The 72,089-nt window shown below is 35.4% G+C and overlaps 6 protein-coding genes and 1 non-coding gene across 9 annotated transcripts; 2 read left to right on the plus strand and 5 right to left on the minus strand.

The window, feature by feature from the left end:
- Positions 1-7,591: 7,591 nt before the first annotated feature.
- On the plus strand, positions 7,592-7,664 carry TRNAR-CCU (transfer RNA arginine (anticodon CCU)). Its single transcript has one exon. It is a non-coding gene; the product is annotated as a tRNA-Arg (tRNA).
- A 1,729-nt stretch (positions 7,665-9,393) lies between these two features.
- On the minus strand, positions 9,394-41,266 carry LOC132052972 (eukaryotic translation initiation factor 2 subunit beta). 2 transcript variants are annotated; one of them, XM_059444732.1, is made up of 10 exons: positions 41,259-41,266; positions 15,222-15,274; positions 13,381-13,489; positions 13,120-13,172; positions 12,609-12,663; positions 12,444-12,532; positions 11,781-11,926; positions 10,633-10,775; positions 10,392-10,477; positions 9,394-9,669 (listed from the first exon to the last, which is right to left on the minus strand). In XM_059444732.1, the coding sequence occupies exons 2-10, from the start codon at positions 15,258-15,260 to the stop codon at positions 9,592-9,594; spliced, it is 798 nt and encodes a 265-aa protein (XP_059300715.1). In that variant the 5' UTR covers positions 15,261-15,274; positions 41,259-41,266; the 3' UTR covers positions 9,394-9,591. The 2 variants fall into 2 exon arrangements, with proteins under 2 accessions (XP_059300715.1, XP_059300714.1); XM_059444731.1 differs by lacking the exon at positions 41,259-41,266 and adding an exon at positions 15,825-15,985.
- On the plus strand, positions 31,856-33,400 carry LOC132052969 (pathogenesis-related genes transcriptional activator PTI6-like). Its single transcript, XM_059444727.1, has one exon. The coding sequence runs from the start codon at positions 32,321-32,323 to the stop codon at positions 33,059-33,061; it is 741 nt and encodes a 246-aa protein (XP_059300710.1). The 5' UTR covers positions 31,856-32,320; the 3' UTR covers positions 33,062-33,400.
- On the minus strand, positions 34,651-39,450 carry LOC132052970 (ubiquitin-conjugating enzyme E2-17 kDa-like). Of its 2 annotated transcripts, none has more exons than XM_059444728.1 (5): positions 39,295-39,450; positions 38,955-39,055; positions 37,510-37,637; positions 36,517-36,621; positions 34,651-35,113 (listed from the first exon to the last, which is right to left on the minus strand). In XM_059444728.1, the coding sequence occupies exons 2-5, from the start codon at positions 39,022-39,024 to the stop codon at positions 34,970-34,972; spliced, it is 447 nt and encodes a 148-aa protein (XP_059300711.1). In that variant the 5' UTR covers positions 39,025-39,055; positions 39,295-39,450; the 3' UTR covers positions 34,651-34,969. The 2 variants fall into 2 exon arrangements, with proteins under 2 accessions (XP_059300711.1, XP_059300712.1); XM_059444729.1 differs by lacking the exon at positions 39,295-39,450 and adding an exon at positions 39,185-39,205.
- Positions 41,267-41,297: 31 nt separating the features above from the next.
- Positions 41,298-46,210, minus strand: LOC132052971 (probable inactive receptor kinase At5g58300). The gene is made up of 3 exons (XM_059444730.1): positions 45,798-46,210; positions 42,564-43,898; positions 41,298-41,981 (listed from the first exon to the last, which is right to left on the minus strand). The coding sequence occupies exons 2-3, from the start codon at positions 43,843-43,845 to the stop codon at positions 41,380-41,382; spliced, it is 1,884 nt and encodes a 627-aa protein (XP_059300713.1). The 5' UTR covers positions 43,846-43,898; positions 45,798-46,210; the 3' UTR covers positions 41,298-41,379.
- A 5,098-nt stretch (positions 46,211-51,308) lies between these two features.
- On the minus strand, positions 51,309-52,153 carry LOC132052974 (uncharacterized). The gene has a single exon (XM_059444733.1). It carries the CDS (start codon positions 52,079-52,081, stop codon positions 51,443-51,445), a length of 639 nt encoding a protein of 212 aa, XP_059300716.1. The 5' UTR covers positions 52,082-52,153; the 3' UTR covers positions 51,309-51,442.
- Positions 52,154-53,058: 905 nt separating this feature from the next.
- On the minus strand, positions 53,059-58,485 carry LOC132052975 (26S proteasome regulatory subunit 6B homolog). The gene is made up of 6 exons (XM_059444734.1): positions 57,955-58,485; positions 55,054-55,284; positions 54,083-54,241; positions 53,843-53,995; positions 53,555-53,638; positions 53,059-53,350 (listed from the first exon to the last, which is right to left on the minus strand). Exons 1-6 carry the CDS (start codon positions 58,435-58,437, stop codon positions 53,216-53,218), a joined length of 1,245 nt encoding a protein of 414 aa, XP_059300717.1. The 5' UTR covers positions 58,438-58,485; the 3' UTR covers positions 53,059-53,215.
- Between the last annotated feature and the right edge of the window lie 13,604 nt (positions 58,486-72,089).

Here is a 72,089-nt window from a genome sequence, read left to right on the forward strand (position 1 = left end):
ACTAGGAAAAACCCAGTGGAAAAATCATAGTGAAGGAAAAAGAGTACACATATCTTGCAATACGCTTATCTGCTGCCTCGTTAAAAACCTTGTCAGGAAAATCGAGTGGGACAAAATCTCGACTAAGGAAAAAAGAGTGTAGCGCGCATTTTACTCCCCTTGATAATAACATCATTTGATATTCGAATACAACACATTCAAATTTTGTACATCAACTTCTCAAATGTTGAGGTTGACCATGTTGTCGTTAACAAATCTGCTAAATTGTCACTTGAATTTCTTGAATATCTTTTCACCATTCCTTTGAACATCGTGTGTGAAAATAACTTTCGGCGAGACGTGTTTTATTCTATTCCACCTTCAACATATCAATTCTTGTAGATGATGCCTTCCAATGATCTTATATACCAGCTTTCCAAGTGTTGATATTGGTCATGTCTTTGTGACCAACTCACATCCACAAAGATGTTACATCCCTGAGCTCATCCTGATATCAATATGTCATTTGCTTGCTTTACGATCATTGTTATCTTTGCATGATTTGCGTAAATGACAAATAATTGACTTTTAGCAGAACAATATAATATGGCAGCACCCATATGTAAATAAATAATTTGCGTGCCATCGAACGTTACATAGAGCATATAATCTTCCTGCATTTGCATAACCAACAAACCCTTGACAAGACGGTTAGAAATAATAAATCTATACCAATATTTGATTTTACTCGAGTATCTCCACGTAGAAGTAAAATTATATCTTGCCAGCACATTAATAAAAATATTATCTCATGAATTATAAGAGCAAGAAATATTAGTGCACCAATTACACAAACACATGGCACTTTCTGACCATTTTCATGAGATCGAAATTGATCTTTCTTAATGTTAAGTGATGTCATGGCCATTAGGGGTACTCAGTGGAATCGCTTTAAAACCTTTTAAATACTTCAAGGATTTTCATATAAACTTCATTGTCTAGCTACATGACAACAATTCATTATACGCATTCAAATTTTTCATGTATTGCCAGACTAATAAGAAACCTCATTGCATCCACCACAGGAGAATTTATCTCCATACAATAATGTTAGGATTTTCGCGAAAAACCTTTATGCCATGGCACAAGTCGTACTTTATATCTTACGACTTTATTTTTCATTTTACTTTTAGCACAATAATTTATTTGTACACTACTGACATTATATCTTGAGGTCCTTGGACTATAGATCCAAAACAGCGAAAGATGAAGTAGCTATTCTACAAAAAATAATTTGTATTTTCAATTTAGCTAGGTCTTTTATTATACTATCTTATGGAGTACTAATTATTTGAGATCGAGATGCCAAGTGTGATCGCAATTTGATATATGGTTAGATTTGTTAAACTTAAACGTTTTAAATATCTAATCCTGCTCTTCAAATCGTAAAATCTAATTTATGAGTGTCTTAATGCATCTGATATTGTATGCTAATTCGAACGTCAATTTTCAATTTTGAAATAGGAATATTTATAATGTTTAGAAGCTATACACAAAAACTATAGATTATAGTAATTGGGAGTAGCTAAAATATTTAAGAAGATATTTGGAAACAATTGTGATTAAAGGAAAAACAATCACCATTTTACTTCTACGATTTTGTCATTTCTTAGAGGGGAGACAGGAAAAAGCAGTTAATATAAGTTACGACTAAATTATTTCATTTCAAAATAAGTGGTGTTGTTATCTTTTCATTTTATCTCAAAATAAGTGGTGTTTTACATAATCAAGAAAATAGATGTTAATGATGTTCTCTCAATTTTACCCTTATTTAAATAAAGAAAATTTTATATAACCAAGAAACTACTACAGAGCTACATCTTTTTCAAGGTATTTATTAATAGTAAGTTAGTAAAAATACATCTTATGTGCTTTTTAAGAATAAGTAGTTTTCTTAAAGTGTGCGTCCAAGATAAGTGCACCGCTTATTTTGAAATAGAGGGAGTATTTTTCTACTATAAATGTGTACCCATCCCAAAGCCATCCACATTTCACCGACTGATATGGGAAAGAAAATTTTAAACCTCATGACCAAAAACATTACGTATAAATTTATGGAAAAGGACACAAATGACCGCAGGGCCCAAAATAAACCCACACCCTGGCTCAAGTTTTCCCAAATCCAAAAAGTAGACCCTAAACAATTCCCATCCGGTAGCCAAACTCTGTAGCAAGCCTTTTGAGTCGCCACAAAAGATTTAAAAAGTCACCACTAAAAATTTGTACCTGCCGCCCAATGAAATGCGCTTTTTAAAAAAAAAAAAAAAAAAAAAAGCCTGCTACAGAAAAATCAGGCTTTTTAGTGGCAACTAAAGGTTAAATATCCCAAAACATATATAATAGGTGTATATTTAGTAAGAAATATTCCAAAAAACTCTGAGGCGATTTTTGTATGTATCATTTGTGTATAAAAATATGTATCAGTACCTATCTATAATGTATAGAAACTGTATAAATTATGAATCACTAAGGTATGTATCATTTTTGTATATAATATGTATCATTTTTGTATAGAAAGTGTGTATATAATTCCAGCATGTGTATATAAACTGTATCAGTCTTGTATAGAAAGTGTATCATAAGTATAAAAGATGTATCATAGAAACCGTATCATTATGGTGTATAATATGTATCACTATTCTATATGTAAAAAAAAAAATATCATATCATTATTGTATAATATGTGTATAATAAATGTATAATTAACGTATAATTTATGTATAATAAAAGTATAATTAATTTCAGCATATGTATATAAACTGTATCATTCTTGTATATAAAGAGTATATGTGTATAAAAAAGCGTATCATTCTTGTATATACTACTAAATATACATATATTATACATATTTTGGGATATTATACATATTTTGGGATATTTCTTACTAAATATACACATATTATACATGTTTTGAAATATTTAACCTTTAGTGGCAACTTTTTAAATTGTCACTAAAAGCATAATTTTTCTGTAGCAGGCCTTTAGTGGCGATTTTATTTTTTAAAAGCGCTTGGGCTGGCCAGCGCCTGGCATTATTTTGGGCCGACCGGCTATTTTTTGGTATTATTTTGGGCCGAGCGGACTCCTGAGGGTATTAGGCCCAAATATTGGCCAAATATAACATTACTTTGGGCCATTGGACACACAGCGCAAAATTGCCCTTCTTTTGGGGTGGTTTTTAAATTTTTCCCCTTATATTTGCGGTCTTTAAATTTTGCCCCTCATATTTGTGGTCTTTAAGTTTTGCCCTTAGTTTGGATACATGAGGTTACGGGTTCGAACCCCGCTCGTGCATAAAATAAAAAATAATTTAAGTGCAAGTGTCGAGAGAGTGTATGCTCGATCCGCATAAAGTCCTTAAGGAAAACTAAAGTTATGCGGAGGGGGCATAACTTTTCCTCAATGCATAGTTTAGTTATGCCTTATGGGGCAAAATTTTCCTTAAGAAACTATCATATGTACAGACTTTAATTAGGCGCATAACCAAAAGTATGCCTCATAAGGCAGAACTTTTCCTTAAGGCAAACTTTTCCTTAAGGCATAATCAAAAGTTTGCCTTGAAAAGTAAAAAAAATAAAATATATGTCTCAAGGCAAAGTCTGCCCTTCTAAGATAACCTTTAGCTTTCCTTAAGGATTATATATGGGATCCGCATACACTCCCCCAGCGCTTGCCGTTAATTTTATTTTATCTTTGACGGCGGCCAACCCAAAACTTGCAGATCGTCGGGCTTTAAACTTAAAGAACACAAATATGAGGCAAAAAATTTAAAAAACCACCCCAAAAGAAGGGCAATCCGTGCAAAAAATGTCCTTTTCCCTAAACTTATTAACTACACCCGTCGAATGGCTAGAATATTTCAAACCAAGATATTTTATATAATTAATATACAGTACTTTAACGGACGCGAATGGTCATGTGATAAGGGGACTATAAGCCTTGAATTGCACCTACCACAAGGCTGTGGACGTGGACCCTTGAAAGCACACAAAACGCCAAGAGGCTTATCACATTGGGTTGACAAGCAATTTAGGGGTGTTCATGGTCCGATTTGACTTGATTTTTAGTTAAAATCAAACTAAACCAATTAAGTCAGTTTTTTCTAATATTCAAACCAAACCAAATCATTATAGTATAAATTCTATCTGTTTCGATTTTGTCGGTTTTATCGGTTTGGTTCGGTTTTTACAGTTTTTTTTTTTGGATTTTAAGAATGTATTAATACAAAAAACCTTTGATTCAAATGCTAACTAAATACGGCTTTGACCGTGATTCATTCAAATCTAAGAATCTTCTTAATTAATTCATTAACTTTATTTAGGTATAGGCCTATGACTATGGGTATAGGAATTATAGAAACATAACATCTACCTTTCATGATTCTCAAGTTACCTCCCTACATATAATTTTTGATATTATGCACGTCTTCTAATTTTTGTTATCTAGATCATCGCGTTTATAAAGATCGGTAAGAAAGCACAGAAGTTAAAACGGAAAATGATAAACAAAAAGACAACGTCATCTACCCAAACTTTTTAAATTCCAATTGCCATTTTCTTCCCTTTAATTTGTTACGGATAAAATGCTAGCTTATTAGTAGTAATTTAGCAAATTTCTTTTTATTTTTGCTTAAACTTAAATGGGCTACACTTTTTTTTCTAATTATTTGAATTCGTATTGGACTTGGAATGAGCCAAATTTTGAAGAATATATATATATATATATATATATATAGATATAGATATATTTTTTTTAAATATGTATGTATCTATTGGTTTGGTTCGGTTTCGGTTCGGGTTTTTTTGGTTTAACACTAAACCAAACCAAATGTTATCGGTTTTTTAAAATTTAAAACCAAATCAAGTCAAACCAAGCTGGTTTTCGGTTTATTAAATCGGTTTGACTCGGTTTATCGGTTCGGATCGATTTTTCGGTCTCATTTGAACACCCCTAACAAGCATTTATCATAGGTTCAAGTAGATATGAATGTGGGCACTGGGGTAGTGAGAGATATTTTTACATTATTGTTTAATAAGAAGAGGAGTGTCAAATGGGCGGGTAGAGCTGAACGTAAACGGACTAAAATTGACTGAATTAATAATGAGTAGGTCATTAGTCAAGGATTCACCCAAAGATTACTTCGGCTGAAATGAATGGGTCAAAATGCGCTAGACAAGCAACAACCCAGCCGACCCAACTTACCAAGTTTTAATTTATTTGTTTGTTTGTTTTCAAAATTTGTTTAATTAAGTAATAAAATTTAATTTTATTTATAATGAAAAAGTCTATTGACCAAGTTTCTCATGAATTAATTTAATTTGGGGTACATATTAGCCGAACCTTTAGATGAGCTGAATTGGACATGTCAAAATAGATTGAATTAAAAAATAGGCAGGTCATATTTTTATAGCCTAATTTTGCCACTTCTAAATGCTAAATTATAGTAAGAAAGTGCATAATTTAGCGTCAACTCATCATGCAATTGGTTCAAATTTTTGTTCGTTAGGTCAGTCTGATTGTCTTTAGACATAGTTGTACATCAAGCACTGCAATTGAAGGTGTTAGCTATATTTCAATTCAAAGTTTTCTCCTTGCTTTCAACCACGACAAATATAAGTAGTGAATATTGAAAATCAAGTCTTTAGTCAGTAGTGAGTCTCTTTATATAATTGCACAAACAAGGAACATCAGAAGCATATGTGTGATGAGATCTACAAAAACGTGCAACTTTCTACAAAATCTACCAATCATCTTTACAAAAAGGACGTGGGCTTTAAAACAAAGAACGGAGATTAGTTCTATACATTATTGATTTAAGTTAAAACATTATAAAATAATAAATTTCACTATCTGTGTAATTAAAATTAGGGAAAAGAGGTCAAGAATACCCCTCTACTTTCTTTTGTTAGCTAAATTTGCACTCCGTTGCAAGTTAGGACTATTTATACCCCGCCGTTACGAAAGTAAATAAAAATACCCCTCAATCGGATGGAATCCCTCAAATCAACCTCGATTCCCCAACTTCACTTAAAATTACCCGATTTCTCTTTTTTAATCCAACCCGACCCGACTCACCTAATTAAAATCTGAGGTTGATTTGGGATTCCATACAATTGAGGGGTATTTTTGTTTACTTTCGTAACGGCAAGGTATAAATTGTCCTAACTTGTAACGGAGGGCAAACTTAACTAATAAAAGAAAGGGAAAAGGGTCAAATATACCCCTCAACTTTAGTTTAATAGTTAAATATACCATCCGTTAGTCAAAGTAGATAAATATACCCCTTCCGTTAGTCAAAGTAGATAAATATACCCCTTCCATTAAGAAAGTACACAAATATCTTTCCCTCAAATACGTAATCCCCAATTCCACCATTAATTACTCGATTTAACTTAAAAAAAATCATGTCCGCCCCGCCCCGACCCGCAAATTAAATTCTTTCCACCTAAATATACCCACCACCACTACAACCAACCCTACACAACCACCACCACCACCACTTCCACCGCCACAACCAGTAAATTCTTCATAACCATCCTTAACCACAACCGCAATTGTTTTGTACCTAAAACTTCAAGAGATTGTTGATTTTTAGTTTTAATTTTAGATTGGAGGACCGTTGTTTAGAAAGGAGGCTTGTGGTAGGGATTTTCTAGCCTTTTTGAGCCTAAAGCTTTCATTTTTTATTTTAATGTTGCTAGCTACCTGGATATGTGATACTTGAAAAAATTTATCTCAGTTTGCTCCAAGTCAAAGCTCTCTCTTGGATACCTAAGTATTTTATAAAGTGTGAAATATTATAATAATGATGTTTGACTCATGACAATCATGCTTTCTCTGGTATTTTGCATATGATATTCAATATTGTATTAAGGATTTAATGTATTTACTGAGATCGAATAATCTTTTTTGTTTTGTTCAGTGATGTCCCAGGATATGGTTAAGGATGGTTATGAAGAATTTACTGGTTGTGGTGGTGGTGGTTGTGTTGGTGGTGGGTATATTTGGGTGGAAAGAATTTAATTTGCGGGTCGGGGCGGGTCGGGCATGATTTTTTTTAAAGTTAAATTAGATAATTAATGGTGGAATTGGGGATTTTGTCAACTGAAGGGTATATTTGTATACTTTCTTAACGTAAGGGGTATATTTATCTACTTTGAGTAACGGAAAGGGTATATTTATCTACTTTGACTAACGAAGGATATATTTAACTATTAAACTAAAGTAGAGGGGTATATTTGACCCTTTTCCCTAAAAGAAAATAGACGGGTATTTTTGACCCTTTACCTGGTGCCGTTTGGCTGTTGTTTTAATAGAGTTAATACCTGCATAAGAATCAACATAATGTAATACATTGTTTGGTTTTAAGAAGGGAATCTCGGTATAAAATCTAGCATAGCATATATAATATTTGTTTTTTTCTTCTAAATTTTCATATATAATATCCTCATATATAAACAAAAGTGGATTCAATAATGGGTTCACGAGTTTGACAAAAGTGTTATGTGTTGCGTTTATATTACTTAATCATAACTGTCGGACAGACAAGCAAGCGCCTGTAGCTCAGTGGATAGAGCGTCTGTTTCCTAAGCAGAAAGTCGTAGGTTCGACCCCTACCTGGCGCGTTTGTTTTTTGTTTTCATGTCTAACATGAAATCCAACATCTAGTTAACCTTTTTGATAAAACATTTTCCACTTAAATCAAGTATAGAATCGACATGTCTACTGAAAAAAAAAAAATCGACATGTCTGAGTGAGTATGCAATTTAGACTTAGAATGAAAGAACATAAATTTACCAAAACGCAAGACGACTATCTGCGTATGCTTAACCAGAAAAATAAAAAGGACTCTTCAGACCGTGAAGATATATGTAGATGTTGATAGCCAAGCCGTGTTTATTGATATCCCTGCACTTGCAGAAATTCTAAAGCAGAAAGCTGAAATGCCATTATGCCATTTACTAACAAAATTAGCGCCAGCATTAACAAAATGAAACTTGATTTCTGAAACAAAAAGCAAAGAATTAAGTTGGAGCCTGGAGGAGTGCCACAATAGGAGAAACAATTGTTGTAATGCAGCAGGACGAATGCCTTTCTCTTCAGCTCCTTTACAAAACAAAATTCGTTTTGTCTGCCTACAGATTCTCAAACTCATGTCTGCCAACTACATATGCGTTTGGTGCAAACGGTTGTTCATTTTGATCAATCTGATTTTCTTTAGACTCAGCATCAAGAATTGCACCTCTGGGATTCAGCTGATCTCTCTCTGCTTTTATTCTCACTGCTATAGCTTCACTAAGAGCTTCCTCTAAATATGATATTTCCTTCCATAATCTAGTAATTTCACCTTGAAGCTCCAAGTTTTCTGGCCTTGTCGACATTTGATGATATTGATTCTCCTCTAAATTCCCCAGCATAGTCACACATATTGTATCTTCATACCTCAAAATTGAGACTAGTCGTTTCTCTTACTGCTCAGCCTCCAACTCATCAGTCCGCTCATGCAACCCTTTGCCATCATCGTCGCTCTGTGTATCCGAGTAGTTAATGATGGATAAACTGATTCTGATTTATAAGAACAACTAACACGCCTCAGGCAGTGAGGTTTCCATTTAACAGAGACAAGGCTAGCTGCTTAGAGCCCGTATTATGTGTATGTGAAGGAAGTGGAGATGGTAAATTGGAAGGTTTAGTAAAACCAACATAAGAGATGGCCCCAATCTTCAACCCAGGAGTGGCTTGAAGATTTAGTCACTGTCAGAAATCAACTTTCTATCTTCATTCATGAATCCTTAATTTTATACTTATTCAATTGGTAATATTGATTCCATTCGAAAACGATGTCTCTTAGTTTCATACTCCAATTTTTCAATGTTTAAGTAACCTTTGGATGGAAATTACTACAACCAGGTTTCCGGGCCAACAGCAAATATTTTCGTGGCTAGTTGCTGCACATAACAAGCTTACTGTAGATGCACAAAACAAATAACAATGTCCTTAATACCTTTCTTTTAAGGTACTACCTCCGTCCCAATTTAAGTATCTTATTTTTCTTTTTTGTCTGTCCCAAAAAAAATGCCTCTTTTTATATTAAGTAAGTTTTGACTAGTTTTAGACTAAAAGACTTAAAGGAAAGACACATATCTTTAATTTAAGACCACAAGATTCCAAAATCCTCCTTTATTTCTTAAACTACATGCCCAGTCAAACTAAGACACTTAAAATGGAACGGAGGGAGTATATCCTTTTTGTAGCAGAACTACTTGTCTTTACGAGTTGTTACAGCCAAGCGCGCACAGACACATACTAACCCCTCTTCAGACCTTGCAGTGCCACATGACCAGCAGGCGAAAATAAGCCAAAAGCCACAATTATATCCACATTTTAGAAATATCACAAGACATAATCTCACCAAATTGAATCTAAATTGGACCTCCACATATGCAAAGTTGCACCAAAAGTCAATATTTTCCCTCAGGTTAAACATACAAAACTCCAACATACTCTATTACAAGAAGAAATTGTCCAACTAACAATCTCCAAGCCACTGGATCATGTCCCAGCTTTCCGACGGCCAACACGAGCAACGAAACCAGCCTTGATAGGAGCAACTGATCTTCCAGACCCGCACTGCAAAAAATTAAACAAGCAAAAACGATTTTACATCAGAAATAAACAATTTAATTCTAACTTGTTTTCCATGATTCAATCCATACTTATTTTTTTTGAAAATATGATTCAATCTATACTTATTACCCTTTACAAATTGGGGAAAAAAAAAAAAAAAGGCAGCGAGAGAGGATGAAAAATTCAAACAATTTTGAAAGGTGATGCCTTGAAAATAAGAAAGCAGGCATGCCATTCTTCACGTCTATTTTTCTTTCTTGTTTTTTGATTGTGGTTAAAGAGGGGAATACTAAAGAATTCTTGAGGGTAAACAGATATCACATGATCAAAAGCATAAACAATTCAATCAAGAAAAGCAACTCAATAAAAATCAAGATAAATAGACACCCTGAGATCTCGTATTACTTAGGCATATGATCTGGCAATTAAGACTTCACATTCCATCACAGGATGCCAAGCAAGTAGCCTAGAATCTCGAAGCACCGGCACTTGCTCTACGGAAGCCTAAAGAACAAACTTTATACACCCCACTCATGCTGTATCCCATGGTTTCAGAGGGAATAAAAACCTAAAAATACCTAGACAATCGTCTGCCACATAGTTTATTCTCTATTTGTCTGATGAAGAAACATTGGAGCCCAAACTACAAAGATATGATTTTACATTCACGAATGGTAAGATTGAATGCAGATAATAAACAGATATCACGTCTATTTAAAACATACCTTCTCACATCTGAGGAAGAAAAGACGGTTCTCCTTTGAAAGGATGGTATCTGGACTTTTACAGCCATTGCAGATGACATACTCATCTGAAAGCAAAAGAAAGTTGCCGAGAGAAGGATGTTATATTATAGAATGCAGACGCACATAACAAAGCACTATTAACAAGAAAAAACAGGAAGAATGTCGTTTCTGAATAGCTGCAGCCTGCATATAATAGATCAGGATTGGCAATGGAACTTACTGACATATCGCCGAAGGATTCCTTCAAAATTCTTAGGAGCAAATCTTCCCTTGATGACCAATCTTTGCTGCCCATCAAGTGATCCACTAGTCCCCATTTCAGCCAGCAAGAAAGTCATAACATGCTCTGGCTGCCGATGCATCCTAAATAGGAAACAATTACTCAAGCAGTGCAATGAGGGAGAACATACAGAAAGATAAACTGACAAGAACTCACAGGAATTCCATTAGTGATACCCACTTTGACACCATTGACAAGTTTCGGGACCAACTTCAATCAACAATCAGATTTTAAACCTTGATAACACACTAAACTATCAATCATGTCCAGACATTATAATTCTTCACTTTACAAGTTTCAAAGACCAACTGAAAATTCAAATCAACAAATTTTGAATAGCAAAGATTTATCCAAACTTCATGATCTAAATAAAGGTTTGTAAAATCAAACACAGCATAACTAAATAAAGTGAAAAATATTTGTTATAATAGACTAACTATATTCTTCAAACTCACTCCTTGATCTTCACACCAAATACAATTGTGTCAAACAAATCACAGAGAGAGAGAGAGAGAGAGAGAGCTAGTTGTTAGAGGTACAACCAAGGGCTATTTCAGTGCAGCAAGATTTATATGTGTTTGATGTTTGAAAGAATATTAACTTATTATGATGCATGATTGCAAAATTGATAACTTCAGACTGGAATTATTAGCTAGAAAGCCAAACAAATCTTGAGCATATTTCTGTAGCGACTCAAAGTGGTGTTTCAATTTTTCAGGTTCCACTTTCTACAGATGAGAAGATATTCCAATACTGGTCCAAAACTAACCCATCCTCTTGATTTATTAGCTATCTCAAGAACACAGCAGGCAGCAGGGTATCAGAAATAGTGAAATCATTGTGGCAATAAAGATGCTGGTTTCTACACAAATTACATATTCTTAACTAGTTAAAACAATTAATGATGTACTGCAGGCATGGTGCAATGATGATTGTCTATCAAAGTCTGTGATGAAAATGGCATGGTGCAAATAAAAAATACACATCCATGATGCTGAACATAAAACATTCAATCAAAAAGGACACGTGGAAGACAGTAAATGATGCAAAGGCTACAATGAAAGATAACCAAGTGAAAAAGAACTTACGTCTTGCAAAGATCCATGAAATTCACAAACACAGTTTTCTTTGTGCCTTCACGAAGAACCTGAGGCGGCCTCATAACTGTCCTTCGCCTATCTCCAGCAAGCTCAGGATTGTTCTCACGGAGAATGTTGAATACTCTGCCCAGAAGCTGCAGAATTGAAAGCGAAAATCAATTGCCATCAACAAAAACCCTAAAAGCAAACCATAGTGTGCATCAGGAAATGAAAATCAGATCTATGCCACTAGTTCCGTATAGCAAATCAAGCAGGCAATCTTTGCACAAAGAACTACAAACATCCCCTCTTTGGCAATATATACCTAGTCTTAGCACAGATTCCTTGTATTAGAACTGTATACAAATGATACTGCCCTTAAACTTAGCTTATCTTATGGTTATTGAGTTATCCATCAAAAAGTTTACATAGGCATAAGATAATATAACCGTCAAAGTATTACCAAACATTTGCCAACTTTTTGTAACTTATGCTGGCCTTGGTTGTTTTTAATCATACGCCTGGACTAGTTCTGTGGGGCTGGCAGATATGCATTATTACTTAAGTTCAAGTTCATGCCTGGAGTAACTACCAATTATCTGGGGCAATCTAGCGCATTCTGGAAGTCTCTGAGAAGGTATATGCAGAAAATACGAGCAATTGAGAAAATACCTCCTCATATTCATAATCTCGATCAGTTCCCTCCCAAGGAAAATGTTGTAGGACAATTTCTCCAGGTTCTTCATCATTTCCAGGGTGATCTAGAAGAAGAGAGCGGGTTATATCTCAAATATTACAACAATTAAACTCAACAAAGCTGAAAACTGAAGATCTCACCATCCACATCCTCGCCAATGCTTTCCTTTTCATCACTTTGGAGATCAGTGTGTGCCTGTACAATTTTAAAATATTTTATGATAGGTCATGACAATGGATCTCAAGAAAATACTCCTAATTTCTTCTATCATTCATTTAATTTCACTGAAACATTTTGAGGTCATAAGAATAAGCCTTTAACCATTTCTGTGGCACTTTAACCCCTTTGTGAAATCTAATAATAAAAAAACTGGCCATGTTTTGGTGCTCAGGGAGTTATATGGGTTTCTTGAGGTACATAAGAAAGAAATCAAACAATTGTATTTCCTTTCCCTGCCTCTTCACAATTCCCTCCACTCCCACCCTCTCTTTCTGTTCCCTCTCTGTGTAAAACATACATGTTCGTATCGCACCATTCAGTCCTCCGGTTTCCTCTTTTAGGAGGGGTTGGTGCCAGAAAATAGATAGGTTGCAAGATATTCACTAATAATTGAATAAAAAATATTTCCATGTAGGATTGAACAAAACTAACCGGCTTCTTCTTCTTCTTTTTACCAGAAAATGTAGCCTCAAGGCCTTCAGAAACTGCATAGCAAAACAAATGAGAGAGATCACATTCAAGGTTCAAATTTTCTTCAGTAGTTTTATCTTCGGAGGGTGTGGGCATGTGCGCATGCGTGTTTTTTTGGTTTTTTGGGGAGAGGGCAGGAGGTTGATCAGGTGATTATACACTACCACCTCTCTTGAGATTATGGAAAAAATTAGGTGAAACCAAGTTATAAAATTAACGTACCAGATAAATTCTCAGTTTTTTCAGCCAAACTATCAACAGAATCATCTGCAGGATCTTGAATTAAAACCTTCTTCTTTTTCTTCTTTTTTGTAGGATCAAAAGGTGCTATCTGCAAATGTGTAGAAAGAGAGGGAAAAGATAATGAAACCAACATAACAATCACAAAAACACAGCAGCTTCAGTATCATCTCAACAACATATAAATTTGAAAATGGATGCAATACACTAGTGTTTCGTGTTGTATATTTGGATGTAACTGAAGAGGTAAACTTGCGTTAGCAGGGTCCGGGGAAGGCCCGCTCTCCAAGGGGTGTGATCTAGACAACCTACCCTAATGGATGTAAAACCAATTGAGTGCTTTGCGTTGTATATTTGTTGTTGAAAAGGTAAACGACCAACACCATATCTATCTGTAGTTTGATGACAACTCTGGCTAAAACCTAACGGGGAACCAAATGCTCCCTCCCCTGCCTATACATCCCTAGCAAAAGCATAACAGGTTTGAAAATTCAACTCCTTGCTAATGGGGCCACAAGAGGAGCTTTGTAGAAGCACAAACTCTTGTGTTTTAGTTTTTTATATATTTTTTGCAATTAGATCAACCAACACAACTTAGGTTACAAGTGAATCCTATGGCATTACTTATTCTCCTGCATATTTTTAACATTAAATTGTGTATTTAGTGATACTATTAATGAAAATCCAAGCTATCCGAATGTTCGAAAAGGAAGAAAGATCTATGTATAATTGAATTAAGCATCCATCATTTTCTAAATGAATGAAGTATCATTTAAAGTTCATGGAGAATTGTTCTGATGCCACTGAACTGCTAATCTTAAATTGCCTATCCGTAATATTATCAGGGATCAGTATCTCTAATTGTTTAATAAATTTGAGCATATATACCTTTATATTTGGTGTTTGACATCAAGAAGCATCAGAACCTAATGACCAAGATTCCTTGTGCAGATCACATGATATGCTATTGCTCTCTGATGCTGGATGAGCTCACTTGCACCTTTCATTTCCACCATTGCTCTCCATCCTTTCTACCACCTCTAAAATGAACTTTCTACTACTTGTTACGTTCCACTACCAAAGAGAGGAAAGAAGCCCCTCTCCGGAAGTATGCTTCTTTCTCTAATTTTATTTTATATTCACTTCAAGGTCATTGCAGTCAGTTCTGCTCTGGATTGATTAGCAAAGAGGAGAACAGGAACACCTTTTTTACAAAAATCTTTATTGATGTTATTCTAACTTCCCCTTACCCACATAGATTACTACCAACAAAGAACGTTAAAATATCTATGTCTTGTCCACTTTTACACGCTCAATAAAGAAGCCAAAGCAGCCACTGTTTTATGAGATTACCTCATACAAAGATGTGAGCAACGGACTTATGAAAAACTAAGCACTTTATTACGACAAGGAAAAATTCATGTAGAGAATAAAATGCTGAGATTGTCAATATACTTTAATCATTTGTAAAAGATCGCTTATCATCTTTTTCAGGTTACTAATCTATGTCTATTACAACAGTTACCTATTGCTTGACTTTTAAAATTGTGTGAACAATCTTTGGATAAAAATAACTCAATCCTTGATTAGGGCTCTTTATTTAATGTGCCACTTTTGCCTAAAACTTTTTAAAAAACTATTCAAACAGCGTTACATACAGTTAGTAGGGACCTAAACACAGGAATTATCATTCCCAGAGCCGGACCACGCCAATACAAAGATGCATTACCAAGAGATGATGCAACGAGATATAAGCAAATACAGAAACTTCCAAACAGTAATACTCTAAAGAGGAACACAAACAGAGGAAACGCTGAACTTACATCAGCCACCAACTCGTTTTGATTCTCTTCTTCAGCCATGATTGCAGTAAGATCTAAACCAATACGAATCAACAAATTAGCAAACAATATATCTAATTCGGAGTAATATCAGGCAAGAAAACCCTAAATCCTTATAACTAGCTTTTGTAGATACTCAAAAGTACATAAAAACTAATGCAAACTATCGCAATCGTCGAGAAATAGAGAAATCGTACCAACTGCTCCATAAATTTTCCTTGTTTCAGATAATTTCACACAAACTGATAAAACAATAAACCCTAAACCAATACGAATCAACAAATTAGTAAACATATATATCTAATTCGGAGTAATATGAGGCAGCTAAACCCTAAATCCTTATAATTAGCTTTTCTAGATGCTCAAAAATACATAAGAAATAATTCAAACTACCGCAATCCTTAAAAAAAAAATTGAGAAAATCGCAACAATTTCTCCAGAAAATCGTAATGTGTATTATAACTCGCATATAAACCCTAACTAGCTTTTCTAGATGCTTAAAAATAGATAAAAATTAATTCAAACTATCGCAATCCTCGAAAATGGTAAAAGTAACTCTCGTAACAGTCGCTCCAGAGAATTTACCTTGTTTCAGATTAATTCAGGAACCTCAAAATACAAAGAATCAGAAACGAATGTTTCAATTGGATGATTCGTTTATCTTGGATGGAATACAGCGTCTTCTCTCTTTTGGATACTGCTGAGAGTTGCGTTTTTTGTTATTACTCTTATATAAGTAATCAGTTTTGGGCTATATACTTGGGCCGCAAAGCTATTATTGAAGGGAAAAGGACATAAATGGCCATCCGCCCCAAACTAATCCCAAGCTGATGGCCCAAATTGCTCAAAAACCAATATGTAGCCACTAAACTAATCCGTGCAATTCTTCTTTCGAGATGGTCTTTAACTTTTGCCCCTCAAATTAGTGGTCATTAATTTTTGTCATTCACCTAAAATTCATGGGTTCTAGGTTCGAACCCCCGCTCAGTTAAAATTTTTTTTAAAAAATCACATGGCAGAGTTTGAATTTCGCTCTGCCCCCTCCGGCAGACTTTTGCCTTGAGGCATATATTTTTTATTTTATTTTTACTTTTCAAGGCAAATTTTTAGTTATGCCTTAAGGAAAAGTTCCGCCTTATGGGCATACTTTTAGTTACGCCTTATGGGCATACTTTTAGTTATGTCTTAACTAAAAGTGTGCCCCATAAGACATAACTAAAAGTATGCCCCCATAAGGTGGAACTTTCCTTTAAGGCATAACTAAAAATTTGCCTTATAAGGCAAAGTCTATGCCTTAAGAAAAAGCTCTGCCTTATGGGGCATACTTTTGATTATGCCTTAACTAAAAGTCTGCCCCATAAGGCATAACTAAATTATGCCTTAAGGAAAAGTTTTGCCTTATGGGGCAGACTTTTAGTTAGTTGCGGTGATCCGCATAACTTTATTTTTCCTGCAAGATTGTATGCCTGATCCCAAGATACACTTCCTCCCCCTTGCGAAATTATTTTTTATTTTATGCCCGAGCGGGGGTTCGAACCCGTATCCTCGTGTATTCACCCACCTTTTCGGGCTTAAGGCAAAACTTAAAGACCACAACATGTAGGGCAAAATTTAAAGACCACCCCAAAAGTTATGGCAATCCGCAAAAAAATGAACTAATCCCACCCTTCATTTGGGGTGGTCTTTAAATTTTGCCCCTCATATTTGTGGTCTTTAAGTTTTGCCCTTCACTTGGATACCTGAGGTTCTGGATTCGAACCCATGCTCAGGCATAAAATACAAAAATAATTTGGCAAGGCAAGATCGGGTGGCGCAGGCTGATCCCGCATACGTCCTTAAGAAAACTAAAGTTATGCCGAGGGGCATAACATTTACTCAAGACATAGTTTAGTTATGCCTTATAAAGTGCGTACTTTTGCTAAGAACTATGCCTTACAAGGCAAACTTTTAATTAAGGCATAACCCAAAGTATGCCCTACGCGTCAAGTCACACCCTGATTTTACTAGGGTGTGATGGGCACCCGATCCCACATTCGGAGCCGAGCGAACCCACTGACTCTTACTACACACATAATTAACAATTTCAGAAATGATTTCCAGAACATACTTTGTTTTTTTGAACTTTCAAATCAACGGAATCTAAAATACATGGAATTTATTACATAATATAGAACGACATATATCGGCCGATGGAGCCGGATACAAAATCGATGCACCGAACCCACGACTCGTCTGAAAGTCTCTACCGTATACTCGTAAAACATAACATGCATAATCCGACTCGCACCACCCCAGAGCAAGCGGAGCTTGCCAACGCCGCCGGAACATCTCCTAGAATAGTCTCGAACCCGTCTCGGTACCGCGCGCGCACGAAACGCAGCCCCGAAGAAAGCGGGGTCAAGATGAATATGTACTAAGTATGTAAAGCATAAAGGCCAACAAACAGAATCATAACTGAACAGAATCATAACTGAACAAAGGATACAGAGCATAAATGCAATAGCCGGAGTATCAGAAATGCTTACTCATGAAACATAGGCAAATGCATACGAAAAACATGCCATACCCGTCCCCATCACGAGACTCGGAAATGCAAAGTGGTCGCCCCCCCGACGCCGGCGCCACAACATATCATATCGTATCGTAAACGTGCACATACCATAACATATCGACGGCCATATCATATCATACCATATCGTAACAGTGTACACGGCACATCATACACCACAACCCATGTACATATATACCGCTCACACCGAGGCACGGCGAACAATGTAGTGGAATACGCGTGATAACATATCCCGCCCGGCTCGGCTGAAGGAAGATTGAGGCGTCCACGAGTGAGTAGTGAGAAACTAAATGCAATGTCAAATGTACAAGATATACAAGCCGATCGACGGAATAATCAAACGACATATCGAAAAAAAGAAGGGTCCGGACGAAGCATAGTACATACCTTTTAATGACCGCGGAGAATTCTTTTCGAAATAGAACTTTAGGGATCATTTGTGTATATCAAAATATAAAACATATACAGAGACTCGATAGCGTAACTCAAAGGGCAGACCTTATAGTGAGCGTTTGACAATAGTCGAAACATAAGTCTTTAGGACATCGAAATGGTTCGTGTCAAAACGGTCTTTTCCGGCGCTTTCAAATCTCAAGGTGGGTCATAAGACTCAATAAAATAATTATAACAGTTATTCTGAAGAACTTAGAAAGGTAGTTAAAAAGTTTTCTTTAGTTTCCATTCAAAGGTAGTTTAAATAGGATATTAGGAAAAATTCGGATAAAGTGGGCCCACCTCGACCAAATGAGGTGGCGTATGTAAATTACGTATGCTAAACTTCATAACATCATCTATGGGGATTTTAAGGTAATCGGATTTCATTTGCACAAGTTCTGAGGGGTTAGACAACTTTTATAACTATTCGTACAAAGTTCAATTCAATTCTACTGAACGAAAAAGGGGCATTTTTGGACGTGGATTCCGAGGAGTAGAGTTATCCCCGAGGTCCAAATTCAAACCTAGTACATCTAAGACATGCCAAGAGAAGGAATGGGAGAGCTTTACATACCTTTCTTGCTTGTTAAGCTCGTCAAGACTCCAATCCCGTTTCGTCAAAATCCTACAAATGGTCACATTTACCAGTTACTATTCATGAGGTTCAAACTTCCACTGGGTTTAGTATTTGCCTACCGAAATTTCGAAGATCTCCCCTATAAATATGACAAATTTCCGAGATTCAAACTCGCCAAAACAACAACAACCATACCAACAACAATATATAACAACATCAACAATCGACTAGAAACGCATTCTAGCGCAAATAGTCTTATTTTCCAAATAATGCAATAACTCCAAATCCAACTTTACACTTTCAAACCCATATCAATATGTTCACATTCACATACTAATTTAAGATCATTCAAACATAAACCAAGAGCATTCCAAGCTATATCCACTATTCAACAATTCCATCAATTTCCATATTCAATCCAAAATTCTCATATATGCAACGAAACCATTCCAACACATTTTCTACTTACTAATTCATCTCCAACAACAACCTATACTTTAACAACTTCATCATCTTAATATCATAAAATCATATTAATATGACATAATTCTCTACATATCATTTTCATGCCAACTTACCCCATATATGCTTCATTCACATTGTAAAGATTACAACAACACAACTAACATGTTAAACAAAATAAATCCATCATTATTTCACCATAACATAGCCCACGGCCAACATGGCAAATCTCCAACTTCATCCCACTTTCATTCAACTTTCATTTCCAATACAATTTCCACAATAACCACAACTAAATTACAACATAAAATTCAACTCATCCTAACTATACAACATTACATATTTTCGGCCACATGCACACATGTACTTCCGCCATGCAACCTTCTATATTTCTATATATTCTACTCATTTCCATATACTACAACACAAACAAACCTTCATAACATAAATAAAAGGGATGAATTCTTACCTTTTTCTTCTAACTTCTTTACTTCACCCAATTGTCAAAACGACGAAACCAACGGTTTATCTTCCGAAATAATTATACCACGTTGTAGAGGACCCTTGAATTAGTAGGAATACATCAAGAAAATAATTTTTGGGAACAAAATTTAAGGGCACAAAATTTGAGGACCATGGCCGAATGGCCATGGTTGTTATTCTCCTTCTTTCTTTCTTTCTTCTTTCTCAATTTTCTTGAAGTTTCTTGAATGTCCACTTGTCCCCCTCTTTTCCCTTATATTACCAATTTTAATTTCATGGGCTTGGCCCATTTTCTTTCCTTTTTCACCCTATGGCCGGTTGGGCCTCTCACTTGGGCTTGGCTTGTTTGTTTTTTTTTTCAAGCCCAATTACTTAGTCCATAATTTTAGTAATTCATGAAACTAATTTTTTTGAAATTCCAATTTTGCCCTTAGCCTTTTCCAATATTTCCACATCCAAAATTTTCATAGCCAACTTATGTGTCAAACAAGATTAATACATAGCATTGTCCTTAACTTGTTACAATTATCCCAAACTATCCGAACGCGCAAAATACGGGGTATAACAAAGGCGGAGCTTTTCCTTAAGGCATTATGTCTTATGGGGCACACTTTTAGTTATGGCATAACTAAAAGTATGCCCCATAAGGCGGAACTTTTCCTTAAGGCATAACTAAAAGTTTGCCTTGAAAAGTAAAACAAAAAATATATATATATATATATATGCCTCAAAGCAAAGTTTGCACCCTCCGGCATAACTTTAGTTTTTACTTAAGGACTGTATGTCGGATCCGGCATATGCCTTGCGATTTTTTTTTTATGCCTGTGCGGGGTTCGAACCCAGAACCTCAGGTATCCAAGCGAAGGGCAAAACTTAAATACCACAAGTATGAGGGGCAAAATTTAAAGACCACCCCAAAAGAACGGCAATCCGTGCAAAAAAATGATCCTAGTCGTTAGCCATAAAATTAAATAAGACAGATTTTAAATAAAACCATTACTTCTTTTAGCTAACGCCTGTAGGTATTATGCAATTAATTGTGGCATTATTGATCTAGAAGAGTGACATAGTTTTAGAACACAAGACTAGAAAAAATGATCCCACAACTCTTCGACTTGAGAACTTTGATTTTGTTAATCTAATTTGTTCCTTCTAATAATTTGTTACAGCTTATATCAGACCCACCCACCCCCCTTAGACCACCCACTCTCTGGATCCCCCACCCCACCCTAATTCGCTTCTCTTCTCTGTTACAAATTGTTCGGTACTAATTAGTTGCAGCCTAGAAAATCTAGAGAGAGAAAAGAGAATATTACTCTTCTTTTCTCTCTCTACATATAGATCTATGGATATATCATATTACCTATATGATATATATATATATATATATATCATATAAACTAATTCCAGCATATGTATATAAATTGTATTATCGTTGTATATGTGTCACTACTGTATATGTATAGAAAATGTATCATACGTATAGAAATTGTATCATTATTGTGTAGAATATGTATCCCTATAGCGTATGTATAGAAAATGTATCGAAAATGTATCATAGGTATAGAAAGTGTATCATACGTATAGAAATTGTATCATTGTTGTGTAGAATACGTATTCATACAAAAGGTATGTATAGAAAATGTATCGAAGGTATAGAAAATGTATCATACGTTTAGAAAATGTATCATTGTTGTATAGAATATGTATCCCTACTGTATATGTATAGAAAATGTATCATAAGTATACAAACTATATCTTAGGTATAGAAACTGTATCATTGTTGTATAGAATATGTATCACTAATGTATAAGTGTAGAACATGTATAAATCCATTTTGTAGCCTTTTTTCAACTAATTCCAGTATATATATAGAAATTGTATCATTGTTGTATAGAAAATGTATCATTTGTATAAAACTGTATAATTGTTGTATAAAAAATGTATCATACGTATAGAAATTGTATCAGTATTTAGAACATGTATGTTGTTGCAATTTGTGTTTAATAAATGTATTTACTAATTATACACATATTATGCATGTTTTGAGATATTTCTTGAAGGCTCAATCAACGTACATGTTTTGGGAAGAATCGACAAAATAAAATATTATGTTAATGCGTTCTAGCCTGGTGTAAATCCAATCGGCATGCATAAAGTTATAGAACTTCCAGATTCAGACTTCCTGATTTAAATGACATACAACAAACTTAGCAACTCACGAAGGGACCATAAGCATGCTGTCTTTCTAGCTAAAAACTTGATTTAACTTATTAGAGCTCACCAACTGGTTACCATTAAAAGGCGGCCTTTTAAAATTTGACGGAAGTAGTACTCCGTTGTACTGGGTAGGTGCAAATCAAGGATGAGAGTTCATTGACCAAAGAAGAGAGAGACTCTCATTTTTTCACTATAAAAAGGGGAACTAGGCAAAAGGTGTGATCATCATTAGATACTCTCATTTTTTCACTATAAAAAAGGGAAATAGGCAAAGGACATCATCATTACATAGGGAAGGTGAGCGGCGAAAAGGAATTAAAAGGGATTGAGTTTTTGGATCATGTGGCTCGCTGCCCGCTGGGCTACTTGTGTCATTAATTTGGAGTGAACGTGTATTTCGGGGCATTTAGGTCAAATATGGGTCATTAAAATTTATAATGGTCAAGTAGTGTCCTTTTCCCATTATTGAACAAACTTTTAACCGGGCAATTCACAGGAATGGCCTTATTTTGGGGTGGTCTTTAATTTTTATCCTTCGCCTAATAATATGAGGTTTGGGGTTCGAACCACGTCACAGCAAAAAAAAAAAAAAAAAAATTAAAGGCAGAGTTTTGTAACAAAGTTAGGCCTATTCGAGCCAAAGTTAGGCTTGCAGGCAGAATTTTGCTTGCTTCAGGCAGAGTTTGTTGGCCAAAACTCAGCTTCAAGGCAGAATTTTACCTTCAGGCAAAATTCTACCTTGCGAATCCAAATCTCTGCCTTGCGATTTTTTATTTTTTTTACTGAGCTGGGATTCGAACCCAGAATTTCAAAATATTAGGCGAAGGTCAAAAATTAAAGACCACCCAAAAGAAGGACAATCCGAGGAAAAAAAAAAAAAACTTTTGGCCCCTATTTCCAAATTATTTAGCCTCTGTGCTAGGCTTTGAAACAAAATGGAGTATATTTAAATAACCTTTGAATAATAGTATAAGTTAGACAATAAAAATTTAAGCTATCAGTTTTATTTGGTCATACAAGGTTACTTGGTTGAAAAGAAATAAGAGGCTACTTCTTCTTTTTTTTAAATTATTATCAATTTTTGTATGTTTGGTTGAAAAGAAATAAGAGGCTATTTCTTCATTTTTTTAAGGGAAAAGGATTCAAAATACACTCTAACTTTGGTCGAAATTACTATAACACACTCCAAACTTTGCGGGGGTCCTATGACCCCCTAAACTTCTTTAAAGTGGAATTATTAGCTCCCTAGATGATGAGGTGGCAAAGAAATTGTGTGTCCCTCTCTTTAAGAGAGAGAGAGAAGAAATGAAAATGTTTAAAATTTATTTTATAAGCAGTTTTTAGAAATATCTGTTTTTCTTTTTCTCATTTTCCTTTTCATCCTCTTTGTTGGGTTTCTCAACCACCATTAACAGATGAAGCATTAATGCTGTTCAACAAGTTTGCTTTCAAAGAACTCAACCTACAAGTTTTCAACAGATTAATCGTCATTGGATAATTGAAAATCTGCCGAGTACCAACATCTCTCTCTTCAACTCCGGCGATCCCTTTGTTTCTTTGATTTCATCTCTTCTGTTTGCCCCTCAAAATCCAAAAGATAAAATCAAATAAAATTCGGAGTCTCGAATATTCAGATCAATCGGGATGATGGCCGGAAATGTGAATTTGCTTTTTCAAATGATTTGGGTTTTCTATTGATTTGAATTTCTCAATGAAGTTTCTGCTAATTTAGTCTAAAAGGAAGTTTTTGAGATGTTTTTGTTGGATTTTAATGTGAGATCCTCTACGTAGTAAAGGTCTAAATTGAGAGTTTGGGTGTTAATGGTGGAAGAAGGTATATAAAGAGTAGAGAAATAAAGAAGTAGGGAAAATTCTGAAGTTTTTTTTTTTTTAATGGTAAATACAGTGTCAGGCGCGTGTATTCCACCCATAAACATAAATTTGGTTTCGACTTTTTAAGGAGGTCATAATTCCACTTTAAAATAGTCCAGAGGGGTCACAGGACCCCCTCAAAGTTGAATTGTATTATAGCAATTTCGGCAAAGTTGAAGTGTGTTTTGAACCCTTTTCCCTTTTTTAAATTATTATCAATTTTTGTATGTTTGCTATAGATGCTTATTTGTTAGTTACTAGAATTATCTTTCAAGTAATTTGAGCTGTTAAATTTTTTTATATTGTATAAAACTAAAATTTAAATATAACTTATAATAATCATATTAAAATATTAAGTTCAAGAATGATTTTTTTTTAATTATTGATGAGTATAAAAATATTTACACAATTACTCAGGTACACATTATCAACTCAACGAGCTCTTAAATCAGCCCTCATCTCGCTCGTCGATCATCATTTATGGCAGAAAAATTGGTTGTTGATCTAGAAAATATACTTTGATTGTTGGTCGTCGATCATAAACACAATATACGTTGGTTGTTGATCTAGATAATATAGCATCCTCTCTATTGATATTTTCCCCTTTCAATATGTTCGTTCCAAATATTATTTGATATTTTATTGGTCTACAAATCTTCGTTTAATAGGCTTTGTTGGATGGAACTCTTGTTCCATATCGCCGTTATATTTACATCAAATTATATAAAAACTTTTAAGATGAATAAATTAATAGATTGGTTTCATGTAAATATTAAGTGCGACTGTGCGAGTAAATATTTTTGGTTAAAACACTTGTCTTGCTTGTAAGGGAGATGGCACTCCATGTTTTCGTGTTTCTATCAGTTTAAGGGGACATGCATTTGATGACTATAAAAGCCATACAAGTGTGACGCTTCCTTAAACATAACGTGCTTGGTGGGAAAGTTTGAATTCTTTTCCTACATAAGTGGGAATTGTTTTTCTTGATGAAAAAGAAAGGGGAGACTAGTCGGAAACTACAAAGTATTTATGGAGTTCTAAGATTTGAATTTAATCATCAATCATCATAATACGGACATCATATTCTAGAAGAATGCGAAGACATTCTTGTACACGTCCTCCAAGACAGCTCTCGTTGCACAAACTAAACTTGTTAACATGTCATGTCCTTACCCCTAAGTATTGAAATACTGAAGTGAGAAGTATTTGAAGTGAAATAACCATTATTATTACATATCTTCAAAAACTTTTACTTCAAATAAAGTTTATGTCAAAAACCAACCGTTTCAAATATTATTTCTCAATTTTAAATTCACAACTCATTTTTTCAACTTCGAATTGTCCAAACGCCCTGTTAAATTTAATTGACTAGATTGCTCGATCTCTTGGCTAAAATCTAAAACAGAAGGAGGTTTTAAATTTATTAAGTTATGATCCCATGTTCTCTGGAAAATTCGAAAGCTCTTCTTTTTTACGATAATACCAAACTATCAAGCTGGCATAGTCGATGTCCAAAATTTTCCAACAAAGGCTTATTTCTGTTCAAGAGATCATATAAGCAGCTGTTTGGACATGGTTTGAAACCATGTTTGGACATGCAATTTGAATTTCTTAAGTTGTATTTTTTTATAGACATAAAAACCCCCACAAGTTATGAAAACCATCAAAATATTCTCAATTTTTATACAATTTTACCAAATGAGCAAGTCATAGTTCATAACAAAATTAATATGTTACTAGAAGGTTTTTCTAAAAAATACAACATCAATTGATCAAACTTTAGTTCAATAAAAAAGAAAATTTAACATCAATAGTAATGTAACTACTCTTTAATATAATCCTTCCACATGGCAGACATAAATAAAAGTTGGTAAATGGTTGGTGGGAGTAATTGTTAAAAATATCTACCAATTTATGAGTTTTTTTTTTTTACAAAATATAAACTTATGGGTCAAGTTTTATATTTAAAATTTTTGAAACCATGGTTTGAAACCCCAAATCATGCCTTTTTGGATGGATGATTTGGGATTTCAAACCATTATTAAACTACGAGATTTAAATCGTACGTCCAAACGCTGATTTCATTTTATGATTTCAAACCATGGTGTCAAATCGCATGTCCAAATGCCTACTTAACAGATTCACATAATGTTATTGAACTCAATTCCATCATTAATAAGCAATCGAGATGTTATCCTTCTCTTCATCCATCTCTCTTCTATAATTAGTCATTACTTCAACTATAAATGGGCCAATACAAAGACAACCACCCAAAGCACTAGTCTTGTAAAGCCTCGTGGCTTCTCTTTGGCATCAAGTTCTTTGATGATTACACACATGCATATATTGATTTGTGACTGGGTCCAATTGAACTTTCATATTTGAAAACTTTTCATAACTTCTTGAAGGAGGACAGTAGGGCACATTAGTGTCTGTTGGTGTCCATATTCATCATGGGTCATATGAATCATGTTTTAATTTCTAAACGAATCTGGTAGATTCAAGATTTGAAGTCAGCTGATATAAGTAATTATACATTCTATTCGCTACTTTTTGTGATAGATATTGATCCGCCATAATTTCAACTTCTTGTTAAAAGTTGAATTTATGATTTACTTTGACCAATCTTGAACTTAATCTAAATATTATAGTTCAGATTTGGACTGAATTTGTCACAGATGTAAGAAAAGGGAGAAATTACAATTTTGTGAACCACATAGGTCATCATATAGAATATAGAGTTTATTCTAATATAATTATTTGCTATGAAAGTAAATATTTTTCAGAAGTAAGTCATTTTTTGGTGTTTGTTTTGTTAGAGAATATTTCTCGGGTAAAATATTTTTCATCAAAGGGAGAAATGACTTCCTCGTTTTTGGAATGAAATCATTTTCTTTCACAATTATCTCAACTCTCACCTCAATATCATTGTATAAACCAACACTTATACGTTATTATCAATCTTTATTACTCAAACTATCCGATTTGCTAATATTATTCTCAGTCTTTTAATAAAAAAAATTCGAAAAATATTTTTCTAAAATAAAGCTTTTTTCTGGAAAATGATTTCCATCATGTCAAGTGACAGACTGATAATTAGAAAAAAAAAAAAATATATCTGCTGAATGAAGAGCTTCTAAAACCTAAGTGACAGCATTATTCGTTTAACATCCTCATGTTTTTCTTATGCCAATTATTTGATAACCCACTCCACTGTAATAGACTGTTTTTATTCTAAAATAAGAAAATATACAGCAAGGGTGAAGTGCATTTGCCAAAAGGACACATCTTCCTTCCTGATAATTATATTTATCAACTGAATAAATAAATTGAATCAGTCAACTAAGAAACCGACTAAAACTGGCACCATTTGACCATTAGTCCATTCTTTTAGGGCCCTATAATTTGTTAATTGATGACCCTTCATATGGACAAAAGTCATTCTCAAACTCTATTCAAAATTCTACTTCCACAGGTCTTTTTAATGGGTTTAACTTTAATATATTGATGGCATAAAAGATTATTTTATACTATCAGCTCATCCAGCTATAAGTAATTAATCATAACAAGTTGAATCAATTATTCCATCCTGTGTGCAATTTGAGATTATTCTTTTATTAGTCTGTTAGAAAAAAAATGGCATCTCTATATATTTTTTCAAATAATAAATTTTTACAGTCACATAAATATTATGCTATGTTTAGGATCACAAGTTTATATTCATAAGTTTCAAATCACAAATTTTAAATTTTCTTTCTTAAACTTCACTAAGCAAATTTTTATATTCAGATAAATTGAAACAAATAAAGTACTTAGAAAAAAAGCAGTCACCTGTCCAATAAATTAAATTACTATAAGAAAATTAGACTACCCATTATATAATTTAAATCCTACTGTAATTGGTCCAAATGTAAAGACAAGTAGTAAGTGGAGTACTTAAGTGGAAGGCGGCTACATATAGAGTTGCTTTCGGATCTATTTGGTCACCAACCATTAGACCCCACTGAATCCTGTTTGTTCGTATTTATCTCCTTTTTCCACCTCTTTATACATTAAAGTTTTTGATTTGTGGAATTTTGGTTACTCCTTAGCCGCCTTGACTTTATGGTTTTGCAATAACAAGTTCGATAATTCAATTCTATTCGTTTTCTAGCTACGTGTCCCATCCGGGTGCCACATAGCTCAAAATAAAGTCTCAAAGGAAAAATGTTTTGCTGAATTATATTGATGTCGTCCCTTGGGGGACATGTAATAAAAACAAGTCAATAAGCCAGTTTTAGATATGCGGCTGGTGTTTGGGTGTGCGAATAAAGTCCCGTGTTGATGTTGGTAGTTGAAAAAATTAGAGAGCCACATATAAGGCGTAGGATCTCTAATGGTGTGAGGCATTTTGAGAAAAATCGTGCAGGCTTGGCCTAGAGCGGATAATATTACACAATGTTAAGAGTATTTTGGGTTGATTTAGCTGATCGAACATAGTGTTGAATAGTTCTTTGCAACTTTCCTGTTTTCACCTTCTTCCTATGCATACCCCGTGCTCGTCGTCGAAATGAATTGGGAGAGTATTCTAGTTTGGGTAAAGATGAGGGTATAGCCACGCTTAACTAAATTATTGTAGTTCAACTTGTGTAGTGCGGTCATATTTGCTAGCTTGCCATCAGTATGAGCGGGGTTCATCAATATGGGTTTGGATTAAGTCACTATCGAGAAGGGCCAAAAACGATGTTGGAGCAATTAGGAAACTCCAGGTGTTGTGAGTTGCATTATTTTGCGGCAAAAGTTTTGTCTGTTTGTATAGCTGAGTTGAAATTTGAAATGGTAGGCTGATATTTATTGCGAGAGTGGGTTAATAACTTAATATAGAAAATTAAATTTGCAAATGATTGTCTCTTATTTTTCAAGCAAACAAGTCTTTAGATCCACGTGGCCATGCTATCAGGTCTTTCTTCACTTTGCTTCTCGTTCAAGTCAGACGTTATCAATATCTTGTGATGCCATGGCATTTGCTGCTAGCAGCTGGGGACGGAGCTAGGTAGGCTCCAGGAGGTTCATTCGAGCTCCCTCGACAAAAAATTATATTATATATATAAGCTTAAAATTATTTTTTATGTATAATATATATAGTAGATGTTAAACCCCCATTGACTTCTTCATATTTTTGAACTCTTAGATGAAAATTCTGGCTCTATGATTGGCTGCTAGTATAGTAACTTGACTAAACCATTGTGATAATTTGTATCAATTGTGTGAGGCACAACATAATATTTTTTCTATGTTTAATATGTTGACAAGTTTTGTTATTGTAACTGTTTCCTTTTTTCATGACTTACTTTGTTATTGCTTTCTTTTGAGCTGAGAATCTATCGGAAATAGTTTCTTTACCTCCCAAAGTAGAGATAAGATTTACGTTATGTTGTTTTAAAATATGTTGACAAATTGTTTCCTCCGAAGAGAATAGCAATTTTTAGCATTTTTCATGGATTTATTAACCGTAAGGTTCAATTAGGACTCCCCTCGGTATCTTCTGTTGGTTGGTCGCAAAGTTGCAATTCAAAACCAAGTGTGTTAACTTGTCTTGCTTGCTCTTGATTGCTCTTGTTCTCGGGCCTTTCTAAAATGCCTCTCTATCTTTCAGGTAGTAAGAAAGTCGATACTTATCTCTCCAAATCCCACATTGCGAGACTTCACCGGGTATGTTGTTGTAAAATCAAGTGTGTTAACTTCAGAATAGTTTCCTCCTAATTCCTCTATACAGTACTTACACTCTCATTTAATTATACAAAAGGTAGGACCCTGACTCATTATAAAACCTCAGAGAATCCTAGAGAATGTCGAAGTTTCCTCAGGAGGCTTCCTTGCAAGTTCCTTTTCCAAAATCAAGAGAAAAATGGTGCAAAGTTAGGTAAAAAGCAAAACACAAGACCAAAGACTTTGTGCTATGTATAACACGAGGACGGAAACGAAAGTCGGAGTTGCCGGGTGTGGGGCTGGGGGTGTTTCACTTGTCCAATATCACCAGCTGTAAAGAGGCTCCTCCCGTTTTTTGTCAAACAAAAACTAATATTTTTAGTTTTTTACATCCTCCCACTCGATTGGCAGGGCGTCTCAACAAGATTAGGGGCCTAAGGCCAAACTTCAAAAAGAGACTTTATTTTTATTAAAAGAAAAAATTGTGATATATATGTTTATTTAAAGTCTATTTTTAAAGTTTTTTTAGATGCGAAGTCATTAATTAATATTTTATAATCGTCAAGAACAATACAAAGTTGTTAACAATTTTTTCAAATCAATTTATTCTAAAAAATATTCAAGTGACAACAATATAGCTAATCAATCACGTCACTAAAAAAAAATTCTTCCTTTTTTTTTTTATAAAAATTGTTTACTCCCTCTATCTCAAGTTTTGTGACACAATTTGAATTTTAGGAGTCAAATTTTATTATTTGTATCCGGAATTCGGACATACAATCTTTTTAAGTTTTTGAAATATAATTTACATATTTAAAAACTACATATAAAAATATTATAAGTCACAATAATTTTTTAAACAAATTAGCAATAAAAAACATGATAAAAAATGGGGCCATTGCGCCATCGCTTTACGCCTCGCTCGAGCCTACTGTCGATTGGACACATAATTTAAGAGGGAAAAAAGGACTTCTAAAATGTGCAGGTCTAAAATAAAGATTTTAATATTTGTGTGATTATAGTAAATCATCTTAGTAAAGGTACATGAGAATTCTAAAGTTAAAATAATTTTAAATTCAAAGATAATGTTTTTATAGGACCAACTAAAAAACTTATGTCACATATGAAGAACACTAATTAGGTTTAGTACGGGAAATAAGCTCCAGTTTTAGCCTAAAGGCTTTTTTCACCTTTTTCACAAAATATTTTGAAAACATTGTTTACTATAAAAAGTGATCAATTTTTGGTCAGTTATTAAAAATGAAGTTCTCAAGTTTTAAAAAGTGGTTTAGACTAGTTTTTGAAATTTCCACTCACAGAACTTTAATTTATCCAAAAACATTTCAACTTCCAAAAACATTTTAATCTCATCTTCAAAAGCTCTTTTTTTTTTTTTTTTCAAGTTTCTCACTAATTTATGTCCAAGCGCTTGCTAAATTGTTAAAGAAGATCCTAGAGGGCTTATACCTATTTAGTCCAACTCTGCATTTAGTCCACTTGCCAAGTACTTCTATACTAGTTGCAAATATTCTGTTTAAAAATCAAAGTTATGTACATTATGGTGTATAAAAAATTTATACTCCCCCATTTCATAATACGTGGCGCTTTTAATTTGAGCACACCTCCTAATAAAACTACTCACTCCTAAAAAGTAAGAAATTTTTTAATACTTACCCTTAATGAAATGCCTTGAAAAAAAAATAGTCTTTAATGATTTTTTGGTCATGTGTAACTACATTCATTTAAATGAGGATAAAATTGAAAAAAAAAATGTCTTGCTGATTTTGTGAAGCACCACTTATTTTGAAACGGAACTATTGTTAAATTAAACTAGCTATAAAAATAACTTTTTATAACATGCTTGACATGATAATAGATGGACAAAAACATTTAAAAAGAAACGTGTTATATCTGGTATCTCGTTAAATTTTATTTATTATTATATTGTTAAGTGATCGTTTTGTAGGTAGCCAAAATTATCTCGAGACTATAATTCTAGGACTAATTTATCACATCTCTTAAATTGGAATGCATTTTATACCTTGTTTGGTACAAGGTATAAATTTATCTCAGGATAAATTTATACCTTCTATTAAACATGATACAAAAAATTAGTGTTGGGATATCCCAACTTGTACCATGCACCAAATTTTGTTGTGCTCTCTTTCTCTGTCAGTGTGGGGGGTCGGATCCAATTCGGGGCCCCAAACTGTTATGTCTGCGTGGTATTTGTGGCCTTTCATACTTGAGAGCTGTCTATATATCTTGAGCGTAGAGCAAAGCTCCTATCTTCTGTGTTTATAATTATATGTATATGTATACTTCCTCTCTCTCTCTCTTTCCCTCCATAAATTTTATTGCAGAAAGAAAGTTATACAGACAGACACTGTGAGGTGGTGCTTATTTCCCGCTAAAACAACAAAGAAATCTCTTTTTCTTTTTCCACCCATCAACTTGTTCCTACAAATCATTGTATTTGTAACTTTTTTCCACTTTACTCTTATGTAATAATATTGGTGACTATTCACTCTCACCCTCTAAAGGCTAAAGCCCCATATAAATCTAGTCACTCCTTATCACAAGATCACTCTATCTCATCTTCAAAACCAGTTCTTGATGGCTCTGGTACTCTTATGAACTTATCGGAAAGTTTTGACTCTACTTGGATGATGGTGTATTCTTAATGCTTTTTCTGTACTCTGTTTGGTTCCTTTTGATAACAATCTTTTAAATCAAAGTGTAACTTCAAGCTTCAATCAGATTTCTGGTGCACCCATGACAGGAAATTCAGTAATCTCTACCATGGATGTACTACCTCCAATCGTTAAATTCACCCAACACATAGTAACTACAAACAAACATGTTACTGAGAAGAGTGAAAAATCGGATTTTCATAGAGTTGTGAGGATTATACTTACAGATGGTGACGCCACAGATTCCTCTGACGATGACGAAGTACACAATAGTACTACTGTACGGAGAGTTAAGAGGCACGTGACTGAGATCAACCTCATGCCATCACCCAAATCAACATGTGACAAAAAACGAAGATCTGTCTCGCCGGAAAATGACGTCACTCGCCGGAAAAAGTTTAGAGGCGTTCGTCAAAGACCATGGGGTCGTTGGGCCGCAGAAATTCGTGACCCGACCCGGGGAAAACGGGTTTGGTTAGGAACTTATGATACACCGGAAGAAGCAGCTACTGTTTATGATGAAGCTGCTGTTAAGCTCAAGGGTCCTAACGCCGTTACGAATTTTCCCGTTTTATCAACGACGGAGATAACGGAAACGGAGTCTGTTTCCAAAAGTGAAAACGACGTCGCTTTATCACCTACTTCAGTTCTCTGTAATAACGATTTTGCGCCGTTTGATAATTTGGGTTTATGTGAAGTGGACGCTTTTGGGTTCGATGTTGAATCACTTTTCCGGTTGCCGGATTTTGGGATGTCGGAGAAATATTACGGCGAAGAATTCGGCGAGTTTGACTTTGACGATTTTGCCCTTGAAGGTAGATAGCATATAGTCTATTTTTGCAAATGGGGTCACTGGTTAGATGACTTGTGAGTTGTGACGTGACATTTTTTGGCGGGAGTATATAGTGATTATTAGCAGCCTATTAAGACGGCGACTTTCTGAGATATTTTTGTACTTTTTATGTTACTCGTGGGTCAATTTTGTAATATGAAAATTTTGTATGGAGAGATTTAGTAGATAATTAAAGATTAAGAAGGGTGGGTGGGGGAGGGATGTGTGTGTTTTTGCGTCAAGGTGTATTTTAAGATAAAAACAAGAGAGGATTTTATATTATTACAACTAAAGCAAGAAAGAATTATATATATCTCTAATTTGTTAAAACATGCTTCTTCTTCAGCTTCAATGATACGATTACGTAAGTTTTTTTTTTTTTTTTTTTTTAAGGTTATTATTAAAGACCATAAATATTTGTTAACAGTCAACAAACGCTACAGTTCAGCACAATTACTAGTGTTGTTATTGCAGTATTTTATCTTTCCAATGACTTAAAATTACTACTTGGTCAGCCAGTCCACCGTAAGTTGCGCTCGATTAGAATTTTGACATGTACTTTTATGTCTAGTTTTTGTTTGATATCTTAATGAGATACTGCACAAATTAATCGGACGGACAACAACATATTCAACACTCACAAGTGAGATATGAAGAATTTAACCCTTGATACAATAATAAGATTACTACAATCAATCCTTTTATTCTCTCCATTATTATGTCTGTGATATTTAGTTTTTTAACTCCATCTCAAAATATTTATCATATTTTTTATTTATACGCCATTAAGAAAGTATTTATAAGGATAGTATTTTGACTATTTTACCGTCATAATATATTTCATCATGTTCTCTCTCCTCGATAAATATTTACTCCATTAATAATGAAACCTCTTAAATATTGATACGTAAACTCACAAAACTCATTGATGAAACCTCTTAATTATTAGTACGTAAACTCACAAAATCAGCCCATTGATGAAACTACATGAACTCACAAAATCAGCCCATTAATGTAATTAATACAAGGATAATGAAAAAAAGCTACTTAATTTTATCTTGAATAAATAAAATAATAAATATTTTGAGATAAATATTTTTAATAAGGACAACATATATTTTGAAACAGAGGAGTAAGTAGTTTAATGAACAAAACTAGTACTACTATACATGGAAATATATTTGAATTATATCATGACAATAGTAACGATTCCCAAGACTAAGATAATGACCTCAATATGCAGACGGTTCCCAATAATCCGCTCAACCAAATACATTAATTAGCCCGCTGGAAACGTCAGCACCTAGGGCCACCTCTTGCAGCTGTCGTGAAAAAAAAACATGACCAAAAGCCTTGAATCCAGAGTCCGGTATCCCAGGCAAGCCATGACACACAGGAAGAGAAAAGTCAAAACTTTAAAAGGTTAAATTCAAGGGAGAACTTATCTCATGGAAGGGGGCTGTGAGCTATCATTTGATAACTGTCCTCCCCCTTCAGTAGGGAAAATTTTACCTTAAAAAAAACCTGCTTTGCACAACTTAATAACAGATGACAGAAATATAGTCTCATACAGAGAAGAGTTGCGGTTTAAACACTGGAGTTTTGCAATTGAAATGAGAGCACCCATACAAGATAGTCAATTAGAAAAAAACTTGGGAAAGGAGCAAAAGTAAAATTACATTTCCAGTTCTCCCCTCACTAAAATCAACAAATAGATATTCACATATTGAAAGATCTTGGTCTTAAAAATCTGACATGATTGAGTCGAAGCAAACTGATTCCCTTACTACATTTAATTCTTTCACCCAAAGCACAATGAAAACATTGCACTTAAGGGTGAAAGCAAAATGAAGTCATTGCAATTAAAAGTCTCATACACGCCCGAGGACACTTTTATCATCATCCCATGGCATATTTCTGTGTCCAGCTACGAGCAGTGGACTCGTATTTGGACCTGTCAGTCTTGTACATATGAGCAATTTCCGGTACAAGGGGATCATCTGGGTTTGGATCGGTCAATAGAGAGCAGATGGACAACAGGACCTAAAACATAGAAATAGCCATGTGAGACGAATCCAAAAGACAATTGAAAATAAGAAATATAAACCAGCAAAGCTCTTCCCCACTTTTCCAGATAGTTTAGAGGTGACTTGGTACGTAAACTGGTATTCACCACATTTTGAATAGTTTGATAGAAACGTGCAAACAGGAGACATCAAGCAAAACAAAGATAAACATAAAGTAGAAGACTACTCCATTAGTCAATTATTTGGTTGTACGTATATCATTTCTGGAGCAAAAAAAGCAATCTAAAGTGGCAGGTATCGCTTAAAAGAATGTACTCCAGTAACAGCTAAATATTACCACTAAATATCTTCACTTCAATTAAAATCTGAACACCCAAAACTCAACTCGGCAAAACTCAATACAATAAATGCATACGACAAAATTTAGAAAATAAATCATCTGCATCAACATCACCAAGTAAGTAGCTCACCTAATTTCTACCAAAGATTTAGCAGAAGCCAGTGAGAAGTGCTAGTCATTACATCACACAATAACACATAGAATACTTGTATAATAGAGACAATGTCAAAAGGTATCACACTTGTATTTCTTTATATTAAAGAAATGAGCATGACAGTTCCCCACTTTCCGTTCTTTAGTCTAAATGGGTATTGGTACGCTAAGTTGTTATTTGACAAATTTGTTCTGTAAGGCAAGCATGTTTTGTAGGGCACGGTATGATAAATATCTTTATTAAAAATAGATAATATATAGTTAACGTTTTTTAATTTAGAAGTCATGATAATGTTTGATTACTGTTCTAGAATGATGATACTGTTCTTTCTCCTCTTCTACTCTTATCTTTTTTCTTCTGACCTATGTTGGTTAGACTCTTCAAAAATATCGGCGGGTGCGTGTCGGACACTCCAAAAGTAGTGCATTTTTGGAGAATCCGACACGGGTGCGCCAACGAAAGTGAAGAGTCCGCACAACTTAGCTTTTGACTGGCATTATTGCTCGGATTCTCTCTTCAAATACAAACATACCAGTCTAAACCACCATGTTTCTAGAGCATGCTATCACATTAATAACGCCACAGTATAACTTGCCAATCACAGCTCTCACATTCATTTATATTGACATAAAGCTTATTCTACTAAATATACTCCCAGTGAGGAATATTTGTACTACTGTTAGCCAAGATTCCAACGGCTCAAAGTCCTTAATTATAAAGAGAGAAGAGATCAAGACTCAAACAATCCAGACAACAAGACATAACAAAAGTTGATCATTCTCCACCAAATAATATCACGCACCACCTCCATCATCTTCATTTTGTTAAATTTAGTCTTTGGCTATGACTCATCTTCATAGAGAAATCTAATACCAGAAAAATAAACAACATTTAATTGGACATAAACAAAGACCAAGATCCAAACCTTAGATATGGTCAACGCTGGACTCCATTGCTCTTTCAGGATATCCAAACATATACTTCCATTGCTATTGATGTTAGGGTGAAAGACCTTAGTTCTAAATGCAACCTGAAACAAATAAAACAATAAGAAGATCAACCTTGTCTGATCACCACAGAACCCAGTCGACAACTATTAATCAAACACATTCCAGAATTGGCAGAGAAGAACTTATTCTGCAGAATTTCAAACAGTGCCCCAACAACAAACAAAATCCTTAAACCTACAGAACCACCATGAAGGTAAACTTAATCTAGCAGCAAACAAACACCAGCCATCTTCTACACCAGCATACGTATAGGCATGACAAAACAAACTGGACAAAAAATGTTATGCCCATTTTATATAGAGCAATAATCTTGAACAGAACCCTGAAGTACCAGCTCACTCTAGCACCAGATCATAAGAGAGCAGGGAGAAGATAAACTTCTGAACAAAAAAAGCTTCCAATATCATCTCAAGTGGTGGAAAAGATCATAAGGAAGTTATAGACAGTAGTAACTAGTATCCAAGGCCTGCTGAAATTTTACAAAGGGAGATAAGCTATTTTTGTGAGTATTCCACCATGTATGCCCGCTGGCTTATTTCTGTGGTATGTAAACCAAAAACCGTGTGCCCACATACAAAAAGTCAGCATTTCAGATGCTAGCGTACTCCACATTCTACTAAAAAATTGAGATGGTGAAGTACACAGTACTTGAAGGTTAATTTCTGTCAATTCTATCACTACAACTATATGGACACAGCCAAGCTTGTAAATCATCCATGAAAGTTCCTGCTTATTTTAAGAAAAGAAAAAATTATCCTAGAAACCTATATGCAAATATTTGAGATGCATTTAGTTGATTATTGTATTTGAGTAATTCATGCAAAAAGAAACTCTCGAGTGTATAACAATAAAGAATGTAAAGGAACAGACACACATCTGGACAAGGATATTCTAGAGCATAGGCATACCTTTGGAGGCTTGAAAGGATAATCAGGAGGAAAATGGATTGAGACCAAAAATACACCTCCTGCATAAGGGCTATCTGTAGGCCCCATGATTGTTGCTTGCCAATGGAACATATCCTCAGCCACTGGACCTGTATTAGACGAAATATGCTACTTAATATCGACATAACAGCCATGTGATTAAAGTACCCACTTTAACAAAAGTATAATCACACTCAGCAAATTAAAGTCCTACATCCCAGAGAAAATCACAATTCCTCATCTGCCAAAAGACAGAATACACATTAGGAGAAGTACAACAATGAACGATACAGAAAACCTGATGGACAATTACAAGTGATCATTCCAGATCTTCATTGTGCCATGAATTGAATGTTAATTCTCAGAAGTGAGAAAGCGAAACCAATATAAAGATGCAATACAACCAGGGTTCTAACAGGTTGTCCAGTGAATTAGTCAAGGTGTGCACAAGCTAGTCGGACACCACTATCATATAACAAAGACGTAAGAAATAAATAAAAAATAAAGATAACCAAATCCACATTCAGCTGTCGTCAACTCATAATAGACCAACCAACTAATGATGCCGCTAATGTTCTTTTAATAACATTGGTGTCCAAGCTAGCTAACAGACACCTTGAGTACACCAACAATACCTGTACCTCCAACCAGTACATGTTTCTTATGACTTCGTCCACCAAAGCATAGACCAATGGGAACAACTAGCCTAGGACACCTCTACTGAGATTTGAGTCTTGGTTCCCAAGGTCGTTACTCAAGCTATTTGAATCCCACTTATGTTATAAAACAACAACAACCCAGTGTAATCCCACAAGTGGGGTGCAGACCTTACCCCTGCCTTGTGAAGGTAGAGAGACTGTTTTCGATATACCCTATGCTCAAAGAATGATGAAAAAGAAGGCAGTAGGCAACAAGCAGAAACAACAGCAAGACAATAATCTAAGAAATCTAAGAATACAATACTCCAGGCGAACGAAACATCAGGTAGTAATAGAAATCTAAGCATACGAAAATAAACAAATAATACTAATACTCCGGGGTGGAAAAGAAAATACGCCCTCCTACCTACTAGCTTTCTACCCTAATTCTCGACCTCTACACCCTCCTATATCAAGGGTCATGTCCTCTATAAGCTGAGGTTGTGCCGTGTCCTGCCTAATCAACTTATGTTATAAAAACAAAGATTTAAACCATGTAATTATGGTAGTACAGAAACAGCAAATAGGTTCAGCAAATTACTAAATCGGACAGGTTCTAAACTTTACAGCATTAGCCTAACAAAAGCAGCACAAAACATCACAAATTCGATCACAATGACCTAACTATTGATCTTTAGCTATCAAAACTATCACATAAGCTAAACAGCCATAAAATAATAAAAAGTGAAACGCAAAAAAAAAAAAAAAAAAAAAAAAAAACCGGCATACCAGCACTGCATGATGTGGGAGGATCCTTCTGTAGATCCTTAAGCTCCTTCAATATACGCTTTGACGCCATAAATTAACACGTATACCTTCAAATCCAAGCCCTAACACATACAAAATACAAAACTTTCCATCAAAATCCACAGATCTCCAAATTCAAGTAAGAAAATAATGCTTACAAACACAGATTAGCGTAAGAGAGATTAGAATCAAATAATAAACAGAAAAATTACGAGATCTAATGGATTGTTCATGCCAAAAATCCTAGATCTTCTTTTATTCACCAAAAAGAAATTATATATTATTTATAAACATTAATATGCATGTAGATTTGGAAAAGTACCTTAAAGGTGGAGATGATTGATTGAATTTAGTTAAAACGGTGATTTGCAGAGCTTGGATTAGGTTTTAAGCCAATTGTATGGAAGAAAAGGAAAACAATATAAATATTATTCGTACGTTACTTATTAGAATGCTATTCGTATTTATATTTTAGTTAAGTTAAGAGTGGGTCCAGGTGAAGGTTCTAGAATCATCTTTTGGAGTCATAATGTGCACATACGTTGTTGTTTTGAGTCTCAGCCAGCTTGTCAAATTATTTAATGTTTAGCCACAATTTATAAGCAAAAAATACTTTTTGTCTTTTTTGAAAAAAGTGCTTTTTATTTTTTCTCAAGTATTAATTTTTTCTAATAAATCATCTTTTTTAAAAAAGTTGAGTTGTTGTCAAATTATTTAATGTTTAGAAAATAGCATGTTTAAGCTTTTTTTAAGTATTAATTTTTTTCTAATAAATGCTTCTTTTTAAAAATATTTTGAAAAATACATTTAAACTTTTGTCTAAAAATATTTAAAGTTTGATCAAACATTACTTGCTGCTCAAAAGTATTTTTTAAATTAATTAACCAAATACAAATTGCTAATCAAAAGTACTTTTTTTGAAAAAAAAAAACTTTTGAGAAAAGTACTTTTCAAAATTAGCTGATTTTAAAAGTTTGACCAAACATGCTATTAGTTTTTCAGGTCAATACATCAAGACACTATGCGCCCGTTCGGACGGGCCGATGGTTTTTGACTTATAAGCCAAAAACACTATAAAGTACCTAAAATAAGCTTGGGTTAAAATTATTTTACTCAAACACTATAAAAATGCCAAAAAGCTATTTTAGGTTAAAAGTACCTAAAATAAGCCATCCAAACAGGCTCATGTCTTGAAGTTGTTGTTTAGTTCAAAAGTTTAGGACATTGTGTCCTAAAGTTCAATTTGCAATTCCAAAACTACAAGACGTTGTGTCCATCTGCGGTTCAAATACAAGACGTTGTGTCTTTAACTTTTAACTTTTTTAGTTTAAAATTTTCAAGATATTAGGTCTCAAATTTAGTTTTTGCCGTTCAAACATTGTATGCCAAGTCGCATGCCCGCTATACCGACTTTGCCAACACTGCTTCGCCCATGCGTCTGTCGTGCCTTAGGGCCTAGGTCTTTTCCGCTTTCGTGTTGCTTTGCCCACATGTTTTTGACCCATGATAAGGAGCAACACGTCAAATCCTTTGCCACAGCCTTACAGAAAGTGGACATACAGAAAGAAGGGCTCGTTTGGTCGGGAAACAACTTATTCCTAGGATTAATTATTCCACTCTCATATGAGATAAAATAAGAAAATCCGGGATAATTAATCCTTAGTTATTCCAAATTTTATTCCAACCAAACATTAATAAGAAGGCACCAAAATTTTATCCTGGGACTATGTTTGCTTATCCTTCACACCAAACAACCCCTAATATTACTAATGGACACTAATCAGGAATGAGGAATGAGAATAATGAAAGTTAAGCCAAAGTATACTATAACTATTTTCTGTTGATCAGTGATAGAAATGTTGTACCTTTTTTTACATATAAAAAACACGGCAGTATAGATATACATGTGTTTGGTACGAAGGAAAATATTTTTCAAAATAAAATGTCCCAAAATCCAACCCTATCTAAAATATATAAACTATTCCAAATGGACCATCGGAGATAAATGCAGGCAAAGAAGGCCGTTTGAAATATTACTTTTGGTGTTTGATTGCCAAAAAATGACTTATTTGCGTACCAAACACACACAACGGAATTGTTTGGACATATTCCAAAAATTTGGTTCTTTTCAAGTGATCCTTGATAAAACGACCATCAATCAGTTGTTAATAAGTGCAGACAGTCTTACAACAAATGACAAGAGTTTTTAAATCAAAAAAGGAGGAATTTTAACTTGGTCTACATAAGGAAAACAAATCAACAAATCCACACTTTCATTAGATACACTTGTCAATAGGATTGAATTAGAATGTATATTGTCCTGGGTAATAAAATCAAATGAATTTCTCAGCACTTACAAATTGTAAGCCAGAAATTGAAGGAATCAAGGGATCTGCACATTTGAGTCCTAGGATCTGCTCTCTGAAGATTGCCTGTTTTCAGAGTTAGATTGCCTGACCTCTTCAATCATTCTAACAACTTCCTCCATGTTAGGTCGCATATCGGCGACCCTTGCAACACATGCCATGCCAATTTGCAGCATCTGTACCATCTCCTCTTCAATGTTTTGAAATCTCATCAAATCGACGTCAAAAACCTCTGATGTCCATTCCTCCCTGACAACTGATTGGACCCACCTAGGAAGGTCGACCATGTCATCACGCCCCGGTGATTGCATTGGCTGCTTTCCAGTAAGCATCTCAAGTAGTAAGACACCGAAGCTGTAGACATCTGATTTATGACTATGCTTTCTGGTTTCTATCACCTCAGGAGCTCGGTACCCTGGATAACGAGATGGAGCTGCAGGGAAGTTCATTATGGGGGCTAAACCAAAATCTGAGACACAAGCTTCCAGATCTTGCTTGAGTAGGACGTTCGAGGACTTTATATTTCCATGAGTAAATTTTGGACCACCCATTGAATGGATGTGCGCAATCCCCTTTGCTGCTTCAAGAGATATTTTAACTCTTGACTCCCAGTCCAGTGGAGTTCTTCCAGAAGCCCTGCTTCCTATAATGACAGTTGAGCTTGACACGGATTAGAGAACAGAAATATCAGTATGCTTTACACTGATAAGTTTATGAACGGGGATGAGTTCATTTCTCATGTAATCTTCCAGGACAGTTATTAGGTATATCATGTATGAAGAGTTCCAGCACAAGCAGCTTTCCAGTTAGAAAAGCAGCAAAGATAGGGCGAGTGAAACTAAACCTTCCACAGAGCAGAGTTAGGTAAAAGAAAGCCGGTAAATGTCAATATGTTGCTATTGATATAATAGATACAGAATCACAAAAGAGCAGTTTATATTCATATAATAGACTTAGAAAGATCAAAACTGATGCATATATTCTGAATATGACTTTTTCTTCACATAGCTACAAGAAAGAATGCTCTTTTTCACACAAGTTTAAGAATTCAACCTGAAATTGTTGAAACTTGTTTAATAATTTTTAGGACATTACTTCAGTGGCAGTTTGTATTTGTGTTAGGAGTTTACTATTAGTCATTCAATGACAAAGGACGTATCAAGTTGCTCCACCAAACACCAGAAATAGAGAAAGGAAATGATGATGAGAGCATATGATGCCTTACCATGCAAGAGCATTGACAAGCTGCCCATTGAGAAATAACCATACACAAGTAGCTTCTCATCCTTGGAGTAATAATAAGCACGTAAAGGAACAACATTCGGATGCTGTCCAACTCTACCAATAATTTCCATCTGCTGTTCAAAGTCTTTCTTCCCTACAATGACTTCTTTTAATCTTTTAACCACCACTGTCGTTGACTCTTCCAAAATAGCCTTATAAGCAGTTCCAAAACTCCCTTTTCCTAGTACTTCAGCTGAGGCCCTCAATAGGTCCTCGAGATCGAAATTGTAAGAGACCCCTTCAAAGAAAACCAGCTTATTTTTGTCAGGTTCTTGAACCCCACTACCAAACTCTTCCCTCGGCTTTTCACTCCTTCCTCCACTCGAAGATTTCCCTTTCAGCGCACCTCTCCTTTCACCCCTTTTCCTTTTCAGGCAGCAAAAAATCAGGATCAGAACTAGCAGCAAGACCAGCACAGCCCCTCCAGCAGCAATAGCGATGATATATCCTAGTTTAAGTTTCTTCTTTGAGCTTTTTTCGTGAGTGTTTGGGGAAGGTGCAGGTGGGGAAGGGGAAGCGGATGGTGGTAGAACAGGGGAACAAGGATTTAAGGGTAGTCCACACAAGAATGAGTTCCCCGCAAAGGAAGAATTTGGAAACTTTTGGAGGGATAATGGAATAGAACCATTAAGATTGTTGTGGCTTAAATTTAAATGTCTTAGCTTTGGAAGAGTAATATTGGGTATGGGTCCAGAAAGCAAGTTATTCTGAAGGCTTAAACCAGTTAGCTGAGACAAATTCTGAATTGTTCCAGGAATCTTACCAGTGAAGAAATTATGAGAAAGGTCCAAAACATTCAGTTTATTTGAAAAAGAAGCAGGAATAGGTCCAGATAAGTTATTGTTCTGTACGAATAGGAACTGGAGAGAAGGAAGTGAAGTGATAGAAGATGGAAGGTTTCCGCTGAGACGATTGGATCGAAGGCTGATAATCCTTAAGGTATCCATCTTCCCAAAAGTATTTTCTGGAAGTGGACCAATGAGTCCGACTCCTGGAAGTCGTACAGCCAAAACATCGGCCCCATCATTACTACAAGTAATGCCTACCCAAGATGAGCAGATAGGAGTGGCTGGACTCCAGTTGATCTTCCTGCCATGCGGGACTGCCGCAGCAAAGTCAAGAAGGGCTTGTTTGTCCGAGTTTAGATCACCAAGGCACAGAGGAAGAAGAGTTGCTACAACAAAAAGATAATGTAGCAGTTGATTGGTGTGGTAGATTCTCATGAGGAAACCTTCAACTGATTGAAAGCCACTATACTGTCAGTATTGTGATTGTCCTGGGATGATACAGTAGACAAACAACTTGTGAGCCAAACAAACATCAAATGAGAGAGAGGGAGGATAGGAAAAAAAACAAAAATTAAAGCAAGCATCTATGCATTCAAAGTTAATAAAATTCCCTCAAGAAAGATGTTTGGAGATGCAGTTCTGCACCAATTTTTTATGAACTAAAACTAGATGATTTTTTATGGATGTCAAATAACAATTAATCTATGCTCAACTAATGTTTCTCTTTGCACATACGTTCCAAAATCACTTAGCAATGAACTACACTATGATTATTCCTTATGAATGCCAAACAGTAATTGTTCTATGTTTAACTAATTTTTCACCATCTGCAGAAGAAGATACATAAAACTAATCATGTTTTCATGGAACCCAAAAAAAAAAAAAGACGGTCAAATAATATGATGAAAGCTCTGCTGACTTTGTTAAAAATCTTTTCCACCATACTAACAACAAATAATTAATTCAAAAGCTATTCAATCTCATATTCACTCAGATGAGAAGATCCATGAAACAAATTTCAAGCATAAACACAGAAGTGATGCAGTATCTTCAAATATTACCTAGAAAGAAACATGTATGGTTGAACTACTTAAACCGATAATCAACATTATCTGATTGAGCCAACCAAAAAAAAAAAAAAAATGACTCAGTCTTTGTGAAGATTAACAATCAAACTGAAAACTAGGATCAGATGATAAACTACAGGAGAAAAAGATTTTTAGATTTAACATACTGGAAAGATTGAGATGAAGGAAAATATAAGCATGGCAACGAGGTTCAACACAAAAACAATAGTCTCTTTTTGCTTTCCAAGAAATAAGCAAAATGCAAAAGGGGATTGGGAAAGCAAAACCATAATAATTGCCATATCACTTTCTAAGCCATAAAATAACCTAATGCTTATTGTACAAGGAAGTGGGCAAAAAAGTTACAGATGGACGAATGATTATACCAAAAGAAGAAAAAGATGCTGTGAGACACTGTACCATGAACAATATTAAATAGCTCAAACAGCAGTATTAAAATGATTAGAAAAGCATATAGTAGGAGAACAAACATTCGCAGAAAATCTTTGGTTCACAAGTATTCCATTTGCGATTTCATAAATGAACAGTCTTGAAGTAGAATAGCAAGAGCTAAGATATACAAATAGCTAGCACCTAAGTAGTCTAACTTGATAGTATCTAATAAGCAAAGGGAAGGAGAATACTCCTTAAAGTCAACCTGGGACTAGATAATGCTTATTCTTCTCTCAAGCAAATCTACCAAAAACAGTGGTATTTCCTTTTTCTTTTTTCTTTTTCTTTTTTTTTGGGCGGGGGGGGGGGGGGAGGTGGGGTGTACCAAATATACCAATTACCACATTCAAATTTCTTCTCTCAAGCAAATGTCAAAGAGAGTTAGGTTAGTTGGGGTTACTGAACAACCCCAAGTCTTATCATGTCCAAGTAATACGGAATCCTAAGCTTTCATTAGACAAATATAATTAGTTGCTCCAATGATACAGTTCAGAAGGACCAACAACATTTTTACTTTTTAGTTTCTCAATTCTTTACATTTTCACAGTGTCAAACAAGCAAACTGTGAAGACTGAAGAACCATCTCAAGAAGAATGATTGATTTCATATGGGTTTATTCTATTAATTATTTTTTTTTGGAATAAAACTTAAAAGCTACATAAAAGATAAAATTACTTATTAGAAAACCTTTAAGAATCGTAGTAAAAAAAAAAAAATGACTGTTCAATCTAACAATGTCAAACAAATGGGAGTCGAAGGAACAAATAGATCTGCCACCAAAATTAGCAAAAACAAAAATAAAAAATCGAGCTGAACAAATACAAGGAAATAAAATTCAGAAACACATATAAAAAGATGCAAAATTACCTCGAAAAAATGAAAATTCAAGAAACCCCTTCAAGTTTAGGAGAAATGCTTAGATTCTGAGGTCAAAATAACAGTACCCATGAACCTTTAAATCAAATTCATCCACTGATTTGCAAACCCAATTACAGTAACCACATTTTTCTCAAAATGGAAAGTCCACATATCGCAAACCTGACCCTTTTTGCTTAAGCTGAAGGGAGTAAATATTGGATCTATGTTAATGGATAGAAAGAAAACAGTGTAATGGAGAAGGTATGAGAAGCAAATTGAATAAGTGTGTGAGTGCAAACTGAAGAGTGTGAGGTGGAGTTAGGTGTATTAACAGCTAACGTAGCATAGATGTAATAAGTTCGTCAGATTTGTTTATGTTGTGGAGTAATAACAGAATAATTGTCTGCAGAGTCTGCACTAATAAAATAAACATTAGAATACTTCTATTTATATGTCCGAAAGACTCGAACAATCAGCAGTGAAAGGCTGATTCTTTTGTACCGATACTGTTACGTAACTAATACTTGTGGGGTCAACCATTTCTTTTTTAATTTTAGATTAAATTTTTTTAGTGAATTATTGAAGCTGTCAAGAGAAAATAATGTGTCTACGGATCTAAAATACAAACGTTATAAGTGATCTTTATGCCATTTTGAAAATATTTTATAAAATTGGAACGATAGAGAAACGATATAAGTTTTAAATTAAGCTTAAACCGCATTGCGGACAGCAGGTCACCGTGCTTCCCTCTCTTTTTTTTTAAGTCTTTTATTATGTAGTTTGAGCAATAATTTATATATACTATCAAAAATATTAATTTTTTAATACTTAAAAATAGAACATATCTCTAATGGTACATATACTAGAGATGATTTGCTCCATTTCAATTACCAAAAACAAAAGCTATTTGGGAAGTTAGAGGAAAAAGAAAAAGATTGCGTATGAAAACTCTGAAGTGAAGTCGCACTTGTGAAAGACAGTTGTAGTTCACACAAGAAGGATAGGTTTGGCAATTACTCCCTTTTAGAGTTGGAGTGGAGTGGTCCAAAGCTTAGTTGGTGTACATTTAATGAAATAATTTATGCACCGTTAATATTGATCCATATTAATTTATCAATCCATATTAATTTATTATCACATTAAAAAGTGAACTGAGGTGAGACCGTACACTAACAACTATGGTTAAATTAGGGGAGATTTGGTTTTACTTTTGGTTATAAATATTAGTTCAGTTATATGACCTTTTTCATAACAAATCAGTAAAACTAATACAGGATGTGAATAAAAATTGTAAGGTTATTTTCTCTTATTCAAATTATAAGTAGACATAAGAGATTATTTTCTTTAAAATTAAAAAGACACATATAAAAGATATATGTTATACATTTATTCATTTAAATTATCATATTAAGTTTTTTTCCTTTTTTTGTCCTTTCCTTTTAAACCACATTTGTACCCCACCTATCTTTTTCTCTCTCCAATTGTGTCTTTTATTTTATCTTTCCTTTGAGCTTGTCACTGGTAGACCTGACTATCTTTATTGTTCGACAACTAACATTTCATTTTGACCAACATGATTGTCTTTTGGTTAATACTTCTAGGTTTCTCTTAGACAAACTAACTTATTTTACTAGTCATGCTTGAAAACAAAGTGCCCAAAAAGAATAAGAAAGAACTGGTCCATAAGAAATAATACAAAAAGCACATGGTCCCCTACAAAGCCTATGAAATTGACAAGGTATGTTAATCATATTCACATGGCTGTCGGGGGAGAAGTTAAGACTTAGGGTTAATTTCGTAGGAGTGTACAACGTGCAACTGTCAAATTGATGAATTCGTTTACAGCTACTGCTGACAATTTAGGGTATTCTTGGCATGTGTTGTTTGATATAGTCGTTAATTTTTCACTAAAAGAAGAAGATGATGAATTTGATGTTACGTAAAAAACAAGAAAAGAAAAAAGGAAACCTACAACGAAAAGGTAGGAACTAGGACGCATGATGCTCCACTTCTGATAATCAGTTCATCTTTCACGTGTGTGTTAAACTAGTTACTATGAATATACGGAAAAGGACCAAATATACCCATATACTATGAGAAAAGGTTTAAATATACCCTCATTATCTCTGCGTGGACATCCGATCCTACGTGACACTAATATTTAATAAGGCGAATGCCACCTCAGTGCCCCTAATCCATTTCATCCATTGCCACCTCAGTGCCCCTAATCCATTTTACCCATTTTAATTTTGAAAAACAATTTTTTTTTCAAATTGGTTGGTGTTTCTTGGTACAACTAGCTTCTAGCACCTCTTGGAGCATTAGGTTATTTATTCATTAATAATGATGTAACTTCTCATGTTTTCCGGTTTTAATTTGTTTTTGCTCCTACAACTAAACAATCTAATATAAATCCCGGAGAACTTGGTACCCTGCCACATTAACACTGCATGAACCCGAAGAGATGATAGACAACCCTAATATTAGTGGCTCTTAAGTTCTAATCTAGCAAACAGATCAAAGAAAAAACTTAACATTGTACTCTCCATTGGAGTTATTATTACTAGACTAGATTCCGTTGGATAGCATACAGTTCGTCCAATACACAATTGAACTTCTTTGTGTGGAACGAACAGAAGGAAAAAATAAAGCAACCGATTCAGAAATTTCATGTAGTATTGTAAAGCATATTTTCCACCTTTAACCAAATTCCTGATAAGATGTGCAAGTCTAAATAAATGAATGGGATGAAGAACTTGAGTGTCCAGAATAAATGTCTTTGTAAATGGCTGTCTTTGGGAGAAAAATTTCCTGAAGAATCTTTTGATCCCTGCAGACTGCAGTTTACAAGGACCTTTCTTTGCTGAATGTAAAAATTAAAATGGATGGACTGTAAGGTTTACATTTGCAAGATTGGGAAGAAGGAAACACACTACTTTGGTATTGACAAGCAAGGATGAGAATTCTCTATGAAATCTCAACTTCACAAGCAAATAATTAGACCAGAGGATATATACATAGGGTAGTCAGCGAAATGTAAGATGGCATAGACAATAAGACATGTTTGCAAAGTGAAGTTACAAATAAACATGCAAGGGAATCAAATTAGACAGTCAAGTGAACACAATCAAATAAACATGTAAAATAGGGATTCCAGCAAAATCCGCATTGTCATGCTATCAGTTAATCGTTATCTCAAAACCATTTACTATGTTAACAAGCACATTTGAGAACATCTTTTGGAAGCATTCCACATAAGTAAACAAATGTAAGTTAGAAAACAGCCATGGTTTAATTTTATCAAGCAGATTAATACATGTAGTAAACATAAAATTCTCATAGTACTAACCAACCAGATTTATCTAGTATCATGCTATCAAGATCCAGATTGTGAGTTGTGACCATGGAGGACAGAAATAGAAGATACAATGCTAATACACTTGTGCTACTTTAAACAGTGACGAGTCAAATGCATATTTTAGGGACACACAACATTAGTAAACACGATGTCAACAAAGGGACAATAACAATGATCACAGTTCAAAGATTGTCAAGCTTAATGCACGTACCTCTTCTACCAAATTTGTCATTTCATATGCACAATTGATATTATGTGAGACAATTAATCAGTAATGTAGGCACACCTTTAGCATTAGATATTGCTATAACAACAGAACCAGACCTGGTATAGATAAAGCAAAAATGGAGGTGGACTTATTAAGCCCCTACCGGAAACAGTTTGGGTTGGTTTGGAGCCCCTACCAGAAACAGTTTGGGTTGGTTTGGACTTTGGAGGATGAAAACTCTCAACTTAAGGGATATGTATAAAAGCTAGAATATGAGAACGTCCCCAATAATTGTAAACATGGTAGAAATTTGGGGCACGTGATGATGCATTCCAGAGTTTTAGAAAGGCAAAAGGCAGCTAAAATCAAGAATAATGAAATCAGAGTGGAAATGGATGAGGTAAGGAGTAAGAAAGCATATACTTTTGGTTTCAATCAAATAATATGCTTATACACTGAGGAAACACGGAACAGTGATGAGGAATGAACAATCCACACGTTAATTCTGAGAGTTATAGACTCCAATATACCTTTTTTAAAATATTTTACCCTATTCTGAGATGAGCAGTTAAGCCATAAAAATCTTTAACTCTGCTATGGGATGGACAATTCAGGACCCGTTTCATGAGAATTATTCACTTTTTACCCGAATAATTTTTTACGGTTTTTGGCCATGAAAATCCTAATCCAACCTGAAGTTTGGATTCCAAATTTGAAAACAGCTTATAACATGTTTACCAACTCTATCTTCATAATTCCAAATAAAGTGAAAAATGTTTGGAATCTATGGCCAAACGCCTACTCTGTGTACTCTTTAACATATAAATGAAAATATGCACTGGTAACTTAACTTATCTTATTGCAATAATCATTTCATACTCCCACAAAGAATATAAGATGCAGACAATCATACAACATATGCATGTATAAGATAATACACACAACATTACTACTAGCTATAACCAAAAGACAGATAGTAACTCGGTTCCTATGTATAGGCCTATTGAATAGCCATGATCCTCCAAAGAAATATATCAGTAAAATACATATATCAATCAAAACTTCCCAATAGAAACTCAAAATCAATACCTAAAACACACTATAAATCCAAAACAAAAATTAAAGCATCTTGGCGCGAGCAGTAACAGCTCTAGGTTTAGAATAAACCTTACCAGCAGGTGAACCCATAATGAGACTACAAGGTGAATCTCTAGCAATCTTAATATTCAAAAAAGAACCTAACACATGTATCTTCAAATCCGCAATTACAATCCTAGTCTTCGTAGCATTCACTATAGCAAATTTCGGCTTTCAACCTTTACCCGATAATCTACCAATGGCCCTAGATAAATGCTCACCTCTTAGCGTCTTCACATCTTTTCTTTCTTTTTTTTTTTTTTTTTTTTTTTTTTTTTTTTTTGGATAAAGGTCACATCGCGTCTTCACATCTTTTCTTATATTCAAACATCTCTATTACCGTCTCTGTTTCAATTTGTTTGTATTACTCCCTCCGGATCAAAAAAAGTACCCACTTAGCCTTTTTTTCTTGGTTCAAAAAAAGTGTCCACTTATTAAATCAAGAAGGAATTAACCTTATTTTTCCATATTTGCCCCTATTAAGTGATATATGATCAAATGCCAATGCCTATTTAATTAAGGGTAGTTTAGTCAAATTACCTATTTTTATCTAGGAGTTAGTATTTTCTTAAGGGGTGTACAAATGACTAAGTGGACTCGTTTTTTTTTTATCCAAAAGGAGTACTTTTTTAGTTTGTTTAGAAAAAAATGTCTCTTTCCTAATTTGACAACTCTTCAATTTCAAGATCCCACATGACATGTGTAAGACAACAAGATTAAAGGGTATTTTGGTACATTACACATATCTTTAATTTTACACCAAACTAAAACAAACAAATTGAAACGGGAGTAAAAAGGCTTAACTTGGTAACACAACTTTTAGATGTCAAAGTCTCGAGATCCTCCATTTAAGAACAGAATATCATTACAATACATTTATCAATCAAATTTTTCCAATAAAAACTCAAAATTCAATACCTAAAACATTCTATAACTCCAAAAACAATAAAATTAAAGCATTTCAGCGCGAGCAGTAACAGCTCTAAGCTTAGAATAAACCTTACCAGCAGGTGAACCCATAATGAGACTACAAAGTGAATCTCTAGCAATCTTAATATTCAAAAAAGATCCCAATATATGTATCTTCGAATCCGCAATTACAATCCTAGTCTTTGTAGCATTCTCTATAGCAAATTTTGTCTTTCCACCTTTACCCGATAATCTCCCAATAGCCCTAGATAAATGCTCACCACGTAAAGTCTTAACATCTTTAATCTCAAATGAATCAACATATAACTCATCTAAACGTAACAAAGCAACAGCATCACATACATCAAACCCCAACATAAAAGCGTGTACGAAATCAGCACATTTTTGTAAGTTGCTTATGTCGGGTGTGTCGGGTCGGGTTTTGAGTTCGACCCGACGTTTTTTGAGGTTCATACGGATGTCGATTTTCATTTGTTCGTAGATTGGGTTGTAGATTTCGAGCCATGTTTTTTTTAAGGGAGTGTAACGGTGCTGTGGGACTGTTACTTTGCGGAATTGGATGTGACCGTCGGATATTTCGTGGGCTTTTAAGGGTTGGAAATTGGGTTTTGTTGGTAGGGTTTGTGGTGGATTTACGGCCGTTGGATTGTCGATATCCATGGCGGCACAGGGATGGGGAAGGAGAGGCAGAGGAGTAGGGTTTTAAAGAGAGGTTTTTGTAACGGTACGAAGGTACAATATATTCATGTTAAATTGTTAATTGAGGAGTATTATATGGGCCGGATTTTGGACCCAATTTTAGGTCTGGCTAATGGCTAGTCAAGAGGCCCATACTTCAGTGGCTGATTTACGCTAATATCCTTTTTTTAAAGGTAATCCTTTTATTCATTTAGATTAAATACAATCAATAACATTTCTAAAACAGTGTCTTTTAGTCTGATATTTTTTTTGCTGCTTAAGCGAAATGTTGTTATATAAAACATATACTTAATATGACACAATATGAAAGATCGGTTATAGAGTGGTCTCATGACTGTATAACTCTGGTTGACAAAGATTACACTATCGTCTAATGTTTACAAAATTTTAAATCGCAATCTAATATTTTCTCATAAGTTTTTCAGTTTACTCAAAAATATTTTTAACCGGAGTCTAAAAGGTCATAAGTTGTGTAAAAAAAGAAAAGGCATAATTTACTTAACGGTTGTCCGAAAGAGGACAACCAACAAAAATCTCTGATGGTCTAAGCCCATCTAAGCTTTTGCATGGATTGATTTTAATAACATTTCATTTTATCTTTAGATGAATACATTCTGTGTCCAACTTACTACAGTTTGAACACATTGAACTACTAACTAGTACTTCTACTATTCCATAAGATTCTTTACTATTTGGGCAATCAAAGAGATTTTATTCGACCTTGTTACTTATAAGTTTTATAATATGTTACTTTCCAAATATGTAAATACTAATTCAAATTGGAGATATATGCCCAAATCACACCGGAATTTAAATAGTTTAACCCAAAAATCTTGCATTAGCCACTGCAGGATTCTAACATACAACTGACTACCTGATGCACGCTGCATATGTATCACTAAAAAAAATGAAGCAAAGAAACATTAAGTCGCAAACCAAAACAAAATGTACTGGTGCAGCTTTGATACGAGGCAATAAGAAATGCACGGGCAAGTTGATGTTTGACAAACCCGTAGTACAATGAAACATCAAATAGAAAATATTCAAGAGTGTACAAGGTCGATGTCTAAAACGTTTGCTAATCTATTTTTAAAATCACTTGTAGAACTCAAAGTCAGTGTCGGGCTTTTTCACATTGGTCCTGTAACCCTTTTCAAAGTCCTTGGGAAGTATGACATAACGATTCTTTCGCACAGCATGCATACCCGCTTCCTGACAAATAGCTGTAATCTGCAGACATTCAACATAAACCACAGTCGTGTTGGTCAAATTGACTCTTCAATTAACGGTCATTCACATTTTCAAAATTGAAGCACCAAAGCAGACAGAAAAATAAAGAACTATTCAGGCTTAACACATGACTTCCACATTTTAGATCAGTAGTGGAGCAACCTGTTCTCCCTCAAAAACAGATGGAAGAGTAAAGAGACAAACCTCAGCAGCACTAATTTTATCAGGGCGAGAAACATAATCTTCCAAGTCAACCTCATCGCCTAAGTTCATCTTAGCAGTACAGACCTGGCCAATGTAATCCAGCTTTAGATTTGTGGTTTATTAAGTAAACACAGAAAAAATATAAGATACTCAATGAGTGGCACAATTCAGAAACCAATCTATCAATAACTTTCTTCCACATTTTTCCAATCTTAACTTTTCCTGCTTTGGTGATGGGAAAAGGGGTTAAAGAAGATATCCGGAGAGCAAAATCATCAAAAATTCTACCTGAAAAACAAGTCTCTTTTGACGCCTGTCAGGCAAAGGAAATTCAATCTTCCGATCAAGCCTCCCAGGACGCAGAAGTGCAGGGTCCAAAGTATCAGCTCTGTTAGTTGCCATAATAACTTTCACATTCACGGTCTGGTCAAACCCGTCCATCTGCAGAAGTACCAAATGAAAACCTCATGAATAATGCAAATAGGGGAAATTCTGACGGGATTATTCTACGATTATGTAGAAGCCTACCTGATTTAGCAACTCCATCAGGATACGCTGGACCTCCCTATCAGCTCCAGTCTGAGCATCAAACCTAGCAGTAGCAATTGCATCTACCTCATCAATAAATATAATTGCAGGAGCATTTTCTTTGGCAAGTCGGAAGACATCACGAACCATTCGCGGACCCTGAACAGAGTCAGAAAATAAGTGAGGAAAGTAAATCTCGAACAATAGAAACAAATGGAGTCTTCTCATTGTTCGCGGACAAATTTGACAGTCCAATCTAGGACATAAAAAGGAAATCTCCAGACAAACAAATTTATGTACAGAGAAATTTAAATTGAACTGAAGTTGCATCTAAAAGAGTTGCACAGAACATGCTGCAACAAAATGTAGAATAATGCATTCCAAGCTGCATGCTGCTGGGACTGAAATGTTCTACCGATCAATTGCAAAAAGCTGGTCTGTCTTTAACTTCTGAAAAAGAAAAGAGAAAAAACTGGTCCGTCTCTACAGCCACTACTAAGTATCAATGAGTGGTTCTTCTATATGGTGTTTAAATTACAAGGAATGGTTCTTGTACATGATGTTTGCTGGTCAATACGACAGGAATAGGAGATCTCATGTCCCTCATCTTTAGTTATCTATTTTATTTTTTTTATCAAGATATATTCTGATCTATATTAGCAGTGCCTTCTATTATAACGTATGTAAGATGCCTGAGGAGTATCCAGCTTGGTGCCAAATATGTGTGTAAAACTTTGGAGTTCCTGAGGTCCAAACAATAGCCACTAATCATGAAATTTCAAAAGAAGAAGTCTTTGACAAGACGCCAGTGGTTTCTTTCTTCCAAAGTCGTATAGAAAGGAACACTTCAAAAGAACAATTTGTATTTAAAAAAATGCAGTCCAGATAGTCTGACCATTAACAATGGGTGAGTAACATCATTGATGCATAAAAACAAAATGCTCAGAGTATTCCATTACTTCAATGCATACCTCACCCAAGTACTTCTGAACAAATTCTGAGCCAACAACCCTTATGAAGGCAGCAGTAGTGTGATGAGCGACAGCCTTTGCAAGCATAGTTTTCCCAGTACCTGGTGGACCATAAAGCAAGACACCACGGGGAGGATCTATACCAATCTGCTTGTACAAGTCATGATGGGTCAAAGGTAACTCAACAGCCTCACGGATTTCCTGCTTTTGTATGTCACATCCTCCAATATCCTGGAGTGAGGGAAAATAAGACAAAAAAAAAAAAGAGAATGAAAGGCACATTAACAGAGTCCTAAATTATATCAGACTTCCACTTGCTCACTTGTAGCAGTAACATATGACACATGACATGTATACATGCATATAAAAATAACATTTATCAGGACAAACATAAATGATTGTTCCTCATTAGTGTTCCGACTACAGAACTAGATGCATTCTTTACTTATATCACATTACCCCACTAAGTGCTTCATGATTTTGAAGAAGAAATTCGAGAGGAGACTATGAGTTGCACATTCTGCACCATGTTTCGTTGTATGAATAGATAAGTTAATTCGAATTACCAAATCTGCCATTGATCATCACAAACCTTTTTCCTTCTTTCCCATAGTATAATATGGATTGCATACAAGGAAGAAAAACACACACACACACACACACACAATATCCATTTTCACCGAGGATACTACATTTATGAAACAACAACTATTGAAAGACACCATTGACCAATCTTTGTTATCCTGATTCTTTTAAAAGACATGTCTTGCTTCTTGTATCTTTTGTTCTTTCTGACCAGACTCTTGAGAACAGAATGATGTGGTTGATAGAAGCGTTGCCCACATGACAACTACTTTAAAGACTATGGAATGAGTACTAAAGTCCACTTAACAGCCTTTTAGAAGAGCAATAATAGGATTTTGAGGTTATGGAAAAGCCATGGTATTACAAAGGTTTATACACACCCAATAGCTGCAGGTGTAGTTATTCACACGGAGAGCTGATAGGAACTGAGGTTAAATAAGAATATGCTGTGAAATATGATTCTATGAGATAAGTGAATTGATTGATTAAAGAGAAACAAGCTCCTCAATGAGTTCATAAGTTTTTTAAAAATGGAGCTTCCTCACTTGGTTTTAAAATTACTATTAAAAAATATTGTCATTCTTGTCGTGAAGGGCAGCCTTGGCGTAACTGGTAAAGTTGCTGCCATGTGACCAGGAGGTCACGGGTTCGAGCCGTGGAAACAGCCTCTTGCAGAACTGCAAGGTAAGGCTGCGTACAATAGACCCTTGTGGTCCGGCCCTTCCTTGGACCCCGCGCATAGCGGGAACTTAGTGCACCGGGCTGCCCTTTTTTTTTTATTGTCATTCTTGTCGTACGATACGTTGCAGTCTATGGTAACCATAGAAGAGTAAATGAGGTATGTTAACATTATATTGAAAGAAGTATTCCTAATCTATTTTATGGAAGTTCTAGGTTGTGACACCTTAACTAGCCTTCATTCTACTAACTAAGGTTGTCCAAGGTCTTCGTGAGCCATCATAAAAAGATAATTCCTGGGATTCATTTAATGATAAAGGTATTGATCTTTAGTGAGCAACGGGAAATCCTGCATACAAGATGTATGCAAGATAATTCTTGGGTTTAAAATTTCCGTTCAGATATCGGAGACAGTTGAAGGGCAGCATTGGAGCAACGTAAAGTTGTCTCAATGTGACCTATAGGTCCCAGATTCGAGCTGCGGAAGAAGTCACTAATGTGTCGGTGTAACCCTGCTAACACGGGATGCTATGTGCACCGCGCTGCCCTTTTTCTTTTCATTTTTTTTTATATCGGAGACAACTCATCTAACGGAGTCCACGTCTAGCTAATAGTCAAATCTCAATCCAGAACTCATAATCACGATAAAGTAAACCTAATGTTGAAGGTCCACAAGACATCAATTTACACTTTAAACTCTAGTGAACCAATTAAAAAAAGTAGAAAACCAAACGTAACATCAACCAACAAATCCTGAGTAATTAAGAAACATTGGGACCAGCAATACATAACCCTAACCAAATTAACATATAAACCCTAATCAGTGTAGTTAACCATAAACTAATTTCGCAATTCAGATACGTAACCCTAATCAAAATTAACATAATAAACCCTAATCAACATATTTAAGCACAAATCTTACTAGAAATTTAAGAACTATGACACTTACGCTGTAATTAACATCACGCTTTTCCGATTGGCTAAGCAATATAATACTCGAATCAGCTTCAGGAGTCAAAACATCAACAAGCGCATTCGAATGTCGGTGCAAAGCAACAGAAGCCGAAGGCTTAAGTAACTCCCGATTAATCGTACTTAACATCCTAACATAGTAATTAGATTCAGTAGTGGACCCTACAATAGCATTATTCGTATCAATCATCTCCATATACTGTCCAATTACTAATGGCACAGATTAGATCCGTTAGTAATTAAGCTACGGATTTTATATAATTATTTTTATTATTTGGATGAAGCTTCAGAAAGCCTCTAATTTGCCTTAATTAACTATTCACAACCTCTAATCTTGCTATAATTACTGTAACAAGCAGTACGTAATCCCTACACAACAGATTCCACATAATAATAAACCCTAGCAACTCAAAATTATAATACTTAACATTGTAAGTAACGTCAGGCTTCTCCGATTACTAACTGCACCGATTGGATCGGTTTGATCCTCTAATTTGACTTCATTTACAATTCAGAGCCTCTTAAATTACAATTCAGAGCCTCTAATTTTGCTATAATTACTGAAACAGGCAGTATGCAGTCCCTATACAACAAATTCAAATAATAAACCTAATCAACATATTTAAGAACAAATACTACTAAAAAATTCACAATTATAACACTTACACTGTAGGTCACATCAGGCTTTTCCGATTGGCTAAGCAACGAAATACTCGAATCAGCTTCAGGTGGCAAAACATCAACAAGCGCATTCGAATGTCGGTGCAAAGCAACAGAAGCAGAAGGCTTAAGTAACTCCCTATTAATCGTACTTAATATCCTAACATAGTAATTAGATCCAGTAGTAGACCCTACAATCGCATTATTCGTATCAATCATCTCCATAAACTGACCGATAACTAACGGCACTGATTGGATCCGTTTAACCTCTTCTTGTGCACGTAAATGTTCCCGACGAAGATTTTTTAGTTCGTCCTTTACGTATTCTTCTTGGATTTCGATGAATTCGAGTTGTCGTTGAAGTGATTTTAGGCGAGCGTAGAGATCGTCTTCGCCGTTATCGGAGGACAGGTCGGGTAAAGACGAGTCGGGTCGGGTTGCTGGTGGGTCGGGTAAGGGTTTTGGATCGAGAACCATTGCTGTTGCCATTGTTGGAAGTGGAGAAAAGGTGTGGGAGTTGAGTAAAACAGAGAATGAAGTATATATAAGTGTAATAATAAAACTAGATAAACCCAACTTTTATTTTTAATGGAAAGGTCATATTTGCCCTTTTCATATTATTTTCGATATATTTATACCTGCGATTCAATTTTGGGATTTTTTTTGATATATTTATCTTATTATTCAATTTTGGGATCATATTTGATCTTGTCATTCAATTTTTACGTTATTTCAGTCAAATTTAATGTATCAACTTAATTTTTCCTACATGGTGCCTAATATATTTTTTTCCAAACTAAATTTACTCACCAATTTAAACTCTTTTAATCTTAGAACACAAAAGTCTCATTGTTCGTAGATACAATTTCACCACTCAAATCTCGCCCATATTAAAATCCAACTTTTATTATTACGATACGATAGGGTAAGAGTTATTTCAACATTTCTTATTTATTACACTGATTTTCTACATAAAAACTACAAAAGAAAAACAAAAAAAATCTGAAAAATAGAGCCCAAACTTGAGGTGAACCGACAATAGTTTATTGTGAATTTGTGGTCATTCATCTCCATAAACTGACCGATAACTAAAGATGGGGGTCGGATTTTGGATCCGTAACTATCGGCGTTATATCCCGTATTTTTGAACGTCGTTATTTGCCGAGGTGGGGCCCACACGTCGAGATATTTTTGAAACATCCGAGAAGTCATATGAATTATATATGTAAAGTTAAACACAACTCATGAAGGACCCTTGGGTCAAATCAAAGTGGAAACCCTCCAAACGAATATTCTTAAGAAAACGTTTTCAGTGACCTGACTTCGAGGGGCAAAAACGGCATTATAAGTTTGGAATTTGGAAAAATACCGAGAAATAGAAGTTGTAGATAATTGAATTAGCTTTCCAACCATAGGTCGTGGGTTCCCAGGAGATATCTGTACAAGGAGATATGAACGTTTTAAGGTCGAAAGGTCAGTGGGCTAGGCCAACTCGTGACCAACCGGATTGGCCCAAAAATGGAAAAAAATTATTAAGCCCAATTCCAAAGGGGTGGCCGGCCATGTGCAAGGCCCACCCATGAATTTAATTAATTCTTCCATGTGCTATAATTAATGCATATATTGATCTTTATCTCATAGAAGCTTCATGAATTAAAGAAGAGAAAAACAAGCACAAGAAGAGCAAGACTAGAGGGCACATTCGGCCCTTGCTCCTTACTTTCACCTCTCAAGAATCTTCCTCCAAAAATATTTTTCTTGTCATATTCCTACTATATTAAGGGCCCTCTACAACATGGTGCAATTGTTTGGGAAGAAAGAGTGCTTGTTTCTTCAATATGACAACTTGTTTAAGTGAAGAAGATTAAGGAAAAGGTAAGGATTCATTCCATGTATTTATGTAATGAAGGTTTATTTGTGTCGTAGTAGATGGAAATGAGTAGAATTCATGAAAATATGGAAGTTTGCAAAGTGGGTGTGCATATGCATGTGTGGCTAGTGTGTGTAGTAATGTATAGGTGTGATGAGTTGAATTGTATGTTGCCTTCTAGTTGTGTGTAGGATGAAATGTATATTGAGAATGAACGTTGAATGAATTTGATGGAAGATGGAAACTTTGAATGTTAGCCGTGTGGTGGTTGAAGTTGGAATGAGAATGAATTAATTTGGTTTAACATGTTTGTTGTATTGTGGTGATGCTTGCAATGTAAATAAAGGTAAAATAATGTAAGTTGGCAATTACATGGAAAGTAGAAGTTTATGCCGTTTTAGTGTAATTTTATGACATTATGGAAATGGAGTTGTTAAGGTGCAAATTATGATGATTGTTGATGAATTTGGGATATGGAAACATGTTATGAGTAAGCGTGTTAAAGATTAGAAGTTTCGGATGAATTATGATTTTGGTGGAAAATTGTATATTTTGTATATCGTATGAATATTTTGTACAAATGATATGAAATGTTTCTAAATTATATTGTGATGATCATGGTTAATGATGAATGTGAAACTCTTGAGATTTGTTTGGAAATTTGAAATTTGCAATGGAAGTATTGCTTTATGTGGAAAAGAAGAATATTGACGTTAGAACCATTTTGATGTGAGTCGTGGTAACTTTGGTATTGTGGGCTGTGTTGTTGATATATATTGAGCCGAGCTAAGTCTCGGGGTGTTAAATGTATAGGGAAGTGCCGCCGAAATTTCGGTAGACAAAAAAATGAAGTTAAGTGAATTCTTAAAACTTGAAATTCCTAATTGGTAACTCTGACCATTTGTAGATTTTGGACGAAACGGAAATCGAGTTTGAACACGCATAAGAAGTGAGAAAGGTATGTAAGGCTACCCCATTTCTTCTTTTGGCATGTCCTAGGTATACTAGGTCGATATTGGAGCCTCGGGGCAATTCTTTTCCTTGAAATCCGAAATAGAAATCGAGTACTATTCATTCAATTGAATTGAACTATAAAACTCATATTTTGTGGGAAAGTGCCATATGTTCAAAACTTTTGTAAAATGTAGTCGATTTGTTTCGAAACCTCCATGTATAAGTCCATAGATCCCAACGTCCGCGATTCGTGTCCGCCACCTCGACTTGACCCGGGGTGGGCCCGCTAACTCCGAGACTCTTTTGTTTGCTCTATTAGTCTCCTTTTGTATAATGTTGGCAAAGGATTTTGTTTGTGAATTTGGCTATCGAAAAATAATATTTTGCTTGCCGCGATATCCTGAATTATATTTTGAATCATAATTACCATCTTGGAGATACTGTTGTGAAATGAACCCCGCTTTGATTAATTGTTCGAACTATTTTGACTAATGAGTCAACATATGATTTTATCAAGTTTGTAAAAGTATTTCGATATATGAATTGCATTGTTTGCTCACGACTCCGCTCGTGCCTTTATTATGACTTCGTTCACCGGTTCCCGGGCCGGTTTGTGATCGTGCGCGCTATGATAAAATTCGGCGATCTTGTTTACGGTTCCCGAGACCTCGCCATAGGGCCGGGTTCCGTTTATGGAGTTATGCTGTGATATGGCTTATGGTACGTTTGATGATGTGATATGTTTGATGATGTGATATGTTGTGTTCGGGGTGTACGGAGATTTGAAACCTTTCGGAGTTATGCTGTGTGTGGCACCAGAGTCGGAGTGGTGACCACGTTCCTGAGCTTTATGCATGATTTTCTATTTGCATTATGTACATGTGTCTTCAGTACAGATTCTGATACTTTGATCCGGTATTTTCTCTCTGTACCCTTCACTTCGCTTATGGTTTGGATTTCTGTACTTTATGCTTTACATACTCAGTACATCTTTCGTACTGACCCCCTTTCTTCTGGGGTCGCGTTTCATGCCCGCGAGGTACGTAGGTTCGTGATTTGCCGGTAGGCCACACACAGGTCGCCATTATAGAGTGCTCCTTCGATCCGGAGCCCACATTTGGTATATATGTTTTGCTATGTATCTTTTTGTACATTTGTGACTGTACGGGTACGGCGGGGCCCTGTCCCGTCATATGTTCGTGTGTTCTGTTCCGTTTGTAGGGCCGTAGTCATATATGTGGGTCATGGGTCACGTATGTGTTCGTTTGTTTATGATTGCGTCTTAACGCGGTCCCGTTCGTTACTACGGCCAAGTCGGCCAAATTATTTGTATGTGTGTATATATGTTCGGCGATGTATATTCCGCCGCCTCTCCGATTTTGATATGATATTTTTGTACGCGCGACCGCCTAAGACAGTATTTAATTTTTCATTCTGCTGTAAATGATGCATATGATATTTGAATCAAGCCATATTATGATGATTCGATATGAAAATCTGTTTGGGTGTCCAAGTAGGGCGCCGGTCGCGGCCCACGGGGGGGGGTCGTGACAAAAGTGGTATCGGAGCGCGGTTTGTCCTCGGAATGTCTACGAGGCCGTGTCTCGTAGAGTCTTGTTTATCGGTGTGTTGTGCACCACATCTATAAACGGGAGGCTACGGAGCATTTAGGGTGTTACCTTTCTTTGGATCTTAGATCGTGCGATAGAGCCAGCCGCAGGAAATGAATTCCTTTCTTCTAATCTTTAATTTCAGCCGAAGAACGGTATCGACACAAGACAGTGATTGATGACGTTGGAAGCTACACGGTACACCGGTAAGCAATGGTATGAAAAAAAATGCATGTCGGGTAAGGTATTTGAAGTATGATTGAAATATAAAGTTGAAAATCAAAAAGGAAAGTAAATAGGAAAAATGCCACCGGTGCCATTTGAATTATGTATGTAAGGTAAGTCTCGACACCTTCACATTTTTATTTGAAGTTGTTAGCCCTGTGCGGCTATACTACGATATGATATATATGTAAACATGTTGGCCCTGTGAGGCGTTGTTGGTATTTCCTGCGTGCAGGTTTGGGATAGTAAGAAATACAGAGGAACCTCTGCCCAAATTTTTCTTCCAAAAACTGTAAAAAGGAAAATGAGATATAAGTTCTTAGCATGTCTCAAAAGTCGGTACCGACAGAGTAAATCTATCATGTTGGATTAAAGTTTAAAAAGGCATCCCCCATGTCAGCCGTAAGAAGCAACACCTTCATTTTGGAAAGTTTATTCCGAGGAAGTATATATATGAGCAGCAAAATTGTGATTTATTTAAACGGACTAAAAATACGTTTCGACTACATTTTGCTTTGGAAAAGCCTATGTTGAAGGGCAAAAATGTCCAGCGGTTAAGTTCCACCTTATTGGAAAAATACGACGCGTATGACAAGTAGTTGGGAATTAAATGGTTCGCTTCCCATTCCTATATATGTACATATGGAGATAATTATGTGAAATGAGAACTAAGAAGTTTTGTGACGTTGTCGGACTCTAGTTCCCTTTTTCTTTGGTAGTTAGATAACGCCTTACGGTAATATTTCACCATTTCCCGACGGCCGATTGGAGTTGGAATTTGTGGAATAAGAATTTAAATTTGTGGGCTGTGTAGACTTATATATATAGACGAAGGTAAGGGCGATACGGTACCTATAAGGTCGAAAAAAGTGAAAGAATTTTCTCCGAGTCGGGGTGGGACCCGCCACGAGGACGTTTGGAAGTTGTTAAGACCCCGGCCTATCTTAAATTACGTGACAAAGGTCGTGCGGGGCGGTTGATGTGACTATACCGGCCTTAACGCACCGAATTGCATTAAAATTGTAAAGTTAAGCGTGCTAGGGCCAGAGTAATTTTAGGATGGGTGACCCCCCTGGGAAGTGTACAAAATTTTCGCAAATATAGATATGAGAGACAAATAGGAAATATGGGGTAACCTAAAGGAAATTAGGGTATGTGGAATAGTTAGCAAACTTTATAGAGGTCGCATGGGTTGCGGCGGATTAGATTGGCGAAAAGGGGAAAAAGGAGCAACGTAGCTCAGAAGCTAGAGTAAGTTGGAACAGGTGATTGAAAATGTCTTGAAAAAAGAAATGACAGAGTATATTCATATGTATGTGTATGGCTCCTCTTTAATGACTGTGTCGACTGACGGGCGGACCCTAATAGCTAGTGTTGTAATATACGAAAGACATTACGTGGACAGAATTTATGAGACAAAGTGAAAGGTATGGCATAGATGCTCCGAGATAAATTGATGTTGATCTTTGCTGTAAGTTGAGATTGGAACATTTTAATACAACGACATTTGGAGAGAAGAGAGAAATGGAGTTGAGTATAAGGGATCGAACGTCGAAAAAAGAGTGAAAGTAAGAAACGTAATTAAGCGAGCCTCGGAAAGAGCCGGCGGGCAAAGCACGAAATTAATTGCCAAAAGGAACTGGAATATAATAGCGTAGGGCAAAAAGGAAAACCCACGGTATGGAACGATGAATTATGTGAATATTAAGAAATGCGAATATCGAGAAAACGGGACGACAGATAAGGAACGGGTGTGAAAGAGGGGATGACTTAGCTGAATCTTCCAACAAGGGAGAATATGATTACTAAAAGATAAATTTCTACATTGATTACAGTATTCGAGGACCGGCTATTAGATAAGATTTTGTATTATGTGATCGAGAGTTGTCATCGCCTCGTGATTTTATTAAGGCTTCATACGAGGCTAATCAAGTTATAGATCGCGGAGAAAAGACATGAGTATGGTGTAGGTACGGCCCCTTAAAGGGGGGAAGAACGTATTACGTTAGACTTAAAACTGTATTACAATACTTTTAAATGTCAAGAAAGGAAACTTATTGACTGAAGGCCCGAGCTTAAGTGTATTTACATACCAAGAGAGTATGGAGGGGATTACCAGACTCAACGAATGTTTCGGGTAATGACGAATTATCGTAACAGGAATACCAGTGTTTGGTAGTTTGGAAGCCTTTGAAGGAAAGAAAGAGGTTTGTGAGATACTAGAAAATAGTGTATGAACCACTAGTCGTCTAAAACATAAGAAGATACGCCATGAAATTATGTGTCTTGTCGGTATGAAGTGGTGTCCGACTATATATGTAAACAATCGCACGAGAGAGATTATTCCACTTATGATTTGGGATTAGCCGCGGTGACTCATGTTTTGAAAATATGGCGGCACTATTTATGTGGAGGCTACGGCCGATAATTGTACGGACCCTCGAGTCTCCGGATATTTTTAAGCAAAAAGAAACGAGAATTTGCGATAAGGAAGATAGTCTAAATTATTGAAAGATCATGACGTCGATATTTTGCACCACCCGGAAAGGTAAATTTTGTGGCGTACGTTCATAGTCGCAACCTATGGGTAATTTGATCAATGTACATCCGAAGGAAGAATTAGTTGTGAAATTTATCGGTCGGTTAGCCGTAGAGTTCGTTTGGACGATTACGGAAATATTGGGGGTTTAAATCCGAGAAGATGGTAAACCATCGATTATGGAAAAGGTAAAATAGCGTCAGTTTAAGGACGCTACTCCAATACGGGGCAGAGTTTGTTGGCCAACATTCAAACTGTCAGTAAGTCCAAATCGAGCATTAAGAGCTCGACAGATTTCTACGAGGAACGAAAATTTTGTTTGGAAACGAGAAATGATTAACAGGGACTTCACTATAGATTTACCGCGCACTCCGCGCAGGTACGATTTTAATTAGATTATTGTCAAACGATTGACGAAACCAGCTCAGTCCCTGTCGGATAGAGCTATTTATTCGGCTGAGGATTAAAGGGGTAATAGGACTTCACGAAATTCGTGTACCGGTTATTACTGACAAAAATGCTCAATGTACGACTAACTTCTAAGAATCGCCCCAGGAAAGACTGAGAGCTCAGGTGAGTTATAGTACAGTATGTTATCCTCGGCCCAACGAACAGGCTGAGCGTACTATTCAAATACTAAGAAGATATGCCACGGGTTTATGTTATTGACTGCCCAGAGTCGGCAGAACTTATATATAGATAAACAGCGCCGACCGTTAGAATTCTAGATTGATGACTGGCTATCCCTAGAGATGCCACTTATAAAGGGTGTGGTGAGATTTGGTAAAAAGAATAAGCTCAGTCCGCCGTATATCGGACCGTATCAAATTATTTGAAAGATAGGCGAGGTCGCCTATGAGCTAAACTTACCATCTGGTCCGGAGCGATACATCCGGTATTCCGTGTATCCATGCTCCGTAAATATGTTAGTGACCCTTCCGGAATATTCTCAGTGGATAATATTTAGATGATGGGGAAGTTGTCCTGTGAAGAACCACCTGTAACTATTGTGAATTGTCAGGCGAGGAGATTGCGTACCGGGGATATATCCTCTGCTAAGGCATCCTCGCTTGCTCCCTATACTCACAGGTAATGAATTTCTAAATCTGTTATATTGATTGACAGATGATTGATGTGTGCTAGTTATGAAAAGGAACTCCCCCGTTATGCTTATGAGACCTTATAAGGCTAATTTAACATTCGAGGACGAATGTTCTAAAGGAGGATGTTATATCCCGTATTTTTGAACGTCGGGTTATTTGCCGAGGTGGGGCCCACACGTCGAGATATTTTTGGAACATCTGAGAAGTCATATGAATTATATATGTAAAGTTAAACACAACTCATGAAGGACCCTTGGGTCAAATCAAAGTGGAAACCCTCCAAACGAATATTCTTAAGAAAACGTTTTCAGTGACCTGACTTCGAGGGGCAAAAACGGCATTATAAGTTTGGAATTTGGAAAAATACCGAGAAATAGAAGTTGTAGATAATTGAATTAGCTTTCCAACCATAGGTCGTGGGTTCCCAGGCGATATCTGTACAAGGAGATATGAACGTTTTAAGGTCGAAAGGTCAGTGGGCTAGGCCCAACTCGTGACCAACCGGATTGGCCCAAAAATGGAAAAAAATTATTAAGCCCAATTCCAAAGGGGTGGCCGGCCATGTGCAAGGCCCACCCATGAATTTAATTAATTCTTCCATGTGCTATAATTAATGCATATATTGATCTTTATCTCATAGAAGCTTCATGAATTAAAGAAGAGAAAAACAAGCACAAGAAGAGCAAGACTAGAGGGCACATTCGGCCCTTGCTCCTTACTTTCACCTCTCAAGAATCTTCCTCCAAAAATATTTTTCTTGTCATATTCCTACTATATTAAGGGCCCTCTACAACATGGTGCAATTGTTTGGGAAGAAAGAGTGCTTGTTTCTTCAATATGACAACTTGTTTAAGTGAAGAAGATTAAGGAAAAAGGTAAGGATTCATTCCATGTATTTATGTAATGAAGGTTTATTTGTGTCGTAGTAGATGGAAATGAGTAGAATTCATGAAAATATGGAAGTTTGCAAAGTGGGTGTGCATATGCATGTGTGGCCGTGTGTGTGTAGTAATGTATAGGTGTGATGAGTTGAATTGTATGTTGCCTTCTAGTTGTGTGTAGGATGAAATGTATATTGAGAATGAACGTTGAATGAATTTGATGGAAGATGGAAACTTTGAATGTTAGCCGTGTGGTGGTTGAAGTTGGAATGAGAATGAATTAATTTGGTTTAACATGTTTGTTGTATTGTGGTGATGCTTGCAATGTAAATAAAGGTAAAATAATGTAAGTTGGCAATTACATGGAAAGTAGAAGTTTATGCCGTTTTAGTGTAATTTTATGACATTATGGAAATGGAGTTGTTAAGGTGCAAATTATGATGATTGTTGATGAATTTGGGATATGGAAACATGTTATGAGTAAGCGTGTTAAAGATTAGAAGTTTCGGATGAATTATGATTTTGGTGGAAAATTGTATATTTTGTATATCGTATGAATATTTTGTACAAATGATATGAAATGTTTCTAAATTATATTGTGATGATCATGGTTAATGATGAATGTGAAATCCTTGAGATTTGTTTGGAAATTTGAAATTTGCAATGGAAGTATTGCTTTATGTGGAAAAGAAGAATATTGACGTTAGAACCATTTTGATGTGAGTCGTGGTAACTTTGGTATTGTGGGCTGTGTTGTTGATATATATTGAGCCGAGCTAAGTCTCGGGGGTGTTAAATGTATAGGGGAAGTGCTGCCGAAATTTCGGTAGACAAAAAAATGAAGTTAAGTGAATTCTTAAAACTTGAAATTCCTAATTGGTAACTCTGACCATTTGTAGATTTTGGACGAAACGGAAATCGAGTTTGAACACGCATAAGAAGTGAGAAAGGTATGTAAGGCTACCCCATTTCTTCTTTTGGCATGTCCTAGGTATACTAGGTCGATATTGGAGCCTCGGGGGCAATTCTTTTCCTTGAAATCCGAAATAGAAATCGAGTACTATTCATTCAATTGAATTGAACTATAAAACTCATATTTTGTGGGAAAGTGCCATATGTTCAAAACTTTTGTAAAATGTAGTCGATTTGTTTCGAAACCTCCATGTATAAGTCCATAGATCCCAACGTCCGCGATTCGTGTCCGCCACCTCGACTTGACCCGGGGTGGGCCCGCTAACTCCGAGACTCTTTTGTTTGCTCTATTAGTCTCCTTTTTGTATAATGTTGGCAAAGGATTTTGTTTGTGAATTTGGCTATCGAAAAATAATATTTTGCTTGCCGCGATATCCTGAATTATATTTTGAATCATAATTACCATCTTGGAGATACTGTTGTGAAATGAACCCCGCTTTGATTAATTGTTCGAACTATTTTGACTAATGAGTCAACATATGATTTTATCAAGTTTGTAAAAGTATTTCGATATATGAATTGCATTGTTTGCTCACGACTCCGCTCGTGCCTTTATTATGACTTCGTTCACCGGTTCCCGGGCCGGTTTGTGATCGTGCGCGCTATGATAAAATTCGGCAGTATGCTGTGTTACGGTTCCCGAGACCTCGCCATAGGGCCGGGTTCCGTTTATGGAGTTATGCTGTGATATGGCTTATGGTACGTTTGATGATGTGATATGTTTGATGATGTGATATGTTGTGTTCGGGGTGTACGGAGATTTGAAACCTTCCGGAGTTATGCTGTGTGTGGCACCAGCGTCGGAGTGGTGACCACGTTCCTGAGCTTTATGCATGATTTTCCATTTGCATTATGTACATGTGTCTTCAGTACAGATTCTGATACTTTGATCCGGTATTTTCTCTCTGTACCCTTCACTTCAGTTATGGTTTGGATTTTTGTACTTTATGCTTTACATACTCAGTACATCTTTCGTACGACCCCTTTCTTCGGGGTCACGTTTCATGCCCGCGCAGTACGAGGTTCGTGATTTGCCGGTGTAGGCCACACGATGCCATTATAGAGTGCTCCTTCGATCCGGAGCCCACATTTGGTATATATGTTTTGCTATGTATCTTTTTGTACATTTGTGATCGTACGGGTACGGCGGGGCCACGTCCCGTCATATGTTCGTGTGTTCCGTTCCGTTTGTAGAGGCCTGTAGTCATATATGTGGGTCATGGGTCACGTATGTGTTCGTTTGTTTATGATTGCGTCTTAACGCGGTCCCGTTCGTTACTACGGCCAAGTCGGCCAAATTATTTGTATGTGTGTATATATGTTCGGCGATGTATATTCCGCCGCCTCTCCGATTTTGATATGATATTTTTGTACGCGCGACCGCCTAAGACAGTATTTAATTTTTCATTCTGCTGTAAATGATGCATATGATATTTGAATCAAGCCATATTATGATGATTCGATAATACCTGAGAAATTAGTATATATTTAATTGCGCACTCTAATAATAAACGAAATTATCTTTTCAAAACGTTTGCTGGGTAATTGTTGTTTCCTTTACATGTCACCCCTGACGAACCCGAATGTCACTTTTTTAATTTTGTTTTTGAGCATATTTAGAAAAAAAACAATAAGCGCTAAAATGAGCTCACCCAACCTTCGAACCTCGCATTGTCACCACATGTTGCACAAATTTTAGCGAATGGAGAATGCTCTCTTTTCTGTTTATTTCATTGTAGTAAATTTTATTTATTACACATGTTTGACCTATATACTTGTATTTTTATCACTGCTACGCTATTAATGACCGGTCCGACACGGTATTATTCCTCAGTCATCATTAAATTTTTTTTATTGGCGTTTATGTTAAGATAATAGTGTCCCCGCCGTCTTAAAAATCTCGGGTCCGCCCGAGAAGCGAGAGAACAGTTGAAAACTGTAAATTGTGATAAACCCAACTTTTATTTTATGAGAAATATCATATTTGCCCTTGTTGTTATATTTGTCCTTTTACCATTGCTATCCAACTTTAGAGCCATAAACCCAACTTTTATTTTACGAGAAATATCATATTTGCCCTTGTTGTTATATTTGTCCTTCATTATATTTTTTCGCCATATTTTTATCATTGCTATCCAACTTTAGAGCCATAACTTAGAGTTGATACATAGAAGAGGGGAGACAGAGAATAGAGTGTAAAACTATAACTTCTGATAAAACACAACTTTGTTTTCGGAGCTACGGGGTCGGGTATAATTGTTTGATTAAGTAGGCGTTTGGCCATGAAAATCAAATATTTTTCACTTTTTTTTTTTTTTTTTGAAGTTGAAGTTGTGTTTGCTTATAGTTTTTGCAAAGATTGGTTATTTGAATGTAGTGAAGGTGAAAACAAGGTTTTGATGTTTTCCAAATTTTTATTTATTTTTTTCATACAAACGCTGGATCGAATAAAGTGAAAAAACATTTTCCGGTGGTGAAAATTTCATGCCCAAGCGGGTCCTAAGTTTTGGAGAAATTATGAAATACTTATTAGGACCTGTTTGGCCATGAGAATTATTCACTTTTTTATGTAAATTTTTTCACTTTGAAAATCAGCGTTTAGCCATGAAAAATTCAAATATAACTTAGGTGGTATTTGAATTTGGAAAATCAACACGTGTTTTTACTTCTTCTTTTTTTCCACTTTCAGTACATTCAAACAACCAATTATTCTTTGCAAAATCTATAACTAAATACAACTTAATCTTCAACTCCAACTTCAAAATTTTCAAATAAAGTGAAAATATTTGATTTCTATGGACAAATGGCTTATTAATACTGTCCAAAAAATAGATACAATTAAAACTACCCCAATTAAAATTTGCATATTACTATTAAATTCACACATTGAAATCTTTTCTTGTTTTTAACACATATTCATTGGTTTTATTTAATTCAGCAAATCAATAAGGTTGTTGTTTTGTGAAATTGTGAAATCATAATGTAATGGTTGGTCTGAAACATGTTATATTTTTATAAAGAAATGCAATATTTGTGTCATCATACTCACTTGTTATTTTCGATACTTTTAACTTGTAAGGGCTCGTTTGATATGAGGGATAAGGATAAATAGTCCCGGAATTATATTTGAGATGAGTTTATCCCACGTTTGGTTCGGATAAAATTGCGGTATAACTAATCCCGGGATGCATCTTGCATTCTGAAAAGGTTCCTATGCCACAAAAAAAAAAAAAAAAATATGTGATGCCTATGTAATATTTGAACCCTATGAAAAGCTTGTTGGGTATCCACTAATCTAATGTTCCATATAAGAGACTTAAACATCATTTAACATTAGATTTAGAATTTCTCCTCTCTGGAAAAACCCTGATGGGTTGTACAATCTCCGTAGTACCATTCTTCTTGGACTTTCTATTACCCTTCAGGCTTGATTTTAGAGAAATATTAGCCTGCCTTATAGTATATATTATCTTTTGATCAAGTTCATTATCATCTTCTGTAACCCTTTTCCCATCATTTTCACTACTGTTGTCATCTTTTGGCCCTTTCTACAATATTCCCAATTCATGTGATATCAGTGCATGCAGGACCTTGTTTGGAGATTTCTTTCTCTCGAATGCAATTTGTTGTTGTGTAACATCACCTATCTGAATTATAGTTGCACTTCCTGATTGTCTTGTATTGATCTCAATAGGCTTTGCTACACTGCTTGTTTGAGGATATGTAGCAATTGATTGATCATTATTACAATTATCCTCAGTAATATCAGGCGGTGTCATGGATTGATTATTATTATTCTCAACAATATCAGGCGGTTTCCCCTCCTTTTGCCTCTCATAATCTACACCTTTAGATACTTCTTTTACCACTTCATGAGAATCTCTAGTCCCCTCTTCGATCTTACTCACACATTAACCTGATTTTTCTTTGGACTACTCTTGTCAATGACATTTGTTAGTTCTAATGATTTTTCACTACTAGTGATTC

Source organism: Lycium ferocissimum, chromosome 4 (assembly GCF_029784015.1).
Source record: "Lycium ferocissimum isolate CSIRO_LF1 chromosome 4, AGI_CSIRO_Lferr_CH_V1, whole genome shotgun sequence".
Taxonomy (NCBI): Eukaryota; Viridiplantae; Streptophyta; class Magnoliopsida; order Solanales; family Solanaceae; genus Lycium; species Lycium ferocissimum.

Coding starts and splice junctions, on each gene's coding strand:
- LOC132052972 (XM_059444732.1), bottom strand. CDS start 15,260: ATGGCTGAAGAAGAGAATCAAAACGAGTTGGTGGCTGAT. Junction 13,490..15,221: donor AAAACGAGTTGGTGGCTGAT/GTAAGTTCAGCG, acceptor ACACATTTGCAG/ATAGCACCTTTTGATCCTAC. Junction 12,664..13,119: donor AAAAGAAGAAGAAGAAGCCG/GTTAGTTTTGTT, acceptor AAAATTGTACAG/GCACACACTGATCTCCAAAG.
- LOC132052969 (XM_059444727.1), top strand. CDS start 32,321: ATGACAGGAAATTCAGTAATCTCTACCATGGATGTACTACCTCCAATC.
- LOC132052970 (XM_059444728.1), bottom strand. CDS start 39,024: ATGGCGTCAAAGCGTATATTGAAGGAGCTTAAGGATCTACAGAAGGAT. Junction 36,622..37,509: donor ATCCTTTCAAGCCTCCAAAG/GTATGCCTATGC, acceptor TATTTGTTTCAG/GTTGCATTTAGAACTAAGGT. Junction 35,114..36,516: donor CAGCGTTGACCATATCTAAG/GTTTGGATCTTG, acceptor TCTATGTTTTAG/GTCCTGTTGTCCATCTGCTC.
- LOC132052971 (XM_059444730.1), bottom strand. CDS start 43,845: ATGAGAATCTACCACACCAATCAACTGCTACATTATCTTTTTGTTGTA. Junction 41,982..42,563: donor CTTGTCAATGCTCTTGCATG/GTAAGGCATCAT, acceptor CTGTCATTATAG/GAAGCAGGGCTTCTGGAAGA.
- LOC132052974 (XM_059444733.1), bottom strand. CDS start 52,081: ATGGATATCGACAATCCAACGGCCGTAAATCCACCACAAACCCTACCA.
- LOC132052975 (XM_059444734.1), bottom strand. CDS start 58,437: ATGGCAACAGCAATGGTTCTCGATCCAAAACCCTTACCCGACCCACCA. Junction 53,996..54,082: donor TGATGGAGTTGCTAAATCAG/GTAGGCTTCTAC, acceptor GTACTTCTGCAG/ATGGACGGGTTTGACCAGAC. Junction 53,351..53,554: donor ATAAAATTAGTGCTGCTGAG/GTTTGTCTCTTT, acceptor GAATGTCTGCAG/ATTACAGCTATTTGTCAGGA.